Here is a 55,650-nt window from a genome sequence, read left to right on the forward strand (position 1 = left end):
TGAGTCACTGGGACTGCAGGCAAGCACCACCACCCACAGCTCTGCCTCTCTTTAAAAGACATTTGTAGAGCTGGGGTGGAGGGTCTGGGGGAGATTGACCCAGCTACTTGGAAGGTTGAGGCAGGTGGATCACAAATTCAAGGCGAGCCTCAGCACCTTAGTAAGAACCTGACTCAAAAGATAAAAAGGGTTAGGGAAGTAGCTCAGTGGTAAAACACTCCTGGGTTGAAAGAAAGAAAGAAAGAAAGAAAGAAAGGGAAGAAAAGGAAGGAAGGAAGGAAGGAAGGAAGAAGTAAGGACATTTGTGGGGTTGGAGTGTAATTTAGTGGTAGAGCATGTATAAGGAAGACCTTGGGTTTAATCTTTGGTATTATCCAACAACAACAGGAAGACATTTGTGATTGGATTTAGGGCCCATCCTATAGTCTGGGATCATCTTCCCATGTCCAAATCCTTAACATAATCATTTCTACAAACAAGGTGACATGTACTGGTCCAGAGATGAGAACTTGCTATCTTTGGTGGCCATTTTTCAGGCTACTATTCACACTCACTGAACTACTTCCGGTCCCTGAAAGTCTGGGATCTTTTAATTTGAAGGTCTTAGTTTTCAAGGGAAGGGAGGCAACAGTTTTCATTGAATTGGAAATTGAAACTTCCACCTGGCCATTTTCTGTTCCTCAAGCCACTGAACCAACAGACAAAGAAAGAGTTAATGCCCTGGCTGTGTGACTACTCCCCATTGCCAAGGAGAAAGGGGGTTGCTGCTACGCTAAAAGGGCAAAGTAGACATGTATGGAATCCAGGGAATTCACTGGGCCCCTCATAATGTACTCAGCCCTCCAAATATGTGGTTTCTGCATCCACAGATACAGCCAACTGCAGACTGAGGGACACACACACACACACACACACACACACACACTGTATTTGAACTGAACCTGTACAGACTTTTTTCCTTGTCATTATACAGGATAGCTACTTACATAGCATCTACATTGTAGTTTTATAAGTGAGGTTGAGATTATTTAAAGTATACAGGAGGATTGCATAGGTTATATAAAAATACTACATCATTTCATATAAGAAACTTAAGCATCCATGGATTTTGGTATCCGCAGTGGGTCCTGGAAACCAAACCCCCTGGATTCCAAGGGATGACCATACTTCCATGTACAACAGGAGAAGCTAATGAAAAGCTACCAGGAAGAAGTCTATTGCAGCTATGCATATTTTCTTTCTTTGGTGTGTGTGTGTGTGCGTGTGTGGTGTATAAATTAATGAATGCTTTCTTTCCTTCTCCTTTTCCCTTATTATTTCATAGAAAAAGATTGTAAATGATTGCTAACTTGTGTTTAGTGTTTAGTTGCAAATGGGATTGTGACTGAATGAGAATAGTTAACATCACCCAAATATGGATTCAGTAACTATGAGATAGATCCATCTGTTGGACTGTGGGGTTTTATACTTTTCCCATGTGAGGGAGGTTAGAGTGTCCTCATTTGTATGAAGGAGAGTTTCGTCTCATTAGATGGAAGCTACCATCATTATATGGAGGTTCCAATGTGCGTTGGTTGATGTGTATGGACACTTGAGTGTCGGAGGTGGTCTGTAGCCACTATTAAGTTCTAAGAACAGCATTCTATACTGATGCTGTAGTTTTGACAATAAAGGGTGAGAGGAGAAGCCAGAAGGTAGAAGTGGAGATGTCTTCCTTTCCTTCCCATCTTTATCAGCAACAGCCAGGAAGTCAATCCCAGACTTCAGCTTTTTTTCTGCACTCCCAGATGGGCCTCACTGAGTCCTCTAAAAGATCAACCAGACAGTTCCTCCTTTTCAGATCTCTGAGCACCAGAACTAGCCCCTCTACAACTTGTGGGTTCTGATGATCCCAACCCCTTCAGTGAAACCCACTCCCCATAGTAAATTCTCTTTGTTGAAAAAGGTACTATTGTTCCTGTTTTCCTGGTTGGACCCTAACTGAACAAACTATTGGAAAAGTGGTACCCACTTTTCATTGGTCATGAGAGGCTGGCCTGCCTGAGAGGAAGGCTGAAACAGATGACAGATTCCTTACTTCGTTTAAGCACTTGGATCTGGCTGTACATGAAACCAAATCTATCCCCCTCTTTAGTTCTCTAGGTCAAAGTTTCATATTTTGCTCAAGCCATAGGGGACTGGATTTTTATTATAGACAAAAAAAGAGTCCAAACTCATCCAAATCTCCTTGCCCCTATCCCCAAACCAAGGGCCTCACCCACAGTCACTCAACAAAACCAAGACCAACCACCTCCTACTGAAAACTTTAATGAAACCAATAAGTTAATAAGTTAACAAAGTGAGGTACTTGCATATCTGAGAACCAGGTTGGTGAGGGAACCTCGATGGTGGAAGGAGGGAGGGCTGCTTCCCATGTCTCCTTTGGTCACAGGGTAATCTATTCTCCTGCCCTCTCTGCAGATCTGTCTCTGAAGGGGTGGAGGGATGGCTCTCTGGGGACAGTGCAGTGCAGGTGAGGCGAGCCAAGAAAGGCTCCATCCGGGGCATGATGGTACATGCAGAGGGCATGGGAGGGCAGAGGCTGGGCACCATGGGGCTGAGCAAGATCCAACCCAAGCCCTGGTGCTGGTGCATGCAGGTCCCCAGTATGAGATACAGGCAGGTTGGCCTCAGCCCCTTGTTCCCTGGTACCTTATAGAAGGTTGCCATTAGTCCACTACCCCTCACCCTCCTGCCACCTGCATTGGCTTTGCAGAAGTAGGGATCTGAAAGTGGTGCTGAGGGCCTACAGTGGATGGGCACTTATGCAAGATGCAGGGCTGCCAACTGAAGTGAAGAAGTGGGGAGGGAGCAGTGCAGGTGAGAGGCAGGTGCACAGTTGGTGTCTCTTATAAGTGCATTATTACTCTCTCTGGGACTAGGAAGAGTGTGGGCCTGGAGTCTCTCCAGTGGTGCACCAGTCCCAGAGGCCTAGGCCTGAGTTGTGCTGTGGGGACACCAAGGAGGGCCCTTAGGGGCAGAGGCAGAAGTTAGGATCCTGAACCAGTAAGGAATCTATCTTCTTGTGGAAGGGGAGCTGGTAAAGTTCTGGGCAGGGGCAGGAGAGATGCGGTGTCACTTTAAAGCTCTCTCTTCTGGTCAGAGGGAGTGAGGGGATTCCTCCAGGTGGACATCATCCTGCAAGGCTAGTCCACTAGCATCAGCTGCAGAGACCCAGGAAAGGCTAAGTGGCTCTGTGCTCATGTCTCCAAGCATGTGTGGTTTTGTGCATGAGCATGAGGCTTTCTCTTCAGAAACTAAAGGGACTTGTATGACTGTCTGTGGAGTACTGTCTGGGAAGTCTGGGGAGAATACAGAAACTTGTGCTGTCCAAGGTGTCTGGAGGGCCAAAGAGGGGAGAAAACAACCAGCAGGAAAAGGGAGCCCCTGGAGGTGACACCTGCAAATGGGAGGAAAGGCCCAAGCACTGCTCTTGGGAGAGGACAGGAGAGAAACAGGCCCCATGCTGAGTGGGAATAGGGTAATAAGCCAAAGAATGAGAATGGGGTCATGGCCAAGCAGCCTGAGACCAGCTACTGCTGGAAGCCCATATTCCAAAGGAAAGGGGCAGGGGGACCCCATGGGGGTCCCCAAAGTTGCATATTCAACATAGTTTGCATATATGGTGCCCATCTGCCTTGTGGCAGGGTCCTGTGCTTTGTAGGTACCTGTGAGGGCACCTTGGGCCCACCCCAAGTGGGGCAGGGACTTGGCAGGAGGGCTTCCCTGCTCTGTCTGAAGGGTAGGCCAGAGACCTCACCTTGCATAGCTGGAAGCTGGGTCAGGGCCCCGTACCCTAGTGCCCTGCTCCCACTTCTGGGCAGTGTCCCCTGCCAGGCTCGCTATTTTGGGCCTTGATGGAGTGGGCAGGGTACCCGGGGACCCAGAAGCCATGGGGCAGCCACTGCTGCTGCTGCTGCCCTCCATAGGGCCTGGCATCTCACGCTCCTGGGGTGGGAGCTGGGCTCTGGCACCCTTATCGGGTATCTCGCCCACCCAGGCAGCTCAATACTGCGTGTGGCCTCTCTCCCCGCAAGGGAGCGAGTTCAAGTAAGAGGAGAGTTCCGAGGCCTCAAGGGTCGGGTCCGAGCGCCAGGCCGAGGGCTGCTCCGCCCCTGAGAAGCCCCTCAGTCCATATTGGTGCTGACCGAGCGGGAGATGCTAAGCGTCTGTGCGGAGACGGAGATGTCCTCGTGGTCCACAGGACTGTGGTAGTCCGAGGTGATGTCGGGATCGAAAAGCGGTACTTGCACGGTTCCCAGGCTCGCAGAGGTGCCGGAGCGTAGGCAGCGCGAATAGAAGCCCAACAGGAGGTCCAACTTGTGCTCAATGGACTGCACCTGGGGGCGGGGCACGGCTAGGAGGCGGAGTTTGGATAGGACCCGGGGGCGGGGCACCGCTGGAAGGCGGGAGTTGGCCGGAAGGGGCGCGGCAGGAGGCGTGGCGGGCGTGGTTCAAGCGGTGGGCGGGGCCTGGGCGGGACTTCTCTGGGAGACGCGAGGGCGAGCCGCGTCGAGGGTGGGATTTGGCCAGAGAGCAGGACGAAGCTGGGAAGCTGGGGTATGTTCCCCGGGATAAATTTAGCCGTAACTGATTGGGACAGCCCCTGAGCCAGAGAAAACTGAGAGGTGGGGTTAAAGGCAGTAGGTGGGTTGGGGCGAGACTACGGCACACCGCGGGCAGAGCTTAGCAGGAGGTGACAGGCTTACCCGGATGCTGTAGGAGTGGGCAGGCCTTTGTGGAAGGCGGGGCTTATCTGTGGGGCGGAGCTCGGCCGAGTACGGATGCGAGGACCCGGGTGGGGTCTCCTGGGCCGGGGCTCTGGGCTGCGGTCCAGAGAAAGGCGCCCTCCCCTCATCTGTTCCCGCGGCCCTCCCGTGCTACTAGACAGACGACCAGCTTCACCAGCCCGGCAAAGGTCCATCCTACACTCACCTGCTTCTCCACCTTGACCACACGTCCCATCATGCTGATTTCATCCACCACCTCCGCGTCTGAGGGTCCCTTGTCGCCCTTCTCCCGGGCCTTTCGGTCCCCGGGCCCCCGACCCACAATCTGGTCCACCCTGTGAGGAAAGGGAACCATCAAAGGGCCTGGATACACGCTGCCCCTCCCTTCCACAAGAATTCTAGGTTTCCTTTTGAAGGGGAAGACACAGCCCTCACCTGTGGGAATGGCCGTCTGAGGAAGGTGGCCATTGCCCTGACAAATGGAGGCTGAGTGGGGTGGGGAAACTAGCTCTTGCTTTGGGGGTTCCCCAGCTGACCAAGCAAAGACACCAATACATAAGCATGGCCAGTAAAACAACCGCTTGATGGAGGAGAGATGGGAAATGGTGGACCGGGAAAGGGAAAGACGTAGACACATGGGAACGTGAGTTGTAAAGTGGACAAGGCTAGAGTTGATCCCACCTTTTCTACTCTCACAGCAAAATTTTTCTTTGTTTTCCCCACCCCTTCGGTGCTGGGGTTACAACCAGGGCTTTTCTACCACTGAGCTATCCCCAGCCCTTTGTAAAGATATTTTAGTTTGAGGCTGAGTCTCACGAAGTTACCCAGGCTGGTCTCAAACTTGAGATCTTCCTGCCTCAGCCTCCCAAGTAGCTGGGATTACAGGTGTGCCATGGTCTTCCTTTCACTCTTAAATCTACTCCAGTGAGGCTTTCAACCCACCGTTTCACCAAAACTACTGTTGTCAGGTTCCCAAATGAACTCCATATTGCTAAATCCAGTGATTGACTCTCAATCCTCATTTCACTTGGCCTAGTAGCAAAACTGGATACAGCAGATCACCCCTTCCTCCTGCAAACGTTTCTTCAATTGGATTCTGAAACACCACCCTCTTCCAGTTCTACCCTTACCTCCCAGCTGGTCTTCTCCTTGGTCCCTTTGGCTGAGTTCACCACCTCTATCTCCACAACTTCTAAACATTGCAAGCCCCACAGCTTCCTCTTGAGACCCCTCAATTTACTCCTACTTGCTAGGTCATGTTTTCATTTCTTCTATACCTTGTTGACACCAAATGTGTGTATGTGTGTGTTATGTGTGTGTGTTTCTAACCCACACACAAACCCAGGGCCAAATCTATTTGGATCAAACCCAGGGCCAAATCTATTTCTCCGTACGAACTTTTCCTCCAGACTCCATACCCTACATCTACCGCCAGACCCACACTTCCTTGGATGGCTAATGGGCTTCACAAACTCAGCCAGTCCCAACTCTCCTGATTGAAATGTGCTATAATCTTTGCCTTCTGTGTGCCAATAAATGGCAGTTTCCTTTTTTCCTCTTGCTCAATCCAAAACCTTGGATTCATCCTTGATTTTCTTCTTTCTTTACCCCATCAGAAGGGTTTTCTTTCTTTTTTTTTTTTTTAACTAAATGTACAATTGTACAAATAAATGGATTTCACTGTGACATTTCCATGCATGCATAGCTCACATATGGATCATGTCTGCCCTCCATTCTACCCTGTCATTCTCCCCCAGTAGTTTTCTGATGAGGTGTAAGAAAGAGAATAGATCTAGAATCTGACCACCTGTCCCACCTCCCCAGGCTGCACCCTGGTCCAAGTCCCATCATCTCTGACCTGGATGTCTAAAGTAGACACCTCTACCTGTTTCTGCCCTTGCTTCCTTAGAGTCCATTTTCAACACAGCACCCCCTAGAGGGGTCCTTTTAAAAGATAACACATCTATCTTTTTTTTTTTTTTTGGTACAGGGATTAAACCCAGGGGTACTTAACCACTGAACCACATTTCTGGCTGTTTTTCTTTTCTTTTCTTTTTTTCTTTTCTTTTTTTTTGAGACAGGGTCTCACTAAGTTGCCTAGGGCCTCACTAAATTACTGAGACTAGTCTTGAACTTGTGATCATCCTGCCTCAAGATCCCAAACTGCTGGGATTACAGATGTGTGCTACCACACCCAGCAAGATAATCTAGATCTTATCAGCCCTTTTCACCAAGCCCTCCAATGCTTGCATTTCACCCTGGATGAACACCAAGTTTTTGCAGTGGCCTGCAGGGCTTTCCACAGTCTTAAGTGCTCTTAGCCCTCTGACCTCATCTACTATCTTTCTCACTTCCTTCTAGTCACACTGAACTCCCTGCTGTACTAAAACAACACTGCAGCCTCTGGCCCATCTGAAGGCCTTTGCATTTTCTGCTTCCTCTAGAAACTTCACCTCTACAGCAGCAGGTCTAGTGTCTCAATCTCTTCAGTTTTTTCTGAAGTGTCACCCCCTCCTGTATTTAAATTGTAAACCCTGGCCAGACATGGTGACACAGGCCTGTAATCCCAGCAACTCAGGAGGCTGAGGCAGGAGGATTCCAAGTTCAAGGCCAGGCTGGGCAGTTTAGCGGGACCTGCCCCAAAATTAAAAGTTAAAAAGGTCAGCAGGTGGAGTGCTTGCCTTGTAAGCACAAGGCCCTGAGTTTGATCCCCAGTACCGCAAAAAAAAAAAAAAGTTAAAAAGGACTAGGGATGTAGCTCAGTGGTAGAATGACCCTGACCTCCATCCCCAGTACCCTGCCCCCCAAAAAAGCAAATCCCAATCCCTAATCCTTTTTACTCCTTAGCATTTATCATCGTCTGATGTACTCTAGTTTTATTTATCATGTGTTCCCCTTCCACTAGAATGAATGCTGCACAGGACAGGGACTGTTTTGCTTCCACCATAACTTCACTATCTGGCAAGTAATAAATTCCCAATGATTGTGTCTTGAGTGAATGGCTGGCTGGCTGGCTGGATGGTCTTGAAAACGCAGGCCAGGAGGGGCAAAGTGTGTGTGATTTGGATCTTGATATGAGAATTCTCCCTTAATGCTGAGCCTAGAGAAGAGACATGAATTCCAGAGCCAAGAAGTGGGCATTGAGAGCAATTTGCCTATCCCCTTGGGAGATAGGAGAAAGGCTGCTGATTACTGCAGGCCAATTATTTTAGGACCACTAAACAGTTATTCTGAATAAAGCCCCTGAGTTGTTCAGGTGAATAGGCTTCTACAGATGACCTATGGTTGAGTTTTTCTCAGCCTCAAGACAGGTAAGGGGGTCTCACTATAGCCATGAAGAGACCTTGCTCAAGCCATAAACCCCATTGCAGGAGCAGCCCCCAGGGGGTGCTGTCAGAAGGGCTCAGGCTCTCAGATCCCACCCTGCCTTCCAGGCCCCTCCTAGTCTGGGCTGGCAGGTACCCACCTAGTCTGCAGGCTCTTGATCCTGCCCAGCATGTCCAGATGCCCTGCCGAGTACTGCTCAATGACATCCTTCACATCATAAGGTCGCAGCGTCTCCTTGAATTTCCTTTTGGCCACCAGGAACTTTAGAATCCTGTCAAGGGAAGAGATCTCAGAGGGACCATCTGTATGAGACCATCAAGTTATGGGATTCTTTTTGGGCTACCTCTCCATACCTTTGTTACCTGCTTATTGATCATAAGGGCAAGTCCTTCTTGGGCCGCCACCAGCAACCTCTACTGGGTCCCCAGCCTTCCTACCTACCTCCATACCCCACAGGTTTCTTCGGTGTTTTGTCATGTCCTGTATCTGGATTAACCTGGGATAATAGGGACTGGGCCTGGTGCCCTTGGCTGGGTAAAACACAGGGGGCATCTGTGAACTTGACTGTTGAGAATGACCATGTGGGGGAAGGAATACTGCATTCACCCCACAAATACTTGGCACAGCTGTGGGGGCCCTTGGCACCAGAGGGGAGTCAGAGTCAACCCCTGGCCTAGGGAGTCCCCACCTGAGGTGAGAGGACACAGGCAAGAACCATGTCAAAGAATGAAGAGAGCTGGGGCCACAGTAAGGGAGGACCTCAGTTGGAGGTCCTCGGGGAAAAGGGGATGAAGGGAGCTGCCAAAAGCAGAGAGGCACAGAGGTAAAGGAGATTTGGTTCCGAGTGGCAGGGGTTAGAGGACAGTGTGAGGAGACAGGGAGGAGATGAGCCACGAGAAGGAGGTGGGGAAGAGCCCCAGATCTCTGGCAGAGCGTGGGCACTGGGAGGGGCAGGTCATTCACTCTGCTTTGGCATGACTGCTCTCCCAGCCTGTATGGAGATGTGACCTGGAGGGCCAAAGTTAAGATAGGGATTAGCCCCAGGGAACAGGCCTGAGTTGGGAGGGGGCAGCAGGGTGGAGCTATGAGATAACCCTTAAGGAGGTGGGACTGAGAGGCTTCTGAGTTCAGGATGACTCCCACTGATGGTGGTGCCACAGTTTGAAATGGGAACCAGGAGGAGGAACAGGTTTGGGGCATGCTGGGTGCTGAGGGGTCTGCAGGGTGGCCAAGGAGAGCTGACCTGGCATTCACAGCTCAGGCACTGTGTTCCAGATGGTGGTCACCTGAGGGGAGAGACAGGATGTGTACAAAGGAAGAGAGGAGAGGCCTCAAACTCTGGAGAGAGAATCCAGCTCACTGATGTCAAAAAGACACAAAGGGAAGAGGCTTATGGGCAGGTGCCCAAGCCAAGAAAGAGAAAAGGTAAGTCCGGAAGGCATGAGGTTCAGGAGTTTCTGGAGCTAGAGCTGGGCTAGAAATGAACACTGAGCAGGAATTCCTTGCCAAGGATTGGGGCCAGATCTGTGACTGAGCCATGCCTACAGGTCCCTGCTTAACTGCTGAGGCAGGGGGATAGCCAGTGGAGCAGAGATTTTCACCATTTTTTGTTTTTGTTTTTTTTCCACGGTGCTGGGGATCGAACCTAGGGCCTTGTGCATGCAAGGCAAGCACTCTACCGACTGAGCTGTCTCCCCAGCCCTCAAAATTTTTGACCAAGACCTACCATAAGAAATACATGTTACAGCACAAACCAGTACACATGCACGCACAAGCACGTATGCATACACACACATATAACTGAAATATAAATTTCATAAATGTTATTTACCCTTAAAATGAGAAATGTATTCTCCTATTTTTTTTAAATGTTGATCAAGGCCCACTAACTTGGTTTCACTAAGTTGATTTCAAACCATCTTGACCTGTGGTTTGAAAAGCATTGATCTAGGACTAGGGTTGTAGCTCAGTATGGTAGAACGTTTTTGCCTAACATGAATTAGGCATTGGGTTCCATCCTCAGCACCAAATGAAATTAATTAATTAATTAATTAAATAAAGGTATTGTGTCCATCTACAACCAAAAAAAATTTTTTTTAAAAACATTGATCTAGAGAAGGACTGGGGGAAACAGACAGGCCAAGACCCCCAAGGAGAGAGTTTTCGACACCAGGACAAAAGGAGGCTGAGAATGAGAGATGCAGGGAAACTGCATAGACAAACCAAGAGAAACAGGCAGGCATGGACACAGCTAGGGAAAGAGAAATAAAGAGGCTGACACAAAGTGGGAGGCAGAGGGAGAGAAGAAGGCGGGCAAAGCCGGGCACAGTGGTGCACGCCTGTCATCCCAGCGGCTTGGAAGGTTGAGGCAGGAGGATTGCAAATTCAAAGCCAGCCTCAGCAAAAAGCGAGCTGCTAAGCAACTCTGTGAGACCCTGTCTCTAAATAAAATACAAAATAGGGCTGGGATTGTGGCTCAGTGATCAAGTGCCTGAGTTCAATCCCCAGTACCACAAAAAAAAAAAAAAAAAAAAAAAAAAGAAGAAGAAGAAGGGAGGAGGAGGAGGAACAGGGGAAGGGGGAGGAAAGCAGAGAGGCAGAGCGGAGGGCCTGGGAGGGTACTGTGTGTGTGAGGATAGGGACCATTATGGTCAGCTGTGCCCTGGACCCTGGCCCTCTGGACATGATATGTAAGAGCAAGCCCTGCAGGGAGCCATATGCCATCTCCCTACCTTATCCGTCCTCCAGGCGGGCAGCGTCTGGCACACTGGGAGCTAGGCCAGGCATGGCCATGAGAGTGGGCCCAGATGGGGAGCAGCAGTGGGTGGCAGATGGGAGGGTGCTCACCTCAGGCTTCAGTCTCACCTGACGGAGCGGATGACCGTCTTCACAGCCGGCATGACATCGTCTACTGTGAGCTCACACTGGTAGCTTTTCTCCTCTGCTACTTCCTCTGAGGGACCCTCTGAAAAGATGGGGCAGTCATGTGTTTCAAGGGGCAGCAGTGGAAAAGATCACTCCAACCCCCACCTCCACAGAGGTACTGCTAAGAAGATAGGCCCAGAAAGGGCCCAGAACCTTCTTGGGGCACAGGCAGACCAGGCTCCTGCCTCCCTGGCTTCTGCCCCTCACTACCCTAGTCAGGGCGGAAAACCCCAGACTGCTACATTCCCAGCTGCCCTGTGGTCAGACAAAGCAAACATCTGCCTGGTGCCAGATGAGTGACAGCTGCTTGAGGGCACATCTGGTCTAACCTGGGGCAAATGTAATACACACAGCTCTGGAGTAAGTCCCACTGGCCTCACCATGCAGGACAGGGAACCCTGGAGAAAAGGCAATCATGCACCATCTTATCCTCCAGCTAACAGGGAAGGAGGCTCAGGGTAGGCTCCTCTGGCCAGCTGTGTACCTGAGGAAGCAAGACCCTTAAAACCAGGATGAGAGAAACAGCTTCTCTGGGGCTGTCACTCTGCCCTGCAAGAAAGGTGATACTCTCCTCATCCCCCCAGAGGAGGGGCATGAGTAGGCAGGAAAGGAAGTCCCTGGCACCAGCCATCCCCAGGTTTTTAAGGGCCAGCACCTACCAAAGACTGGTTTGTGTCTTCTGTATCTTTCCAGGAAAAGGCTGAGTTGTCAGCCAGCAACATCTTGACACAGCACAGGCAGAGGTAGCATGGCTACCCCCTCCTTCCAAGGTCCCCATCCTCCACCTTGCCACTCACACTCCCTCTCCCCACCTGGGGCCCTGCAGTATGTTCTGCTACTGGGAAGCGTCTGCCAGGGAACCCAGTCCAACCCTCCCATTTTCCAGAAGAGGACACTGAAGCACAGATTGGCCAATGTCTAAGTGACAGTGAGTTGTAAGCAGAATTAGAACTCAAAAAAGTCCCCCTCTAACAGTAGAAAAGTGACCCCTTAGACACCAGCCTCATGTCTGCAGACTGGACTGCTAAGAGAGGAGGCAGAGAGCCTGGGCTTTGGACCTGGACAGGCCTGTGGGAGGACGGGAGCTCTGCCTCTCATGAGTTGAGAGTCTCAATTTCCACATCTGTAAAGTGGGAATGAAAATGTAGTCAGTGGGAGAAGCAAATGAGATAATGCCATCAGGGCTCATGAGATGTGCATTTCTGCTCCTTCCAAGGCACATGCACTGTCATCTAGCCTTTTTCTTTTCTTGGTACTAGGATTGAACCCAGGGTGTTAACCACTGAGCCACATCCCCAACCCTTCTATATATTTTATTTATAGAGACAGGATCTCACTGAGTTGTTTAGGACCTTGCTAAGTTGCTGAGGCTGGCTTTGAAATTGAAATCCTCCTGCCTCAGCCACCCCAGCTGCTGGGATTACAGGCATGCGCCACAGCACCCAGCATCATCTAGTGTTAATTGAGCATTACTATATTCCAAAAACTCTTCCGTTTACTTTCTATGGATTATCTCAATCTTCACAACAACCCTCTGAAGCAGATACTATTATTGTCCCCATTTTACAGGTGAGGGAAGTGGAGTAGGGTCCAAAAAAATTAGGTCACTTGCTCAAATGACAGAGCCAGGATTCAGATCCAAATAGCCGAGCTCCAAAGCCTGTGCTCTCAACCACTATCAAATGCCACCCTCTACATTCTCATTTGATCTCCAACAATCTGGCGTCCAGGTTATAGCAAAGCAAGTGTTATGATGCCCATCTTATAGACTGGAAGACCAGAGTCCATCCCCACCCCTGCCACCTTCAGCAGGTCCTGGACCCCAGACCCCCAGGAGCTCACCCTCAGCAGAGGTGCGGGGTTTGAGCCTCAGAGAGGCCCGGAAACGTGTGCGGTCATTGAAGCTCCAGCTCTTCTGCACTTTGGTGGGGCTGATAGCCTCACCAGCCTGCTCGCTGCTTGGGGAGGTGGGCATTGGTGGAGGTGCCAGGTGCTGCTTGGAAGGACCTGTCCGCCGCTGGGAGCTGCCCATGCGGATGCGGTCTTTGATGCCCATCCGGCTGCTAGCAGAGCAGGGCAGGTTGGGGAGAGAGCCAAGTTAGCTGGTGCTTGGGCAGGAGTGCGTGGGGACAAAGCTGATCTAGGACTGGGGAGTGACTACTGGGTCTGGATTCCCCACCAGAGACTTTCTAGGATGGAACAAGGGTGTGGTGAGGGGGGCCCTGACTGGCAAGAAGCTGAACTGAGGTCAGCTGGAGCACATCCCATCCCCAGTCCCACCTCCCACCCCTCTTTGCCCAGACAGATAAGGGTGCACAGAAGACAGATGTCAGAGTGGAAGGACTGAGAGAAACTCAGGAAGGAATCAGAGACAGACAGGAAGACAAAGGATCTGGGCCTGGCCCAGGTGGGTGGTTGGAGGGTGGAGGTGGCGACCCCATTGGACACAGACAGGCTGCTGAGGGATGGGGAAGCTCACCTGGCCATGCACACTGAGGTAGGCCTCCAGTCCTCATTGTATCAGGGGCAGGCTGGATGGAGTCGAGGAGGTATGTGTGTGCACATGTGACAATGTGGATACAAAGGTAGCAGAGTGTATACACATGGTGTGTGTGTACATGTCTTAGTTTGTATTATGTCCTTTCCCCACTGCTGGAGCTATCTGATCCAATGTGGGTCAGGTCAGGGTTTTAGGACCTGATATAGCTATGCAGGTAGGCTCTGCAAACATGGGCCTCTGTGTGATGTGCCAGTGGATGAGTGCCATGTGACATCTGAGTGCCTGTGAGTCTAGGTGCTGTATGCTTAGGTCATGCCTGGTACCTGTGCTCCCAGTGAAGATCTATTTTGATAACCTGTTCTGTGGTCTCCCTTGCCTGAGTTCTGCTCACCTGGACCCATGTCCTGACCATGAGCTCCTGAATCTCCCTAGAAGATTCCCCTTTTCTCTGCCTACTCAGCTCCCAGTTCAGCCCCCACTGTGTGCAGGTCAGTACACACGTGCATGTATGGACATGCGCTCTGGCTCACCTTACTATACCCAGCCCCACACCGCATCCCCCAAACCTTGGAGGGAGATGGGGGAGGCCTTGGGTTCACCATGAAAGGCCCTGATTAACCAGTACCTGGTAGAGTAACTCTGTGTCCAAGAGGTTCAAGAACCACATTATTGCTGTTTGGGTCAGACCTGTGCCAACATACTTCACCCCATGCCCTGAGGCATCACAGCTGCCCTGCCTGCTGCTGTGTGCCACTGGAGGATCAATCCCTGCAGACAGTGTTGGAAGCCCCCACTGCCTGGGGCACCAGCCAGTCGCAGAGGAGGCCTGAGGTGGGGCAGGGTTGAGGAAGGAGACTGTCACCTACTCTCAGGGACTTTTAAGATCAAGGGTTTAGCAGAGGACAGATTCTGGTTTCGATGCTGGGTGGGTACCAGGGTCCCCCATGCCCAGGGCATGGAGTGGAGGGTAGAGAGCCAAGCTGCTGAGGTAAGAGATCTCGAAACCAGGGGCACTTTCAGGAAGGCGGTCAGGAAGTAGGGCCATCCTTAGGGGAGGGACTTCTGCCCAGAGGGAGAGGTTAAAGGTCAAGGATTGGGGCCCTTAGGATATCAGAAGGGAAGGTCAGGGATGACTCTCTCAATCCAGCATGCTCTTTGCTGGCCCAGTATTCCCTTGACACATCCCAAAGATTCCAACCAAAGTTTGAGGCTGGCTCTCCCACACTTTCCCCTGCAGAGCCATTCCTGCAGGCTCTCCTCATGCTGGCAAGCACCCCACCACCCCAGCCATCCGTGCAGCTCCTGCCCCTATCCTCCACTCCTCCAAGCTGGAGAGGAAGAGAGGAGGCTGGAGAAGGCCCTGAGCTCCAGTCAAGGGCCTGGAACTCTGGATCACTGCACCCAGCATATCAGGCACCAAGGGCATTCTAGGGAAGGAAGGGGCGACCTCCCTTTCTCAAGAAGTGTGCAAACAAGGCTGAGTGTGCACTCAGCAGGACTTTTGAAGGAAGGGGTCTGAGGCTTGCACTAGAGGCCTTGAAAGGTCCCTTTCCAGCTCTGATTCTGTGGTGGTGGAAGGAGCTTCCAGCCTGGATTGTGGGGGTTCTGTAACTTTCCAGTCAGTCAGAGGCCTGAGCTCCTCTTTAATGCAAGAAGACAGTTTTCCAGGAGCAGCCCTGAATTCCAACTCCTTGGGTAGGGCCCAGAAAACAGCTCACGTCAGCCTCTCTGGAGCCTGAAAGCTCAAGGAAAATGGAAAGAAACCTGGCATACAGTGGGCACCAAAGAGCTCCTTCCCTCTCAGGCTCTTTGGAACACGCAGTGTCCCACCTGCCTGCCTTTGTGCTTTCAGTCCTCTGCCACATCATGCAGTGGCTCTGAATCTCCATCCCTATTTTTCCGAGCAGGAAAGAAGTGAAACAACTTGACCGAGGTCACAGAGCTCCCATGGGACGGGGCAAGTCCTGGACCATTTTCTCCGCCTCAGAGATTGTGTTCTTTTTTCAGGACAAGTGCTCAGGGTGAGGGTGAGGGCAGTGGTTCTCAACTGGGGCGATTTTGCCCCCCAAGGCACATTTGGCAATGTCTGGGTCATTAGCGCATGGGTGCTCCCGGCATCTAATGGGCAGAGGCTAGGAAAGCTGCTAAACATCCCACAAAGCATGAGTTAGCCCCAAGCAAAAGAATTGTCTGATTCACACTGTCAAAGGTGCCGAAGTGAGCAACTGAGGTCTAAGGGGTCTGCTGGTGCCTAGGAGAAGGATGGGGCGAGCTCGACTGTGGCCGTTGGTAGCGCTGGTTCTGCCACTGACTGCCCTCTGACTGCCCTGCTCGACTCACCCTGGAACTCACTTGCACCAGGAATTTCTTTAGGATTCATCCTCTGCCTGCCAAAGGCAGTCTCCCCGCTGTCCTGCTGTACATGGCCCTTCTTAGGGACTGGGCAAACAGTCTCATAGCTGGCCTCTGTCCCACCCTGGCCCTTGTGTCCAGCCTGTCCACCATAGCCAGTCTTGCAGGGATTCATATCTGACCTGGAGTTTCTTCAACTTCACCCTTCATTGTGTCCCCAATTCCTATAGCCATGGCTCCCAAACTATTTCTTAAAGTAAGATCTTAACTGCCAAATGTACCAAATTGAATGAGGTCAATTTTATAGGAGCCAGGCAGTTTGAGCTGGCTACACTGCATTTATGATTTGCATTTCAGGGCTGGGGATATAGCTCAGGGGTAAAGTGCCCCATGTTCAATCCCCAGTACAAAAACAAAAACAAAAACAAACAAACAAAAATCTGCATTTCATATCTAAGGAAACAGAGGCACAGATAGGCTATGTGACTTGCCCATGAACACATGGCCACTGAATGGGGACCAGACTGTGATTGAGAACCCACATTTCTCAGAAATGCTACTTTTCTACAGAAGCACATGACAGCCAGGGGCTCCCTTTCTCATCTGCTATCACCAGGCTCCAGAGGAACCTTAGGGAAACCAGCGATCCACAAACCCAAGTGCCAGGCAATGCCAACAAGATGAAGCCCCACTGGGCTTTTAGGATCTTCATGACCCAGCCCTGCCTTAACCCCAGCTCTGACATTCCACTCTTAGAACTGACCAAACAGGGCAATGTGCTTTTTCCCCTGGCTATGCTGTTTCACCTCCTTGCCTGGTTCGTGCTGCTCTCTTGGCCTGGGTGTCCCCGCTAACAGCCACCCCTTCCAGGGCTTTCTCTGGGTTAAGTGCCTGATTCGGGCTTCACAGCCCCTCTGCTTCCTCCTTTTATTGCTCTCACTGCACAGAATTGCAATTACTCTTTGCAACTCTCTGGGGACCATGTTTTATTCATCACCACGTCCCCAGGGCACAGAGTAGGTCCTGGTGCAGCAGGTACCATGAATGTAGTGGTGATGCAGCTAGAACTGGAGATCTGGAGTTAGGGAGGTGCCAGGCCCAGCCCCTTCAGGCATCTGCCGGGTACCCAGGTAGGCAGTGGGGAGGCAAGAAGCTAAGCCCAAGACCCAGCAAAAGTCAGAGTGGGAAAGACCCTCAGAGAGCCTCTAGTTCAATCTGCCCATTCCACATATGAAAAACTAAGGTCCAGAGAAGGGAAGCAATTTGACCAAGATTACACAGGGGTCAGCGGCAGAGCCAGCACACATCCCCAAGGCTCCTATAAGTGTCCCTTCTAGCACACTGGGCCCATGCCCCAGAACTGGCAGAGGCATCCCCAGGAAGGCAAGGGGCTCATGAGGACCCCGAGGCAGACGGCAGGCGGCAGGCACATGCACCTTGTCCATGGCCCATCCTGTCCCCCTCTCCAACCCCCGAAGCTGGGGGGGCAAGGAGGAGTGGGGACAGGAGGAGCAGGCGAGGGGGTACCTCGGTCTCCAGCTGGCGTGGATCCGAAAGAAACTCCGTTTATTACTAAACATCTGGCTGGAAAGTTGAGAACAAGACACGAACAGAGGTTAATGACAAAGGGACAGGTGGGCAGAGGCATGGGGAGCTGCCGGGATAGGGCCGGTCTCCTGTGGCTGGTGGGAGAGAAAGACCCCTGCCCAAGTCATCCTCCAGTCCCATCCCCAAAATGCAGAAGTTCTCCAAGTCTGCATAAGGACCTCCTGGGAGTATTGTGAACACGCAGAACCCTGGACCTCTTCTCCAATCTGACTCCACAGGTGTGGAGAGAGGGACAGGCATTTGCATTTTGGACAAACACCCCACGAGATGTTGATGCAGGCAGTCAGGAGACCACATTTTGAGCATCTCATCACAAAATCCTAAAAGGGAATGCCATCCTCTGGCCATCCCCCAAGAAGTTCTGCTTCTTGGAGCTTTACTTCTGAGGAACATGCTTAGTTTGGGTCCATCCCCAAGCATCTCTGGGGATGTGGACAACCAGGTGTGTGTATATGTGTAGGTATGTATCTGGGGGTGTCCCAGCTATAGTACCTACCCCATCGGACCCAGACAGCCAAGCTTAAGGACAAGGCCACTTGGCCTGAGCCTGGTGACTGACCTAGAAGACACAGCTTGGCTCTCTAGGGTCCCTGGGAAGAAAGGACACTCCACCACCATCACCATGAATTCCAGACACACAGACACTCAAGGGCAGACAGACACAGCCTGGGAGTTAGTGATAGCCAAGCCCTTAGCAGTAACCTGTTCCTGGGCCTCAGTGAACTCAGGGACCCAGAGAAGCCATGGTGGGGGCGGGTGCTACAGGTGCCAGGCTCCAGACTCCAGGCTACCTCCATTCTCCATGCCTTCCTATTCAGGCAAAGTGAGACCAGAGTGACCTAGAAGTTGCAGAGAAGCCCATGCTCTTGGCATCATTGTGGGAATGCCAAAACTTTTGAGTTTCTGCCTGTGAATCATGGTTTGCTAGGGATGCGGACAACAAGAAAGTGTCTTCAGACGGTGCAGGAGAATCCAAGTGGTCCTACATCATGGACATTTCTTCCAGGGAGCTCCCAGCGTGGCCTGGCCAGTCATACTTCCCGTCCCCTCCCTCCAGTTGCAGACCTGGAGGAGTTTTCTCTCTCTCTCTCTCTCCCCACTTCCTGTTCAGTCCCTGGCCCAGAAGTGCCCTAAGAACAGGGAAGGGATGCTACACCCCACATAGCCTGTATCACTCCATTCTCCAGGCCTTTTCAGCCTAGAGACTCAGACAACCCAGAGCTCTAATCAGCCTAAACATCACTGATTTTCTGCCAGGAACAGAGTGATTTGATGACTTTCTCAAGGACACACAGATCAGGTGGCAGAGGCAAGCTTCCACGGCACCTCTTCCCTGATCCCTTGTTCTGGGCCTGGGGCTCAGAATTACACCTGCAGCTCAAGGCCCAGATGCCTATCTGGTTAGTTCAGTGATGATGTGTGAAGATGAGGCAAAACAAAGAGATGGGTAAAGAACAGGAGAGGCAGGAAGGGGACTGAACCCTTGACCTCAAAGCTAAACCCCTACAGAAGCAGCCACTGTTCCCCATGCTGTGAGTGAACAGGCTGCCCTTATCCAAACAGGTCTGGAGTTCCTGCATTTAAGAACCCATGTCAGGGCAGGCCAAGCATTGTTCTTTCTTGGTTCTTCTTTCAAAATGCAAAAGCTCCAGGAGCAACAGGTAAGGGGAAAAAGACAGCTGCAGATGGCAAAGAGTACCTCAGTAAGGAAGAAAAGAGAATCCCAGGAGCGCCCACTGGGATTAGCAAAGCTGTGGACAAGGGTCACATGAGACAAGAGCATTAGTTGCTGGCTGAATTTACGTAGGTCCTACAGCAGTCTTAGTCACAGAGCACTCTTTCCAGCTGGCATCTGGTTCCTGAGAGTCGACTGCAGGGTCAAGCCCCTCCTAGAGCAACATGCTGGGGAGGGGGTTCCCTGCCCTCACACCCCACAATGGTGCCCACGATTACCTGAGCCGTAAGCACCTGTGGCCAGCGGCCTCCTCCTCTCTCCAGCTTCCCAGGAGGGATGGGGGTGCAGGGATGGAAGAGTGAGGGGAACGTGGAAACAGAGAAAGAAAGAGGACAATGGCATGAATGGAGGAGGTGACAGGGAAGGGTGGTGCGGACATCTCCCCCACTCAGACTCTTGGAGTCCCAGGAAACAAAAAGGTAAGTCCAGCCTGACCTCTCCAGAGAGGCCCTCCATCTGTACCTGTCAGGCCATCCGACAACAACCACCCGGGGCTCATGAAGAGGCCCAGGAGGCCCTACAGCAGGCCCAGACGCTAACTGAGTGGCTGGAGGCAGGTCTGAGAGAGGATAAGACAGAGAATGGAAGAAGAGGAGAAGCAAGAGGAGGTGGTGACGCCAGGGGGCCCCTACCTTTCCCCAGGGCAGAAGGAGGCGCTGCCCGGCCGGTGGCAGGTGGCAACGGGAGGGTAGCGGGAGGGCGCTCCATCAGGTACTGGCGCCCGCCGCACCTCCAAGGGCCGTAGGCCCCCATTGCGGGCCCGTTGCACGTGCTCAAACAAGAGGGCCAGCTCTCTGCAGGAGAGGGCACCATCAGCCGCAAGCAGGGCCCTGGCACCACCCCCTTCACCTAGTGGACTCGGAGCTCCTGGGCTCAGATCCTACTGGGTCCTGCCCTCTAGAGGTGCTCACAAACACCCAAGCCAGGCCAGGCCAGGCCAGGCCAGGCAGGGATGGAAGATGGAAGACACTGGCTCTTTTCCTCCTTTTCTACACTTAGTTCCTGGGAAATCCTTAGGGACACCAGGTTTGGTTGTGCAGACTGGGCACAACTCAAAGAGCGCCCGCACAAGGTGGCAAATAGGAGCTCAAATTCAGCTGACTCTCTGCTCATTGAGGCACAGTGGCACTGTGCCTGCTGGAAGACCAACGGCAGCCCTGAAATCCTTACCCTCCCGATCTGACTCTGGATTTGAGGGAAGACAGGCTGAGGATGGAGATTTCACAGGGCAGCTAGCCCAGCCACCCTCCCCTGTGGCTCACTCCTGCTGCTCGGTTCTTGGAGACTGAATTTGGGCCTGGAGCTGCTCCCTGACTCTCCAGGCCACTTCCTATTGCAAAAAGTCAAAAAGGTAAACCCCCCCATCCACTGTACCCTGCTTTCCCACCATAGGGTTGAGAAAGCTGAGGCCCAGGGAGCAGAAAGGTTCGATAGACCCAAAATCTCTAAACCAGGCTCTGTCCCTCTTACCAGAGAACTCAGACCACCCCACCCCATTTGCCTCCCGCTCCCCCACACCACCTTCTATCCATCCAGCCCCTGCCCCAACTCCCCTGCCTCTAGGGCTGCTCCTGAAAAGGAGGCTTCATCCAGTCTAGCTGCCATCCCTGTCCCTGAGGTGGGAGCTTGCCTCTGCCAGGTGGGGAGAGGCGGGTGGGAAGTGTGATTGATGGCCCCTCTGAGCCCCCTCGCTCCTGCCCCTCCCCTGGGAAGCCCACGGGGCTGGGAGGGAGCGGGAACAGGCCAGGTGAGGGCAAGTGGGATCACGCAACAGCTGCTCTTGGAGAACTAATGAGGCAAAAAAGGTGCGCAGAAGCGCTGAGCGCAGCAGCCTGGCTCAGCCGCGCACTCCATGCCGGCCTGCCCATGGGACCGTGCCAGATCCGCGGTCTTCATTCCTGCCCCAGGGCCTGGCCAGGCACCTGGCCACATGCACCTTGGCGATGCTATTAATAACCCCCTGCGTGGAGCCACCCCCGTGCAGCCTTGGCTCAGCCAGGCCCGGTGGGCAGACTCTCTTCTGGGTGCTGAGGCACAGCAGGACACAGTCACATCCGGGACTGGGGCAGGCCCTCGTGTTCCTGACCACTCCATGCTCTCTCCAACCAGCTGCAATACTGCAGGCTGGTAAGTGCCACCAGTGTCCCCCACTCAAGACTGAAGGGAAATGAGCTGGCTGTGCCACTAGCCTCAGTGGCGTCACCTATGGGTGAGCGTGATGACTGCCAAGAGCTCTGCTCAGCCTGCGGGGCAGAGCTACATCACAGCCCTGTGTCCTGTGTGCCTCTCACCAGGTGGAGCAGAGCCAAAGAGAAGACCTTCCAGGCTCCTCGCAAGGTGGAACCTGCAGAGCCAGCCCAAAGTGCTCCCCTGGAGCTGCCACCCTCCCCCCACCCTCCAGGGCCCAATCCCGGCCCCTCATGTTCACAGGGTATTACTCCCAGCCCCCCACCCACTCCCGCCCCCAGAAGGACCTACCTGAAGGATGGGAGGATACTGTCGTAGTAGTACCAGGTGGCCGTCAGGTAGGCCCGGCTAGTGTCGGTGGAGTACAGGCGCCATGCAGCCTGGGGATACGTGGCGGGAATGGGGCATCAGTGAGGTCTCTCAGTGCCCACCAGCCCTCTGCCCCTGAAGGAACCTAGTCCTTGGCCAGCCACAGGTCATGCAGCCAGAGGCCAGTCCCAACTCCATAGCCACCAGCAAGGCCAGCTAAGAAATCAAGGCCTAGAGAGTTCAACTTGCCCAAGGTGGCCCAGCAGATCAACATCAGAGTCAGGGACCTTGGAGCAAAGGGGTACGACCTGGGGTTTTGTCATCAGACAGATCTCCAATCTCAGCTCTGCCCCTTTCAAGTGTGGACAAACTAAGCAAAGTTTCAGAACCTCAGTTTTTTCCCCCATAGAACAAATTGGTTACTACCTAACCTAACAGCATGCTGTGAGTGTGTTTGTCTATCCAATAAGAAGGTCAGTGGCTGGCACATAGTAGGCACTTAATGCCAGGTTCCCCTGTTAAACCCTCCTGTGAACTCCCTACTTCACATTTGATAAATATCTATTTATTGTGTGTTCAATTAATGGCACTGATCTCAGTGCCAAGTACAGTGTCTGGCACATGTAGGTGTCTCGCAAATGTCTGGGGAATGAATGCTGACTGAGCAAATTACTATTACTATTAATAATAATTATTAGTAATTAGGAACTGAGAAGGGGGTTGCTGAGGAATGCTGAGGGGTTGGTGGAAGGAAAGAGTATCATCCACCTATCCCTCAGTATCCATGGACTTATAGGACTTCCTTCATAGCAGGAGGAAAGAAGGTCAGACAAGAGAAAGGACTGTCCCTTTCCCTTGAAGTATGGAGAAGAGCCAAGGGGAGACTGTGAGTGGGATGATCAGTCAAGGCAGAGACACATGGAAGCTGTGAGGCAAGACAAAGCAGAACAGGACCCTGATGCCCCCCTTCTTTGGGTGCCTCTTGTCCTTAAGGGGTTGCCACTGTTGACCTCACCAGCCAGGCGCCTTCCTAAGACAGAAATATTTTTACTTCCTGCTTGCCTAGGCCCCTGGCATGGGCTGGATAGCAGCTGCCAGAGCTGTCTCATTAATTATGGGCACTATAATACCAGCTGTCTCTTGGCACGAACAGTGCCAGCCGCCTGCCCCTACAATGCCCCTCAGAAGGCCAGCTCCCAAGGGACAGTGGCCATTGTGCCCCAAGGGACACTAAGAAGAAAAGGCTGGGCTGGTGGCTGGAGATAGCAGGGATGGGAGTGGGGGTTTCACCTGGGTAAAAGAGATAAGGAGGGGCTGAGTCAGACTTGGGTTTGGGGTCAGAGGGGTGTGCCGGGGAGCAGGCAGAGGTGGGCTGTGCCAGTACTCCCCAAACCATTTCCTGCACTGAGTTCTCCCGCACACACCCCGGACTGGAGAGAAGCCAGCGCCTAGTCACATGGTCACAGAAAATAAAGCCCTGGCTTCATCCCACAGCGACTCCGATCACCCATCACACTGAGGGCAACTAAGACCACATGCTCCTGACTTCCCACCCACTCCTCTGGCTGCTCCTTCTGTCTCCTTGGCTGGCTCCTTTCCTGCCTGGCCACTAAATGTTGGAGTTCCCAAAAGCCTAGACCTGGACCAACATCTCTTCATTTGTGTGGCTTCTCGTGGAACGTGTGAATGAGCGTGCCCGGAGTGCTGCAGGCTGACAGTGGCACAGCTGCAGGGCGGCAGAGCTGGGCCTTCACAGGAGCCTTGCAGACCCCACCTACCCAGGCTGCATGGAGCTGGGGCCAGAGTTGGCAGTGTAGCAACGCTAGCATGTGGTGCAGGGGCAAGTCTGTGAATCTGCCAGCATCCCAGCTCTGTCTGTGCCTTGCATGTGACCCTAGAAAAGTCACATCCCTTCAAAGTGGAGTTGTAGTTGTGAGGCTGGGCCACATGGATGGGCACACAGGACCAACACGTCAGGCGGGTGTGTCATAGGGCATGTGCCACATGGCCTCCTGGGTGTCACGTACCTGGATGAGGTTGGCTGCTGGCATCCTCCGCTTCTCAAAGTGCTTCTGCCGGTGCTGTTCCTGGACCTTCAGGGCAAAGCCGGAGCCGAGGATGCCCTAAGGGGACAAGGCAGGATTGGGGGAACATGGGAAGGGGAGAAAATCGGAGGCTGCAAGGGTATCCCCATCCCTGCCCATCCGAGATACCCTAGGCTGCCCAGACAAATTTGGGATGGGGGCTGAGCAAGTCTTGCCCTCGACCTCCCCCCTCCAAAACACAGCAGAGGAGAACTCACAGCAGGCAGGGCAAAGAAAGAGATGCCCAGTAAGGCGAAGCCAGCAGCCAAGACCCTGCCCAACCACGTATGTGGCGTCTTGTCACCATAGCCGATGGTTGTCAGTGTAATCTGGGGATACAAATGGTTACCCAAAAGACCGATCACAGAGGCCACCAGGAGAACTGTTGGGGGCACAGGCAGGTGGAAGACTGAACACAAGGGAAGAGTTCTCTCCCCCATCCCCAGGTGCTTCCCACAGGGGTTGGCCACAAGGACTTGCCAAGGGGGCAGTAGGGGTATACATGGGTTCCTCTCCAGTGCTGGCCACAAGGGGTTGAGTTGGGGGCTCGTGTGAATGCAGGGCAATCCACCACAGTAGGTTGGGGGCACAGTGGCATAGGGGCTGGTCAAAGGGGGTCCCAGCTATAGTTCTACAAGGTAGGCAACAGGCCTGGTCAACACTGAGTTCGGGGACATAAAGGACAGGTCTCAGGAAGTTTTCCGGGAAAGGCCCAGGGAGAAGGGCAGTCCTGCACAGACCCTTACGCACCGTCCCCCACCAGAGCGAGTCGGCATAGGAGGAGAAGTCGGAGTTGGCATCCTTCTCTGCCAGATAGACGAGGAAGGAGGCAAAGATGAGCACCAGGAACCCGATGTACCAGGCGGTGATCAGCTCCTGCCAGGCAGATGAAGAGGTGTGAGGAGCTGTGCCTACCTGGGGCGCCTGGGGCTCCCTATGACCTATGTACTGCATTCTGAAAGGGGTAAAATACCCCACCTCACCAATCCCAGCAGTGGCTCTTCTCTGTTTTCTTTCTCAGCTCTTCACTTCAAAGAAACCCTGCCTCACCTTCTGGAAACCACCAGGGCCCCAGACCTGCCCTTGACCCGCCCAGTTCCGGGCGCAGGCCTCCACTCCCAGGCCCACCTTGCTTCACCTCCCAACCCCACTCTCAGGTTTGGGGCCCTAAATTCTAATCCCTTCCCAGCCTCTCCCCCAAGGCCCCATCCCAGCTCTCCATTGTTGGTGCAAGCTGTCCCTCCAAACTCAGAAGCTTCCAAGTGACACCCTCAAACCCCGCTTCAGACCCTGACTCATAGGCCCAGCTCGGGCCCCCACTTGCCCCACTCCCGAGGCCCCGCCTCCAGCTCCGGCCCCGCCCTGCCCGGCTTCCACGTCCCTAGTCTTCCTTTGCACCCTTACCCAGCCCCGGCTCCGCTCAGGGCCCGCCCTCTGCTCCAACTCAGACTCGCCCTCCGGCTTCCGCGCCCCCTCCAGTCTCACCTTGCTGTGCGCGTAGACCACCGAGCCCAGCAGCTTCCAGGTGCCGCCGCGGCGGTCCATGCGCACCATGCGCAGGATCTGCAGGAAGCGCATGCTGCGCAACGCAGACGTGGCAAAGATGTTGCCCTGGGTGCCCGCGGCGATGACGGCCACCGAGGCCACGAACACGATGAAGTCTGCAGGGCGGGGGGTGGCAAGGTCAACAGTCGGCCGCGTCAGGACCCGGGGTCTCCTGGGGCCGTGAGGAGGTGGCAGGTCGGGTGGGTCTGCCAAGTCAGTGTCAGCAGCCAGGGCCGGGATCAGGGATGGGGTCAACCCTGGGGCGTGGGGTCAGGAGGCAGGTGAGGCGGGGAATGCCTTATACCGATGACACAGAAGGGTTTTCTGGCGAAGCGCAGGCGGCCCTGCCATCCTCGGTAGCGGCAGCAGCAGCCGGCAGACCAGACACGGATGATGTACTCCAGGCCAAAGACCACGATCATCACGAACTCCTGTGGGATCAGGGCCTGGGTTCTGGTGTCCACTCTCCAGGTCCAGGACCAGAATCCATGTCAGAGATTGGCCCGCCCAAGTCCCAAGTTAGGAGCACCAGCATCTCCTCAGACCCCTCCCTGTTCTTACTTCCTCTGAGGAAACTGAACACCAGAGTCTGTCCTCCCCTTCTGCCACCATAAACTGCCTGGATTTTTCTATTCCACAATCTCCCTTCCCCTCCCAGTCATCCCAGAATCCTTAGTCCTGACTGGATGACATAAAGGGGCAGCTATCCATTAGCTGTCTCTCTCCAAGGGGTGTTAGTCTGGTGTCCTGTTTAGGCAGAGGTGGGGTTAGCAGCTTTTGTCCTGATAAGGGGTGGAACCCACTCATCCTGTCTCTATTGGGCCCATCATAAGGCCTCATATGGAAGAAGCAGGTCCCCTACACCAGCTATAAATTGGAAGATGATATCCAGAGAGGGGTAGTCACCAGCTGAGGGAACTCAGCACAGGAATCTGGTCTCCAACCCAGAGTCTGAGAAGCCTCTCCCCACCTCAGCCCTCAGCCCACAGCTTCCCTTGGACAGGGACTCCCAGCACTTACCAAGATAAGGAGACACTCATTGGCAAGTTCCTGGTGCTCCTGAATAGTGGACAGCACAGACAGCACCAGGCAGCTGAAGACTAGCAAGAATCTGCAATTGCAGCAGGAAGGGAAGGATTAGATGGCTGAGGGGACAGGACAGCTGAAAAGCCTCTGGAAGAGGGAAGCACTGATGGGCTCTGTGCTGGGCACCAAAGGCAGCAGTCCCCAAGCTCCGGGCTGCTGAACTCATAGACACCCCATGACTCTCTGAACTGCACCCAATGTAGCTGTGTCTCTGAGAGATGGTCACTCAGCTGAGTGGCAGTGTTGTCCAGGCTGGCAGTGGAAACACACAGGCTCTGTGAAGGTAAAGGACACACACCAGTCTCAGCAACCCACAAGCAGTGGTCTCCACCCCTGGCTTGGTTTTAAGATCGTACTGAGAGAAGTGTCTCAGACCTCAGCCAAGGGCTCAGGGAATGTCGGCACTGAGGGAGGGACCACCTTCCCCAGGTACACCAAAGCAGCAGGAGCACAGCGTCATCTGCAGAACGGAGACAACTGCCCCTGTCCTTATCGGCTCTTATGGAATTAAATGAGACAGCTACAGAAGGAAAGGAGATCAGGAAGGATGCAGAGGAGAGGAATATGGAGGGGAATCAGGCAGTGCAGGACTGGAACTCCCCTGTGGGCAGTGGGAAGATACCAAGCAGCCCAGAACCAGATGTTTAGAAATGGAAGGAACTTTAGCTAGGCATGGTGGCACACACCTGTCATCTCAGCAACTCAGGAAGCTGAGGCAGGATAATCACAAGTTTGAGGCCAGTCTGGGCAACTTAGTGAGACCCGGTCTCAAAATAAAAAAAATAAAAGAGGGCTGGGAGCCCAGTATGGTGGTGCACGCCTATAATCCCAGTAGCTCAGGAGGCTGAGATAGGAGGATCACGAGTTTAAAGCCAACCTTGGCAAAAAGCAAGGTGCTAAGCAACTCAGTGAGACCCTGTCTCGAAAACACAAACAGGGCTGGGGATGTGGTTCAGTGGTTAAGTGCCCCTGAGTTCAATCCCCTGTACCAAAAAAAAGGGGGTGTGGGGGATGTGGTTCAGTAGTAGAGTACCACCCCTGGGTTCCATCCCAAGTACCAGGAAGAAGGGGGAAAGAAGGACATTTTAGATCCTAACTCATCCAACACTTCCTCAATTGCACACATGAAGACACTGAGGCCCAGGCCCAGACATGGAAAAGATTCACCTAGGTCACCCAGTATAGCCAGAACAGAGCTTAGAGCCAGGGTTTCCAACTTCCCAGTGGAGGGGAAGGGGGGAAACCATCAGCATGTGCCTTGAAGAGCATGTGCACGTGTAAGGGAGGCCAGGATGAGAGGGTGGGGCTACAGGAGCAGCAGAGGAAGGAGGCTAGACTCCAGGCAGCCCTCTTTGGGACAAGGATAGGCAGAACATTCACGTGCCCTGGAAGAGAATCCAGAGGGGATGGGCTTCTCTGCAAATACTTTCCTTGTGGACTCACCCACCAGCCCTCCCCACCTGGACCCAGAGTCTCCCCACTTCTGCACCTTGCTGACACTGCAAAACAGCTCACCATCTGAGCCTCCACGCACCCTTTACCCCATCACAAACACAACCTGCTCTATGGAGCCTGGGATCCCCCTACCCTGTGGTTCCCTCTTCAAAACATCCTCCTCCCTGTGCTTGTCTCCTTCTATGCGGCCCAAGTCACTTTCTGCATGGTTTTATTTGTGTTTGGGTTTCATCTGGCAAGGGCATGGGCTTGAAGTCACATCCTGCTTGTGTGTGTCCTCTACCTTCACAGAGCCAGTCCCTATCCGCTGATGGGAGGAAAAACAGGTGTAGGGCGCAGCTCTGCCATGGCCCCATTATATCTCCTTGGAGGGCAGGATCTGGGGCTGCATCCCAGCAGATGCCCGGGTTAAGGAGGCAAGTGGCAGATGTCCATAAAGGGCTTTGGATGAATGAATGAGAAAGAAGCCTTGGCCAGTTCCGGCCAAGAGCCGAATCAGCAGAGACACAGGCACAGGGAGGGGCAGGAGCACCCGCGCCTCAGATCCTCAGATCTAGTCATTAGCTACAGCCATGGCTGGGCTGGTACCTGAGTGGTGACTGCAGCTGGCACAGCGTTTGGGACAGGAAGCACCCTCCTTTGGGAAGGGTTGCCGCTAAACCTTTATGGGCCTTCACTTTGGCCCTTGGCAGAAATCCTTCTGCCTCTTTTCAGTTGCCCTGGGGCCTCAGGTAGCACAGGCCTGGGTGACTTCCTACTGAGGTTATTTCAAAATTCTTTTTCTCGACATTTTTCCTGTCATGTCAATAGTTACACATCTATCAAATGTCAGCAATAGGTTAAGTGAAAAAAACCAATTACAAAACTTCAAAGGCATTGTGATCCCAATGCTTAAAATATAGGTGCTTAAATATATGTAGCAAAAGTCAGCAGGGCTTATTTTTGGTGGCAAAATTAAGGGATCAGGGCTTTTGTTTTGTTTTTTGCTTATCTTATTTCCTAATTTTTTTCAGAACTTTTATGGGTTTCTGGGGTGATAACAACAACTAATATTCATTTTAAAATCCATTTGCTTTAAAATAAAAACAGGGCTGGGGTTGTAACTCAGTGGTAGAGTGCTTGCCTAGTGTGAGGCCCTGGGTTCAATTCTCAGTACCACATATAAATAAATAAAGGTCCATCAATATCTAAATGAAAAATTTAAAAATATAATAAGAATATATATATATATATAAGAAAAATATAATATATATATATAAGAAAATATAATAAGAATATATATAAGAATCCTGTTCCCTCCCTTACTGCAGTGGCCTTTGCCCTTAGCAGGTATGAGGATATGGTAGTTCCTCCTAGGAGCTTATGTGTTTACCTGCTGACTGGATATCTCTCTGTGGATGTTTGGTGGTCTCTTAAACCGAACGTGTCCAAACAAAACAAAACAAAAAACACCTCCCCATGTACTCACAAACCTTCCATCTTGGTAATGGCACACAGGGGCTCAGGCAGACTGAGTTATTTTTTATTCTTCCTGTCCTTTGCCCTCTGCATTCCTGCTCTTTACTAAATTCTGTTGGTTCCACCTTTAGAACATGTTCCTGACCAAGCAACCACCACCTGGCTCCTGCCTCTACTCCCATTTCACATAACCCACCCCTTCAAAGCAGCCAGAGTGATCTCCATACCATACGAACCATGGCTCTCCTCAAGATGCTCCACTCTTCTCTGGGATTATCCCTGGAAGAACAGATGGTGGAAGGCTGAAGAGATGGGGATCCGATGGGTGAGGGAAATGACAGGAATCCCACAGTAGGAAAGAGGTTGTCACCTAACATCTCTGAACCCATATTCCCTCAGAAACATTAATTATCTACCCTCAGTCAGGTTCCTTGTAAAATCAGAAAAGAATAATCCACGTCCCAAGAAATTAACAAGTAGAACAGTGGTGACGTGACATGATGGATAAGGCAATGACAGAGAACGAAGGGAACTGAGAGAACCCCAAGAGGACTTCAGGTCAGCCAAAGTGACTAGACAGGGGCAGGGGTGCCCCAGGCAGAGGGAGTAACATGTGCAAGCAATGGAGATGTGGGAGTCTGTGCCCAGGAGGACTAGGAGTTCTTTGTGGTGGGGATGTAAAGTGAAGGGGGCAGTGGAGAAGCCATAAAGGGTCAAATCCTTGAGAGGCAGCCTCAGGCATCTGAACATCATCCTACAGGCAACAGGGAGCCATTGAAGAATTTGAAGAGAGGGAATGACAGTCTGTTTATTTCAGGACCACCACTCAGGGGCAGTGTGGAGTGTGGACTAGAGTCATGGGGCTGATCAGGAAAACTAAGCAGAGGGCTCCACAATAATGCAGCTGAGAGATGATGGTGGCCTTGACCAGGGTGGTGGTGGCAGGGAGTAGAGAGAAGGAGTTGGCTTGGAGAAAGTTGTAGGAAAGAGGAGTTGGTGATTAATTGGAGATCCAATGAGGGAGAGAGACTCCTCTGTTGTGGGTGAGGGAACTGGATGGATAAAAGTGTCCCAGGAGGTCCATGGAGGGCTGTGGAGGGAGGAGTACCACCGAGGGCACGTTAGAGGGAGACAGCTGTGGCACAGTGCAGATGTGGGGCACATCAGGGCAGAGGTCACAGAGCAGCTGAGACAGTCCAACAGCATCTGGTGAACTTAGACAAGGACCCAGTGGAGTCTAGCAGCACAGACAGAAAAGAGGCCCTTCAGACAGACCAGGAAGGTGCACCAGAGCAATGGGAAGGGAACCGGAAGAGAAGCATCGGAGAGGCCACGTGAAGCAAGTGTTTCAAGAAGGGAGTGGACAAGTGTCAAACGCTGCCAGGTGAGATAAGGTCTGAAAAATGTCCATTGGATTTGGTGATATGTTGGTCACTGGGTACCTTGGTCAGGACAGTGCCAGAGGGAGAGGAGGACCCCAGGAGGAGAGGATGGTGAGAGAGTGAGCAAGATAGAACTATTCAAAGACATCTGACGGCAAAAAGGAGAGGCCAGAGCTGAGGAGAATGGGAAGCAGGGAGTCTCCTGAGATGCGAGCCCCAGAGTGGAAGGGACCAGGAAAGCAGGAGCCAGAGCTGCAGGAGAGAGAGCAGCGAGCAACGGGAAGTCCACAGGGAAGTCGAGAGGCTGGGACCCAGGCAGAGGACTGGTGCTCAGCAGGAAGGCCCCTCCAGCTGCCTCTGAGCAGGCAGGGTGAGGAGGCAGAGAGGGTGGGAGAGGGGCTGGGGCAGGGGAGGGACTGAGCTTGCACCAGGGGGGCTCTGTGAATAGGAGGCTAGGTCCACCTAGGGAACAGCGAGTGGCAGAGCTGAAGAGAAGGAGCTGCCGTAGTCTGGAGAGGGCCCCCATGGGAACACAGGGCCATCATCCCCCACAGTGAGGACCAGCTTAACACCTGGAACATCCAGGTGCTCGACACAAACATTTTTGTGTTTTGATTGGTTTTTCTGTTGTTAAGGCTGGATAATCCAGCAAGGAAGCAGCCTGTTTGGGACTAGATGGATACAAGCCCCCAAGGCCAAAGTATATGCACATGCAGGCCCTGCCCCTTCCTTCCTCCAGAGCCTCCTCCTCCTTTCCCTCCTCCTATACCAAGCCTTGCCAGTGTCTGGGGCCTGCCAGCCACCAGCCGGCTCCCTGGTTTCTGCCTGTGGCCCGGGGAGTGTGTAACTCCCTCCTTGCTCCCCAGACCAGGATCCCAAAGGCAGGGCTCTGTCTTCCCTCGGTTGGAGGACTTGGACCAGTCAGTCTCCATCAGCCAAGGTTCTGCCACCTGCCTGAAGAAGGGGACTTCTTGAACCCCAAACCAGAGCTGATACTGAAGAAGGGTCGTAGCTGGACTTGGCAGGCACTTCCTGACAGTGGGGTACAGAGTGGCCTGGAGGGCACCCCAGTTCTCTGGGGGGAGCAGGCACTTACTTTCTCCTGTAGGGGGACAAGGGGAGGGGCGGTCAGCAGGCCTCAGAGCGAGGCTCTTTCCAAGAATCCTCAGGGGCTGGGAGGAGAAGTTTCCCCTGATCCAGCGATTCTAAATATGGCTAAGGGAGCAAGAGCACATGATCCTCGGCCCCACACCAGGGCTGCCGCTGCGCTGCCGCTTCTGCAGGCTGGAGGCCTGAGATGGGGCTCAGGGCTGAGATGAGATCTTGACAGAGCCTCAGTTTCCCTATCCACAGCTTGAAAGTGGGGGACAACTCAATGGCTAAGGTTCCCTCTGCCTGATGACTCTCCAGCAGTGGGGTGTGAGGGAGAGAGCTGGTCCTCGGTTTAGTTCTACTTTTCTCTGATGATGTCCCTGGAGGGACAGCAGCTGCCAGCACACAGTGCAAACTATGAAAAAAATGCTCCTTCTTGGAGGACCAATTAGAAAAAAACACATTGCCTGTAGCCTGACAAGTTACAAAAGCCTGACCCCCTCTAGCTGGCCCCCTTAGAAACAGGCATCCCTGGCTGTGGGCTGACACACCCAGGCACAGGCTGGATTTCAGCGTCACTTCAGCCGTCTATGCCAAGTCCCTTTGTGCTGTCCATGGACGGCCCCATGCTCCTGCTCTGGCTGCTGCTGATTCATCTACGGCTGGAGACTGACCCAGGAAGTTTCCATCTGTAGGTGGGACTGAGCCAATCAGATGCTTTCTCAGGAATGGGAATAGGAATCTAGAGGAAGGGCGGCAGAGGGCAGGGAGCAATGGCGACCACACTGCACTAGCCTCATTTCCTGTTCTCTATTCCATGAATCCCAGATGTGCTTCCTGCCATGAAACCTTTGCAACATTCTTCTTTCCTTAGCACCTGCCAGTCTTCTGTGTGTGTGTGTGTGTGTGTGTTGCTGGGAACCGAACCCAGGGCCTTGCACATGCAAGGCAAGTGCTCTACCATGGAGTCGCATCCCCAGCCCACATGCCAGTCTTTCTTGGGGTAGTGTGAGTGACCTCAGAACTTCCAGCATATGGAAGGTGTTGTCTTCTGGACAAGACATTTGGTGAGAGCTATGGTTGGAATGTGGTTTGTCCCCCAGGGGCTCATGTGTTGGAAGCTTAGTCCCTAGTGTGACGATGTTAAGAGTGGTGGATGTTGAAGAGGTGGAGCCCACTGGGAGGCTGTTAGGTCACTGGAGGCATGCACTCACAGGGGATGAACTGGTTCTCCTCAGACTCTAGGCTGTGGCTTGCTGAACCACCACATGCTCTCTCACTCTCATACTCACTCCTGCAATTGTGACATTATCCACTATGAGGCCTTCACCAGAGTTAAGTCAATGCTGGCACCATGACCTTGAGCCTCTAGAACTGTGGGCTAAATAAACCTCTTTTCATTATAAAATGCCATCTTGGGTATTTTGTGATAGTAACAGAAAACAGACTAATATGATGAATAACAGCCTCATCATCTCCCACCTGAACCATCTCCAAACCCTGACTTATTTTCCCTGCTTCCCTCTGCCATGCCAGCCAGATCGCCTACTGCACCAGGCGAGTGAACTAAGCAACAAGTCAGCATAAGCCAAGGATGGAGCAAGGAAGAAGCAGAGTCCATCCATCTTTGTGGGGCTGGCCAGGGAGCACTGACTTCCCAGACAAGGAGCTGTGGGCCCTCCCAACCAGAAGGGCATCAAAGTGAAGAGGAACTAAGGGCTGGAATATAAGCAACCAGAATTTCGGGTAGCCCAGTTTTACATGTTGGGTTTGGCATAAGATTTCATTTGAACAAAGAGCTTTGCTGCTATTTAAAAAAGCATGAAGTCCAGCCAGACATGATGGCACACACCTGTAATCCCAGCAACTTGGGAGACTGAGGCAGGAGGATTGCAAGTTTGAGGCCAGCTTCAGCAATTCAGAAAGACCCTCAGCAATGTAGCGAGGCCCTATCTCAAAATAATAAGTCAAAAGGGATAGGGGTGTAGCTCAGTGATAAAGCACCCCTGGCCTCAATCATCAGTACCAAAAAAAAAAAAAAAAATTAAAAGTGTGAAATCCACCAACTTGCGGGCTCAGGTTCACAAGGTTCTTAGCATGGTTGCAAGGCTGGCCCTACTCACCAGGCCACCTTATTCTTCTCTCCCAGGTGCCCATCCTGGAACTTGATACCAGCTAGCATAGTTCGAGTCCCTCACCAAGCAAAGTTTTTGTTTTTCCTCCCCACCTTTGCATACTACCTCTGCCCCTAAACTGACCGGGTTAAGGGGAGGTCCCACCTGATACTCTCTTAATCCCCCACTTCCCATCCCTATACTCACCTCCATTACCGAGAACACCTCAGCATATGAATAGCTGTTTGAGTGGCTGCCTCCCACAGACCAAAGGTCCTGTCCTTTCCCCACTGCATGCCCTATGCCTGAGCCAAGTGGGTGATGGGAAGACATTTCCCGAGAGGGGGTGCATCCTCTCACTGGTACCACTCCTTCTCAGAATGCACTGCTGACACTTCAACGCACCTCGACCCTTCCCAAGCAGGAGGGACTATGGGGCTCCCACACAGCCCAGAGCCGTGGAGCCCTCGCTCACTCCTTTCTTCATTCATTCGGCACCCACACACTTAGTGCTCGCCATGGGCCAGGCACAAAGACATACAAAGCCCTGCCTTCAGGAAGTTTGTATTTTCTGGCTGGGAAGTGGGAAGGACAGATGGAAAATAAACCAATAAATGTTCAAACTGTCAGATGATGGTGGAGAAAAATTAAATGGGAAAAGGGGACAAGGAACACTAGTGTGGAAGTGGGGGAGACTGTTTTAGAGAGTGTGGTCAGGAAGAGCAACTTTGAGAAGGTGGCATTTGAGGAAAGATGAGAGAGGGAGTGAGCCATGTGGGCACCTGGAGAAGAGGCTCTGAGCAGACAGAAAAGCCAGTGCAAAAGACCCGAGCCAGAAGGGTGCCTGGTATATTCCAGAACCATCAGAAAGGAGCAGTCTCCCAGCCTTGTAAGCATGGGGGAGAGTGGGAGGAGGGGAGGGCAGAGAGGCAGTGGGGGTGGAAGCAGAAATCCACTGGCTGCTGAGGACTGGCCTGTACTCCAGGAAAGACAGACAAGTGTGAGGGAGGAGCCTCAAGATCTCACTTGTATTTGCAGAAGACCCCCCCAGGCAGCGGGGGGGAGAACCCATGGGGGTGGGACAGGGTGGGTGGTTGGTGTTCGCCCCACCTGGAATTGGGAAGCTAATGGTACAATCCTAGCAAGAGATGACGGTGACTTGTTCAAGGGGAACTGGAGGTGGCAAGATGTGATCAGATACTGGCTACATTTTGGCACTGAAAGATCCCTTAGAAATCCATAAATCCTCTCCTTTATATGTTAAGAAACCGAGTCCCAGAGAGGGGTCCGGCTTACCTGTGATGATACGGGAGATCAGAAACAGAGCTAAGCCTGGCCCCCACCTTTTCCAGTTCCTAAGGCAATGTTGTTTTAATTTCTCCTCCTTCTGTGACAGGAACCAGTCACTTGCCCCTCATTTCTACTCTAAAATTTTCCTCATCCTGGTACCAGGAAGGGTCCAGCCCCTCCCCTTCCTGCTGTACCTAATAGGGCAGCACTGGGTTCAAGGATTGCTCAGTTCCCCAGCTACCTGAGCCTAATGGGGGTCAGGGTCACCTCTAAGGAACCTTGTCTTCTTACAATCAGCAGAACCTATATAGAGGTGGGAGGAGGGAGGGAAGGGAAGATTCCAAAACAGGGAAAAAAGCTTAGTCCCCACCACTTGGTTCTCAGTACTCCCAGAGCTGAGAGTACCAACAAGAGCTGACAGGGTAAAACAAGAGCTCTGGGGAAGGCAGGGTCCCCTGGGGAATTCAGATGCCAAGTAGGAGCCTATCTTGGGAGATCTGCAGACTCAGCTGTGGAGGACCCCGCCCAGTGGGAGTAGGGGTATATGGGTATGAAGAGGGAGGGGGATTTCAATGCCTTTGCTACTTGTAAGTAAAGCTACATGCAAACTCACAGGCCACACCTGGGGCAGCGGCTTACAGCTACCCTGAGAGCATGCTTCCCGTGGGATCCCCAAACCCAGAAGAGCCAGACTGAACCCAATAAGTCCTGCAAGAGGGGAAGGAATTCCTGTGCAACCTTGGACTAGGTGCTTTGCTTCTCTGGGCATGATCCACACAGCTAAGGTAGAACAGTTGGGGTTGGGTGTGTCTTAAGCTGGAAGTTGGAAGGAGATCTGCAGACACCCCTCCTGCAGGGAAGTCTGCCCAGCCTGCAGTTCCAGCAGATCCAGAGTCTTCTAAGAGTTAGGAACCTGCTTGGTGGCTCTGAGAGAGGTGTCAGGAGTGCTGGCAGCCGAGGGGGAAGCACAAGGGCGTAGGCAGAGCTAGGAACCTAGGTCCACAGGTTCACTATCCTAACTCTGCCAACAGTCAGCTGAAGAGCCAGAAACTGTCTCAGAGTCTCGGTTCATGAGGAAGGGATTGAGTAAGGGTCTCATAGGCCTTGTTTTTCTCTGGTCCATCTGGGACTGGTCACTCCAGCTTCCTGAATGGAAAGTGAGGCCTGGACAGCTCCTGAAGCTGCCAGTCCTCTGGGACTTCAATGTTCTGGAGTCTCCGGAAGAGTGTCTTTTACATTCCATTTGCATGAAAAGTCTAGATGGACTTCCTTCTCTTCCAAAACTCTCCCATAAGTGAGTAATGATATTAAGGAGGAGTCAGGATAGACCAAAGTAGAAATTCCAGTAACTCGTTGACCACAGCATCGATGGGAATCAGGAAAAGGGAACGAATTGCATTTCTGGTCCTGACGCCCGCTCCTCTACTGAGGAAGACAAACCCAGCATGCATCACTGCCAGAATGGGACTTGAACTGAGCTCTGCCTTGGCTGTGGGACTTTTAACAAGTGAACTGTCCCTCTCTGAGGCTCAGTTTCTTCGTCTCCCTAATGGGGCCAGTGGTACCGGGTCCTGAGCTCTGGAGGCAGGGGTCTAACCGGATGGAGTTCATGTAGGCTTGGGTTCACCTCAGGACACAGAAGGCCAACAACCAGGCGGGCTCCTCAGGAGGGAGGGCTCCTGAGGGACTCCTCCCGCGGCCAGCCTTCTACGCGCCTCTGACGCCGGGGTCCCTTCCCCCTGTGCAGAGGCGCCGCGGCTCCGCGATCCCGGATCTCAGTATGGGCGGAGCATGCTGGAGGGGCGGGGCAGGCTGGGCGGGCCAGCGGTGGGCGGGCTTCGGCCCTGCCCGGAGGGGCGGGGCCTCGCCGACAGCAGGCTCCAGGCGCGGGAGGGGCGGCGCTGAGGCTCCGGTTACCTCTCCGCCCGGCCGGCTTCTTTTTCGGTTTCCAAATTAACAATTGAAAACTCGGCGGCCTGAAAGGCGAGCAGCGGGCCAAGCGGAAAGTGTGAAGGTACCGCCGCGTCCCCGAAGCCTGGGGCAGAGAGAGAGGACGCGACACCCCACCCGTCCGCGACTTGCTCACCCACCAGGGCTGGGTGCAGGAAGCAAGCGCCCCAGGACCCCGAGGTACCAAGACTCCTGAGTCGAGTCCTGGCCTGATCCAGCTCCGGGAACTGACCCGGCCAGGGTCGCAGGACCCAGTGCCCAGGCTCGAGGCGTTGCCAGCCACCGAGGGGACCAAGGGGGAGGGTTAGGGGAGGGGTGCCAGGGCTGGGTTTTCACTCCCAGGCTGAGTGCCCAGGAGGGGCAGGTGCCAGACAGCACCTTATGGCACGGTCCTCAAGGGCTCCCAGTGTCAGGTAGTTTCACGTGTGACCTCACATAGGTCATTTTACCGTATTGAGACGCAGTTTCCTCATCCAGAAAATGGGAGAGAAGATACACCCACATAGACCCACCAAGCAGAGCTGCATATGTGAAATAATAATAAGCTGCATGTGAGAAGATATATGAGGCTGACAGTGAACACTATAGGTAGCGACTATTATTATCATGTCTTAATAATGAAATAATACTGAGTCCTTGTTATCCCTCCATTCATGGGCAGTACTGGAGCTTAGCCATCTCTCCCTCCTCTTCCCTCCCCACGCCAAAGCCCCACCTCACAGATAAACCAAGGCCAGTAAGGCTCCACAGGCTGTAATCCCAGAGGTTTGGGAGGCTGAGGCAGGAGGATCATAAGTTCAAAACCAGCTTCAGTTATTTAGCGAGCCCCTAAGCAACTTAGTGAGACCCTGTCTCAAAGTAAAAAATAAAAAGTGCTGGCATATAGTCAGTGGTTAAGTGCCTCCTGGGTTCAATCCCAGTACAGAAAGAGAGAGAGAAAGAAACAGAAAGAAAGAAAGGAGGAAAAGATAAAAAGAAAAGAAACCAAGGCCAGGAAGGTCCTTGTAAGGGGTTCAAAGTCTATCTGGAGTGAGTGGGGAGAATGAGGTCCTGGAAGTTGGGACCCACCCTGTGGCTCAGTGTCCAGAGAAGCAGGTGCTGACCAAGGGTTGCTGGAATAAATGCATGGTAATGGGGAGAGTTGCTGTACCCAGGCCCCCAGGGACCCAGCTCAGACATAGATAGCTAGAAGGTGAACACTAGGGACAGACAGTTTCTGCTCCTCTGGCCCCCATAATTCAAGCTATGAATGTGGGGACTTTATCTTGTTCACACTCTCCCCAACACCTAGAACAGGGCTTGGTGCAATGTAGGCTCTCGCTTAATATTGATTGAGTAAGTGAATAAATGAATGCAAGAGTGGATCCAGTCAGCCAGTTGTCCAGCCGCCTGGAGAACTGAGGCATCCTGACTGATCTGCTGTTTGAAGGGACCTACTTTGAGGAAAGGAGTTAGGCTTATGTGCCCTTTTCTCCAGCCTGGAGACTCAGGGCAATGGAATGGCAGGAGACAAGACAGAGGAGATAGGAGTCATAGTCCCAGAAGGTACAGTTGCGATCACCTCTTTTTCCTAAGCCCCACTTCCCACTCCTGGCCAGATCAGGACTCAGCCCCATTCTCCATCCAGGTGGCCAGTTAACCCTCCTACAGGAGACCAGCTCTCATCCCCAGCTCATTTTGCCTTACAGTCTGAATGCCCCTCCTCCACTGACAAGCCTACAGTGTCTTGTTTTGTTTTTAAGCACTTTTTTTTTTTAACTTTATTTTATTTATTTATTTTTATGTGGTGCTGAGGATCGAACCCTGTGCCTAACACGTTCTAGGCAAGTGCTCCACCACTGAGCCACAACCCCAGCCCCCTACAGTGGCTTCTGTTCCCATCTAAACCCAAGCTCCTTAGCCCAGCCATGGAAGCTGTATGCATCCTAAGAATCAGTGACACTACTTCCCTGTGCCCTGTACTTCTGTGCCCTTCTATCCCAAGAATCCCTGTTCTGCTTTAGGAAGAAGAGGGGCTCCAGCCCCAGGTTAGGATTCCCTCTGGGCGCTCTTGAGATCCCCTTGTCACTCTCTTCTCTGACAATCTGTGTGTGTGCTGAAACTGTTCCTACCTCTGTCTGCCCTCATCTCACCTCCTCATTGAGATCCATCCTCTAAGGCAGGGCCAGTCTGATTCTTTCACGTTCCCTGGGCCAGCCTAAGTGGATACTCAGACGATATCTATCGAGTAAACCGAAGACCCAGGTTGCCAGGACCTTGAGCCTTAGTGACTTGGACTTTCATCCTGTCCTGCAAAGCCTGAGGGTTCTGGGAAGGCTGTCTTGGGGATGCTGCAGAGGTGGGCAGGCAGAAGGAGAGTTGATGCAAACTTACCCCTAACAGTGGCAGGGAAGGGAAAGAGAACAAATGGAGACCCACATACTATAAGTCTAAATATTAAAAAGTTTAAATCAAGTTAACAAGGTGTTAAGTAAAATATGTTATAAACTTCCTGACACATGCACCTTCAGACCAGTCTAGAAGGCCAAGTTTAATTTAAATTCCTGGACTCCTTGAAGTCCCAGGCTGCTGGAAATTGGGCATGAAAGGGACAGTCAGCCCCTGCTACCTTCTGATCCTTAGCCCATGGCATGCCCCCATTCTCTTCCCATGCAGGGCTCATCTCTCATTAGGCCTTGGGTACACACCTCTGGATGTCCCAGCCTGTTCACTCAGGTTCCATCTATACTCACTGTCAATCAGCTGCCTCCAGGCTCACATACCAGCAGCTCTGACACTGTGGGAGGTAAACCAAGAAAGAGGCCTGCACAGGCCCTGGAAGTAGTCAAAAGTATTTAACCAGGGAATCCAGGGTTACCTGGAGTGTGTTCTGGATCAAGGAGGGCCACATGCAGACTCCAGGTTGGTATGCAGGGCCACATTGGCTGAGTGGGCAGAATTCTGGACCCCCTCCCAGATCAGCCCTGCTTTGGTGTGTTTTATCTGTGTGCTGTGCTTTGGCATCAGGTTTCATTTCAAGGACTAGATCTACTGATTGAAGCCAGGCATAGTGGCACATGCCTGTAATCCCAGTGACTCAGGAGGTTGAGACAGGTGGATCAAAAGTTCCAGGCCAGCCTTAGCAACTTAGCGAGACCCTCTTTCAAAATAAAAAATAAAGAAGGTGAGGATGTGTTAAGCACCCTTGGACTCAATCCCCAGTACAATAACTAAGTGAGTAAGTAAGTAAGTAAGTAAATAAATAAATAAATCGGATTGAGAAGCTCTAACCTAGACCCTCCTTCCCACTACACACAGAGAAACTGGCAGTGGCCACAGTTGTGTAGTCCATTAGAGGAAACCCAAGGTACAGTCCCAGGGCTCCTGCTTCTCTCCCAGACCTTGACCTCTCAGAGCTACCCACGGACCATGCTTCTGATCAAGACCCAGGACCTCCAAAGGGACAGGCCATTGAGACTGGTGCCCAGTGCCTGGTGGGGTATAAGCAGGCCTGCTACTGGGGGTCTCCCTTCTTGACAGGTCGTTGGACCCTCAGCTCAGGTCTCCCAGCTCAGGGGATGGATTGAGGAGCCAGACCAGGCCAGAGAAGGAGAGGGAGTCCTGGTATAAATAACCGTGGGGGGCCGGTATGTTTGGGCCCATCTCCCAGGCGACGACAGTGTTTACTGCCCAGCGAGGGGGGGCATGGCCCACACATTTGCCTCCCTGACTCGTAGCCAAATTTCTGCAGGAAGGGGTGGCCCAGGATTAGCCCCAAACACTTCAACTCTGCACCCCAACCAATCTTCTGCCCTAACATAGGCCCTAAACCTCCCTGACAATGCCCCCATCCTCCGGCCCCAAATGCTGCATAGGATGGCACCTCCATTAGCCCCAGATGCCCCAGCATTTGCCCCCATGAGTCCCAATTCTGCCCAAATAGTGGGAGGGTGGGGAGCACGAGAAGGGCAGAGAAGGCCCCAAGCAGAGAGCTGGGCGTATGCCAGGGATCTGAGCTAGGGCCACTGGGCACGGTGCAGGGACAAACCTCTCCCACGGCCCTGGCCAAGACAGAGGGAGGGCTGCAGCCCAGGATTAGGAGAGTTCAAATCCCTCTCCCCAGCCCTGGGTGCATCCCATGCCTGTCATGTGAGGGGCATTAGATAGTCAGAGCCCATTGTGGGAAGGGCTGGCAGGTGCCCTGTGGTCATGCCACAGGCAGTCCCCGTCCCTGGCCAGCCAGGCCCAGTGAAAGAACGTTTGGTGCAGGAAGGCAAGTGGGAGGGTCTGGTTTTCCATAGGGCAGCAGCTGCAGCCAGGCTGATCATGGGCACAGGGTGAGCTGAGTTCCAGCCAGGAGGTCAGCCCAGCCCACTACACACCACGCACGCGCGTGCGCACACACACACACACACACACACACACACACACAGCCACGGCCCACTTGACTCAAGCGTTTTTCTTACCAGCTGATTTACACGGGGAGCACAGATTCCTGTGTCCATCAGGGATGCGGGCAGGCACCTGAACACCTGAGGCTTCTGCCCCATCTCAGTTACTTCTCAGCTAAATGACCTCAGGAAAGTCACTTCTACTTTCAGGGCCTTAGTGTGTATGATGGTGTAATAGCTTCTATAGGGCTGTTGGAAGAATTCAGTGGGATGTGCTGAACACACAATAATTGTACTCCACAACGGGCCGGGTATGCTTTAAAGTACTTTGTGGAGCCGGGCACAGTGGTACATGCTTGTAATTCCAGCGACTCAGGAGGTTGAGGCAGGAGGATAGCAAGTTTGAAGTGAGCCTCCATAACTTAGTGAGACCCTGTCTCAAACTGAAAAATAAAAAGGGCTAGCTCAGTGGTAGAGTACCCCTGGGTTCAATCCATGGTGTTGCAAAAAATAAAAATAAAATGCTTTGTGGACTACCGAGTGGGAGAGGACCTCCTTCCCAATACAAGGGAACATTTTGGACCCAGGAATTAAGACTCAGAGAAGTTAAGAAACCTGTCCAAGACCACCCAGAGGGGACTTGAGACAAGGCCAACCTTGGTGAGGTTCTGCAAGAAAGGTGGGCATTGTTTATCATTGTTGGGGACAACTAAGACTCTTGGACGGAGGGTTCTGGTTTGGGCTCCACCACTGACCTGAGTTTATTTAGTTCCTGCCCAGTTTGTAGCTTCAGATTCCCCATCAGTAGACAGTGGGGACTGGCTGAGACCAGTGATTTGCATACTCTTGAGAAGAAAAGGGAGAGAGGAACTGGGACTGGTCAGCTACCCAGGCCCTGCCCCCTCTCCACAGAACCCACCATCATCTGAGCCAAGTCCCTGTGTGCTCCCATGGGGCACTTTTCTAGAGACCTCCACAGACCCTCTTTCAGGACAGCCTCAGGGCCCCACCTACCCTCTGTGCTTCCAAGGCACCCCCAGCTCAGCACACAAGCCTCCCCCAGGCTTGGGTTTGCATAAGCTGCGGAGCTTTCCCTACAGGCAAAGTCCCAGGGCTCCTGGCCAGGTTGAGCCAGCAGGCCCTGGGCAGGGCAGGGGACAGCTGTGGAGGAGGCACTCAGAGGTCTAGCCCTGGGGGAAAGGCAGAGGAAAAAGGAGACCCAGTGCAATGGCTTCCCCAGGGGCTCCCTCCAACATCTTCCTCACGGTCCCAGACAGGAGTTTCCAAAATACACATCCCTCCATGTCACTCCCAGCCCTTCCCAGGAAGTTGCTGCTCTTCAGCCTGGCACTCTCCCCACCAGCCCCGGCCTGCTCACATCCCAGCCTCCTCTCCAGACACCTCCCGCGTCCTCTGGGCACCCACTCCGGACTCCTTGTCCTTTTCAAATGCCATGTTCAGCCTCACTTCTGGGTCTTCGCCTGTGCTAGTCCCTGTCTGGAACCTGCTCCCTGCTTCTCCTCGCCTGACTGACTCCCACCCCACTTATCCCTCATATCTCAATGTAAACCTCTTCCTCAGGGAAACCTTCCCTGCTGTGCCCACGTTAGGGTTGTGTGCAGTTTTAGGGCTGCTCTGTGCTGGGCTCCTGCAGGATTCTGTCCAGTAGTACTTATCTCCCTGCCTGGCAACCGGCAACCTCTGGGCACGTGTTCTCCAGGGATCAGGGGAGGGTCTGAGTCACTGCTCTGTCCCCACATCCAGCATAGGGTCTGCCCCGAGAGACTGCCAGTGAAGTTTCCCAAATGAGAGAGCAAGTGTAGAGCAAGTCCCCAGTGTAGAACTGGGTAGGAGCAGGACTTGAACTTGAAGGCTGCAGGCCGTGTGGTAAGTGCCACTAGAACTGGAATTCTGAGGTTTGAGTCCTGGCAAGTGCTACCTACACAAGTTACTTAACTAACCTCTTTGCGCCTCAACTCCCACATCTGGAAAAATGGGCCCAACAACAGGACCTACCTCACAGGGTTGTTGAGAGACCAAGTGAGAGAAGGCATGGCAAGTTCAGGAGCAGCAGCTGGCACATGGTAAGTGCTCAATAAACACTTGCTATTAATATCTTTATTATTATTAAGAACCAGAGCAGAGGAGGAGGCTGAGCCACAGGGAGGAAGGTGACTGCTGGAAGCCACCCAGCAGGACTGTGCCTCTTGCCTTCCCACTCCAAGCCCAGGTCGTGATGTGCACTACCGGTGCCCCACCCCCACAGCAGGTCTGCAAATGCTCCCACCCTGGCACAGCACGAGGTCTTTGCACACTCGGGCTTTCAGGGTCCTCTGTCACCTGGACTGAGACCAGAGAGCATTCTCCACTTCCTACCACCTACGGTCTGTGACAAGGCACGTGCTTAACCTGCACGCCGCAGTGCCCTCTTCTAGACAATGGGGATAATGACAATACCTACCTCATAGAGCTCTTGAAGTACTATGTGAGAAATATTTAGCACAATACCTGCTATAGATTAGACTATGATTCTTATTACTAAATGCCAGACGCCGTGCTGAGAACGCTGAACCTGGCTCCCGGGAAGTGCATTATTTTCCCAGAGTTCCCCAGGCCTCAGCCCGAGTGTATCTCTGAGCTGCCATCCAGGGATCCTGAGGAAGAAATTACCAGGCTAAGTGACCTGCTCTTACAGGACCTAAATACTCCCCTCAAGGTCTCTTCCTCAAGGTTCAAACAGTGCAGGTGAGTGAGGGCCCAAGAGAAGTGGCAGCCTAGGATGAGAAGATAAAAATATTAAAACCACCACAGCCCCCAGTTCTTCAGAGCACTTTGTAATTTATCAAGCACTTGGTTCAGGAGGCAGCCCTGTGAGGTGGGCAGGTGGAGATCTTAATTGTCCTTCTATGTGGAAGGAAACTGGTGCCTCAGAGAGGTTGGTCTACCTGCCTAGTGTCACACAGTGGCCAGGAAGCAGATGCAGGAGCTAAACCCAGCCTGCTGACTCCTGATCCAGTGCTTCTGATTTTGGCTGGCCCTGCCCTCCAGTTCAATCTTGGAAAAGAGCCCAGGGCTGGTCCTGGAAGGCAGGGCTGGGGCTCCTCTGTCCCCCTAATCCCTTCATCTACCCCAGAATACTCCCTCTTCTGGCCCTCCAGCTAGGAGGGAAGAGTCAGGAAGGCGCCCAGACTCAGGGATTTCACGCACTGGTAAAATTTCCAAAAACACTTTGGGGACTGTGTAAGGTTGTCAACTTTTTATTTTGCCAAGTAAGGACATTTAAAAAAAAAAAATCCCAGTCCATCATTTCATAAAAGAAAAGACATAATCTCAGACCAAAAGACAGTCCTTTAAATGGAATAAATTTAGATTTACGAAAAAGTTACCACATTGTCCTTATTTTCCTCAGTTTTGCCTCAGGCCATTGAAAACCGCTGATGTATCTGAGAACCATGGAGCTTGAGCTTGGGAGTCACACAGACATGGGTTCAAATCCTAGCTCAACTATGGACAAGTTGTACAACTTGGTCTGCCTCATTTCCCTTCTCTGAGCCTCAGTTTCCTATCTGCAAAGTGGGATCAACAATAGGGACTGCCACGCAATGAGGGCTGGAAGGACTGTCATGGAGTTTGCCGAGGGCTTGCTCAGAAAAAGCTCAGTCAAGGCTGGTTCCTAACCAGTCAGTGTCCCTGCCCTGACCTGGCCTGCCTATAGCTCCTTACTACCCACAGGATAAGGCCCATCTCCATAACCCAATGATCAAGACCCAGCTCTTAGGGCCCTGGACACCCCAGATGCTGCAGATCCTGGGGCAGAGGGACTTTGAGAGCCCCACCTCAAAACCTTTGCTCCAACTGTTCCCTCCACCTGGAGCGCATGCTCTCAGGATAAAAATCACGAGAGCTTTCAGCACGCAGAGGACCAAGGTGTTCTTTCTCCACTTCTCTCCAATTGGCCAAACCCTTCTTACAACTGGCTACAAGGCCACCTTCCCTCCCGCACTCACTTCCAACCATGTGCCACTCATGCTGCTCAGACGCTCCCACCCAGGTCTCATGGCTCAACGAGAAGAACCAAGAACCCATGGGGGCAGCTGAGTGGAGTTCTGGGGACTCTACAGGACCCCTGACTCAGCTTGGGGCTGGCTAGACAAGGAGTACCTCCGAGGACCGGGGCTGGGAAGGAGGGACAGAAGTCAGCCAGATGATGAGGTGCTATGGGAAGCGAGGCGCTGCAGGCAGAAGGGAAGCGCACCAGGCACTGACAGCACATTTCGGAACACAGAACCCCTTGGGAGTCACTCATCGTGGGTTCGAATCCTGGCTGTGTCACGGACAAGCTGTGCCTTGTTTCTCATCTCAGAGACTCAGGTTCCTCTCAGCAAAATGTGAACAATAATAGTGCCTGTCACCATAATAGTGGCTCAGACACATCGGCAGACCGGGGGGAGCAAAGAATGCTGGTCAGAGGGGCTTCTGACTTGGACGCTGCTGTGAGGGAGTCACTGCCATGAGCAGCAAGGAAGGAGGGTGAGTTTGGAGGGAGATGCTGGGTTGGAGATGCCCCAGGGATGAGGTGTCCACAGGAAGCTCAGGGATAACACTGCAGAGAGGGAGGCTGTCCTCTGGGAGTCGAAGCCCTGATGTCGCAGGGGTCGACTCCCTGCTGATAGAGCCAGAGAAGCAGGTAAGGAAAGCTGGGAGAAGTCTGCACCTGAGAGGAAGGGCCCCAGGGGCCAGGGTATAGCTCAGAAGTAGGGTGCCCACCTAGCATCCCAAGGCCCTGGGGTCCATCCCAGCACAAAAAAGGGAAGGAAGGAAAGAAAAGAAAAAGAAAGGAAAGGAGGGAAGGAGAGAAAGGGAAAAAAAGCACAGGAAGGGGCCCAGGCCCAGCGTTGGGGAAGCAGCATGGTGTAGGGTAAGTCAGGGCTCCCCGGGGGCCTTGTTCCCAGATTGAATCCTGCCTCTGCCAGTTATCAGCCATGCTGACCTTGGTAAGTCATTTAACTTCTCTATGCCTTAATCCTCTTATCTGTAAAACAGGCTCATGTGGATTGTTTTTTTTTAAGATAAAAAGCATGGGAAGCCAGATTCGGTGGCACGCGCACATAATCCCAGGTACTTGGGAGGCTGAGGCAGGAGGATTGCAAGATCCCAGTCTGAGCAATTTAGTGAGATCCTGTCGAAATAAAATAAAGAAGGGCTGGGATGTAGTTCAGGGATAGAGAACATGCCTAGCATGTGTAAGGCCCTGGGTTCAACCCCTAGTACTGAAGGAAAAAGAACCTTCCCGCAACCCCAGGCAGTAGTGCCCTCCCTCTGCTGGGTCTTGGGTCACACTCTCCTCCCTATCCCATCTCTCCCACTGGACTGCCACTGACCCCCAGAGGTTAAAAGTGAGATGAGAGAATACTAGGGGGGTCCGTCCCTGTAGAGGACAGGGGCAGAGTTCCCACCCCTCCACCCCCCGCACTGCAGTACAACCCCTGCCTCTTAAGCTTTGTCTTCAGGCAATCTGCTTTCTCCCCCCAGCCTTGGTTTCCCCATCTGTGAAATGAAGTATCTGCTCAAACTGTGAGTCCTCTGCTCTGCCGGCAGGATCAGTGGGGGCTGGATGAGGGCAGAAAGGCCTATTTCTGACCTGCTGGTTCTGCCCCAGGGGAGAAGGTCCCCCCGGGGCCTGCACCCCCATTGTGCCCAGAGACTGGTCCCTCCAGTAGAGGGTGACAGTCAGGCCAAATGGGCAGGAGTAGAGGCGCCAGGAATTTTGCTGACAAAGCTGTTCCTTCCTCCCTCCTTCTCTCCCTACCCCTCCCCTCCCAGGGGACAGCCAAGCCCAGCAAAAAATAAACCCAAAGACAGTGACCTGGACAGGCCTGAGGCTCCCAGGGAGGAGCAGCAAGGAAGAAAGGGTGAAAGAGATGCAGCCTGCAACCTGCCTCCCCCAACTCAAAAGCCAGTGGTTCCTGATCCGATCGCTCCTCCATGTTGGGCTCAAAAGGAACAGTCCCTCCCCTCCGCCCTCCACAATGTGGAGGAGGGGTAGCACTCCTCTGCTTGATGGGGACATAGAGTAAATCTTGTCTGGCCCTGCTAGCAGGGGTCTCCAAGTTTTGGAAAGAGCACCCCCAGGGAATCTCATTCTGTCTCTTGGTTATTGGACAGTCCTTCCTGCTCTCTGACCTCCGTCCCTTTGATGTCAATGGGAACCAGGCTCCATTTAATCTCCAGCAAGCTTTCTCCATCCCATCTGTCTGGCCTAGGTATCTGAGGAGTCAGGAAGAGTATGTCCCAAGATTTTCTTCCAGTCCCCCCAGAGACCCCACTATCCACTGTTTCCCCGGGAGGGATGGAAAAGGGAAGATTGACCAGGTTCCTGGCTCCCGGTGCCTCTCTCCCTGAGGCGCTGCCCATGGTTTTCCAATTAATCTTCTGCCTCCTGTTCCTTACTCGCCCTCCCTGCCCACCCCCCAAGGCCAGGTGCCAACCTCCAGGGTACACAGATCCTATCCTGGAGACAGAGAGCCTAGAATCCTGGGGAGCTCTTTGGGTGCCCCAGGAGTCTGATCAGCACCTTCTCTCCAGTCCTTCAAAGTCCCCACTAGGGGTGAGCAGCCTCCCCAGTTCCCCTCTAAGTGCTAACCTGCTCTCTGATGGGTCCCTAGAGAAGGTACTGGAAGATAAGCCCCCACCCACCACACAATCCCAGGTCCTGAAACAGCGGCTCCTGTCACCATCCAGCTCTGCTCTGTGCTCTGCACCCTAAGTGAGCGATCCACTTTCCTGTTAAGCCCATTTTACAGAAGAGGATACTGAGGCTCAGGGATAAGGGTGGAGTTGGGGGCAACTTCCCAGGGGATGTTGAGACAGATCTCTAAATCTCTTTTGTATTCCCGCCCTTATTCCCAGAGAGCCTTGGATCAGGAGAGAGTGGGAGATGGCCTATTTCTCTCAGGGGTCCAGAGCTCTCTCTGTGGGTGCCAGGGCCCTACTTCCAGCTTCCTGGGGCCAGGCTAGCTGCCAGGGTTTGACCACAATGCCCAAAGTTCAGCCGCAAAGTGACACTCTGTACACAGTGTCCCCTTAACACAGACACACTCACGCCTACACAGGTTGACCCTCCAAGCCTCTGAAAGAGGAGGCAGCAGAGGTCAGAGGTCCTGTATGTTCCACGGTCTCCTCACAGAGGGCTCCTGGCTCCCTGAGACCTTGCTCTGGTCCCCAAACCTGGCACAGTGTTGACACTCTTCAACTACATTTGTCAAATGAAAGAAGAAACAAATCTACCTGTGTCCTAGGGACCCAGATTGGAGTCCTGGTGCCTCCTTCATCTAGCTGTGTGGGCAAGCGGGTGGCATCCCCTCACCCAGACTCACTCTCCTCAGGTGGGAAATGAGATGACAGTAGGTACCCACCTGACAATGGCTGTGAGGATGAGATAAAAGAATGCAATTAAAAGGCTCAGACAGAGGTGTGGCGGCACGTGCCTGCAGTCCCCACCACTGAGGATGCTGGGAGAGACGGGAGGATCACTGGAGCCCAGAGTCACCCTGGGCAACATAGCAAGACTCCCCCGCCCGCCCCCACACACACGGTTAAGATGGGCCTGGTAGATGTTCCACAGAAGGCCACAAAGACACTCTCCCTGGAGAGCCACTTACCCATGACACAAGCAAACCCAGCTCCTACTCTCGTACCCAGACACTCACGATGCTGAGTTGAGGACACTAGTCAGTCAGACCTCTCCCCATAGGCAGGAAAAGATGACAATAAAAACAATATCATATCATCGCAGTGACATCAACGATTCAAGATCGTCCCCAGCACAGAGGCTCATTGCTATCCGTCCTTCAGCCCTGACAGGCCTAGAAGCAGACATTATTTCCATTTTTCAGATGAGAAAACTGAAGCTCGAAGCAGGTTAAGTAACTGACCGAGGACACAGGACTGCTAAGGGCAGAGCAGAACTGAACCCAGATCTGTGAGACTTGAGCCAGGCTCTCAGCTGTTCTCCCCGTGGAATAGGCTCTGGGGAAGTGAACAGTGCCCCTGGCGCTCCCCACCCTAGACCCTCAACTCTCACACTTGGGGCTGCCCCAGGGAGACACTCAGAATTCCCTGCTGAGCCCCATGGCCCACCAGAGGATCTGATCTGCCACAGAGCTAGGTGGGCAAAGGAGAACGGGTAAGGGGGAGGTTTGGTGAGGGGGGCAGGGAATACGTCAGACTGCTGTTGGGAGTCTGGAAGCCCCCTGCACAGCTCCTCTGGGGCACACCCAGGATGCAGAGCCTCCTCTCCCTGCTCCCAGGCACTTACAGTGCTTTTGATGGCTCAGAGAACCTTAAATTAATCACCCACTCAAAGTGCTACCATCAGCCCAAGAATAACCACTCTTGAAGCACTCCTGGCTCCAATACTCCAAGGATACCAGCTCTGCAGCAATGAGGATTGAAGTCAGACATCCAGCAGGGCTTCCTCAATGGAAGGAAGGGATGTACTATGGAGTAGGGGTGGGTAGGCGACAATAAAAGTCCTAGCATGACCCTCAGAAGAGAATCAGGAAGGAGGGAGCAAAGGACTGCAAGGAAGAGGAAGGTGACTTAGGCATAGGATGGTCTCTCCACTCTCCCTCTCCTTATAAAGGTCAACAATGAGTGGCTTTAATGAAAAAAAAAAAAAAAAAAAAAAAAAGGCAGCACAAAAACTGTGGTTGACCCTCCAAGAGCTTCCTCCTAATCACAAGGCAAAGTTCTTGGAGCATCAGTCTTCTCTATGGGCTGGGACAAGGAACTCTGCCGTCTGAAGTCCTGATGTGGGAGGCAGAGGCCTCGGTTCCTGGGAGGGTCCTACCACTGCCTCAATAGGTGTGGCCTTGGAGGAGTGTGGGTACCTTTCGGTGCCTTGGTGTACCCAATAGTACCTCACAGGGTGGGATGAAAGGCACTCAGGGGACCCTCCAGGGGTAGCGCAGGCCAGCAAAGTCCTAGAAAGTCAGTCATCCTGCTCCTGCACCGTCCTGTGGCTGCCCTCTGACACAGATGCACAAATAAGCACAGACCAGAGGCACCACTGCAGCCGTGGCTAAAAAAGACAAAGCCGCCAGGAAGGGATCCAGCTCTGAGCAGCTCTGGGGTCCGGGCAGGAGCCACAGGCCCAGCAGGCGTGCCTATGAAGTGAGTGAATAGGTAGGGGCAGTGCACTGAATTCCCTCTCCTTGGTTGTGTGCTGCATGTACCTTTGCAGCTCCACGGACGCGTGCAGTCAAGGCAGCAGTGAGCTTTCAGGAGACACTCAGGTGAGCACATGGCAGGAATATATGTGTACGAAAAAAGCGCCACTGCATTGGGTGCCACTGGGTGGTCTCTGTTCAATTCCACAAAATCCTATTGCTGCTCCTACCCGCTCCCCCAGCCCCATCTGTGTGCTGGGTGCTGAGGACAGATGGACCACACAGGAGTGATGCTCCCAGGGATCCTGCAGTAGAGGGCTGGCTGAGCCTGAGATGCGCTGGACAGTATCTCTGAGTCCCACTAGTTTCCCGCTGGGGCCCTCCCTCTCTCTGGACGACCTATCCTGAATCTGTTCCCTCGTTTGTCAAATGGGGAAGATAATAGCGGCCACCTTGTGAGGCTGTCGAAGGATGCAGAGAGAGTGGTTGAAGAGCACATAGCAGAGTGCCTGCACACAGTGGGTGCTGCCACACGGCTAGAACTCTCAGTGCAAACTCTGAGGGCATGCCAGGCGGCCACAGGCTGCAGAAGGAGCGGTCCCAGGCAGGGAGTCAACCATCCTGGGGTCGGGCCCTCTGTATCTGCCACCAACTGACCATGTGACTTTGGTCTCCAGAGCCTTAGTTTTCTTGGAAGCAAAATGGGGCTGTCAAAATACAAGGGTGGAAGCCTGGGGTTAGGGGTGCCCTTTGCTGGGATTATTTCCAGCCCGGGCAATGTTCTTTCTTGGATGATCAGGGTGGGAGGTTGGGGGCTCCCAAGTTAAAAGCCTGAGAACCCCAGGAGCTGCCGCCACCTCCTCCCCTCCCCATTCCCACAGTTTCTGACCCCAGGGACAAGGCTGAGGGAGGATGTTTACAGAGCAGTAAACCTTCACATAGAGAAAGTCTGCTGGGCAGCTGGGGGCTGGGAGCAGCAGGCCAGTGTCTCACAGAGGCTTGGGAAGCATGCTGGGCAGCGGGGCCCTGCTCTATACCAGCCTCTTCTAGCCCTCAGACTTCAAGGGAGACTGCTGTGGCCTTCGAGAGGCTCTGAAAGCGGTGAGCTTCTCCATCCCCAAGGGCTCAGGAAGCAGGATGGGCAGTGATGGGTATTTTGTACCCAAAAGAGAGGCCCAGGAAGGGCTGAGGACATCAGCGGCTGGGGCGCAGGGTGGGGAAGAGGACTTGGTGGCAGGACCAAGAGCTGAAGAGAAAGGAAGAGTTTCGGGGCCCAGCCACCCCTCATTCTGGATCTCAACATGAAGACAGGAGTTAGCATTTCTCCCTTTCCAGAGCAGCGGCTGCCGACGGGAGAGGCTGAATCAGGCTCGTCCTCTGGGCGATCTCCCGCGCAGAGGTGCAGGAAAGGTGTAGCCTGTACGGGGCCCAGGGGGCCTGGCTGCCAGCTGTGAGAGAGCTGTCCCAGTCCCTCCTTCCCAAGCCTTCTTTTCCAGGTTCTTCTGAAGGACCCTCTTGCTGCTGCCTCTCTGAGAGAGGGGGTACTAACTAACTGTGCACCTGGACTACTTGCTTGGGGAAGAGGAGGGCTAAAAGCCCAAGGGGAGGAAGCATTTCTTGGCAAGAACACACAAGACCCTGCAGTGAGTGGCTGAGAAACGCCACATCTAGAGCGCCTCAAGAACAGGACAGACTTTGGTGTGGGCCCCCTCCCCTGCCCCAATAATAACAACCATCCCTCACAATCCGACAGGCGCTTGCAGCTTACTAAGCTCTCCCACCCATCACCTCATCCAAGAGGAAGGCCCACAGGTTGGGGTTTCTACCCTCTTTGACAACCTACAGATCTAAAGCTCAGAAACCAATACAAGGTCACAGAGCATCTAAGAGGCAGGACTCCTGGCCCTCTTTGCCCTCTGAGATGAATGAAGAGTTCCCTGAGATCTCTAAACATCCGGACGTTTTCACACCACATGTGCTCCCCGAGAGCTCCAAGAAATGCCTCAGCCTGGGCTCCTGGGGACAAGTGCTTAGGACAAGCATGCCCCTGGCCAGGGCATTCCTGGCATCCAGAAAGGGCAGGATGTAGAGCAAAGGTGTCAGCGGATTTAGCTCCTGGAGAGGAAGGGGAGGCCCTTCCAAAGGAGGTGACTACAGTGGCTGACTGAGGGTAGGTGGTGGGCCCTTCACCTCCAGAGCCCCTCATGGGGGCTAAGAGGTCAGACCTTGGGGGGGCTGAGGAACACCGCTCAGAGCTGATTAGCTTTCCTAGGCCCAGCCATGCCTTGGAAAAGTTTCCCAAGAGGAGCTTATGGAGGACACAGCTGTGATCTGAGTGTCTCAGCTTCCTTGAGCACCTGAGGGGCTGCCACAAAGTCACCTTATTTTTTCCTTTGCTGGGGATCAAACCCAGGACCTCCTGCACCCTAAGCAAGTGCTCTACCGCTGAACTGCACCCCAGTCCTCATGCAGACACTCAATGAGCAGCTCCTGCCTCTCACACCCAAGGCCACCAGCATTGAACCTCGTCAGTCCAGCAATCTTCCACATCCACAAATGTTCATCTCAGGCCTCCAGGGGATGGGGCTACTCCTAACTGTTGACCTGACCCCAAAGCCTGACTTCATGTCCTGAGCAATCTCACTTCTCTGTTCCAGCCCAGCCCTGCAGGGGTGTGTGCACAAAGCCAAGGCTGCCACCCCCAGGCACAATGGCTGAGGGAATTTTCTACCTCAGCTGTTAAGTTCTGTGGGTCCAGTTCCAATGGGGCAGAAGTGGGCAAGAAGACACTTGGGGGACAGACAGGAAGACAGAGCCAAAGACTGGTGGAAAAGGCCAGGTAGAAGAGCGATCAGGTAGACAGATGGACAGACAAGCACACAGAACTGGACAGGCCAATGGAAGGATGGAAGGAGACCAGCGGGAAGACTGCTGGCCAGTTAGGTGGAGAGATGAACACACAGGCCAATTCACACACAGGTGGAAACTCAGTCTGGTGGAGAGACAACCAGACAAGCAGAACTGTTGGACAGCCAGGGGGACAGTCAAGTGGACCATCCAGGAGACCCCAAGACCAAAGGACCCAAGACTCTGGCAGTGGTGAGGAGGGATTAATAGCTGCATATTTTCCAGGCACAGTAGGTCTCTCTAGGCTACCTCCAAGCATCCCAGAGCCAGGCCCAGCCCTTTAACTGATATCCACTGGGTCTCTCATGTTCCCTGCTGGGCCAGGCTGTCCCCCAAGACTAGTTCTGAGCTGCCAAAATTCACTCTTTACATCCAGGAGGGGTCAGTGGTTTGAAAGTTGTAGGAGCTCGATGCCAGGGAGGCAGAGCTCAGCATCAGTGTTTCCACACCAACCCCTCTCCTTTTTCTTTTTCCCCCAGTGCCCAGAGCCAGGCCTGATGCAGCTGGCCAGCAAGGCAAGCGAGCTGGGCCCAGCCAGCTGGGCAGGGCAGGGCACCCACTGCTGCTGCCACTGAGAAGTTGAGGATGGAGGGCAAGACTAGGGGAAACAGATAAGTCAGACACAGCACACAGGCCTGTCAGGCCGGTGGAGACCTCCAACACCTACAATCTGAGAACAACCCTGGCTGTGCTGGGAGGGGTGTCCCCAGAGAGGAGCATCTCCAAGGGGAGCCAGGTGGGAACCCATCACAGCTACAGAGCTGGGAAAGAGCAGAAAGTGTAGGGGCCAAGGAGTTCTCTTTGTGTCTGGGACACAGGGAGACCAGAGGTGCGGAAGAGGAAAAGGGAGCCCCACACTAGTGGCTCCAGACCTTACTGAGCAGAGGGGACTAAGAAGCTGGATGTGGGGAGTACCTGGGGCAGGAGCAGCGGGTGGCGATCAGGACGGAAATAAGGAGAACAACTGGAGGAAGTCCGAAGCTAGGGCAAGCAGGGGTCAGGGCTGGGAGATCAGGGGTTAGGGTCAGGCTGGGGGTCAGAAACGGGACTCAGGCCTGAGAGGGAGAGGTGAGGGTCGGCCGCGGGGTAGAGCGGTAGGAGGCGGAGCCAGGGCGGGAGAGCAGTCCCCAGGGAGTCCGGCTCGTGCGGGGACAGCGCCGGGGCACGCCAAGGGGCGCGGGGTCGCAAACTCACATGAAGACGTGGTAGACGAAGGCCCAGCCGCGGGGCCGCTCCAGCACGTTGTAGACCCAGTTCTGCAGGCGACGGTAGCGTTTGTGCGCCGCGGAGGAGCGCTGGCCACAGGCGGAGCCGGAGCCGGAGCCCGGCCCAGGGAGGGGCGCGCCCGGCGGCAGGGGGCTGCCCAGGAGGCCGAGGCGGCGCGGGGAGCCGCCCCCGCCGGCCTCGCCCTGCTCGCTCTGCACCGCCGTGAGCGCCACCAGCTCGGCGCGGGGGGCGTCCCCGGGCTGGGGACCGGGGCCGAGACCGAGGCGGCGCGGGGGGGCCTCGGCCATGGGCGGCGCCGGGCGGGGGGGCCGGGGCCCGGTGCGGTCCGGGGCGGGGGCGCGCTCGGAGCGCTCAGCGGCGCATGGCTCGGACCCCGGGCCGGCGAGGCGGCCCGGGCGGGCGCGGGCGGCGGGGGCTAGGGGCCGGACCGGGGCCGCGCCGGGGCCGGGGGCGGGCGCTCGGAGCCTGGGGGCCGCCGGAGCCCGCACTGACCGCCCGCTTCCCCGGCGACTGGGGCGGCTCTTTCCGACTCCAACTCTCTTATTACGCGCTCCATGCCGCTCGGCTTTCCACCTGCCGCCGGCGCGCGCTCACATGTCAGCCTCCCCCGCCCCGCCCCTCCCCCGCCGCCCCCGCCCGCCCCGCCGCCGCCTTCCCAAATCGGGAGGGAGCGAGCCAGCTAGCGAGCGCGGCCAGGCGGAGGGAGGGACCGCGCGCGGAAGGCGCGGGCAGGGCGCGCGGGCTGCCGACTCCGTGGCGGGGCCGACCAGCGTGGCGGGGGCAGTGCGGGGGACCCGGAAGCTGGGCG

At 53.7% G+C, this 55,650-nt stretch overlaps 1 protein-coding gene across 5 annotated transcripts; it reads right to left on the reverse strand.

Annotated features, from left to right (window-relative positions):
• Positions 1–2,291: 2,291 nt before the first annotated feature.
• Kcnq4 (potassium voltage-gated channel subfamily Q member 4) lies at positions 2,292–55,432 on the reverse strand. 5 transcript variants are annotated; one of them, XM_047518739.1, is made up of 15 exons: positions 54,810–55,432; positions 26,362–26,452; positions 25,646–25,772; positions 25,282–25,457; positions 24,547–24,672; positions 24,015–24,125; positions 23,740–23,835; positions 21,695–21,783; positions 19,849–20,010; positions 19,435–19,479; positions 12,864–13,084; positions 10,962–11,061; positions 8,236–8,367; positions 4,975–5,104; positions 2,292–4,379 (listed from the first exon to the last, which is right to left on the reverse strand). In XM_047518739.1, the coding sequence occupies exons 1-15, from the start codon at positions 55,127–55,129 to the stop codon at positions 4,167–4,169; spliced, it is 2,139 nt and encodes a 712-aa protein (XP_047374695.1). In that variant the 5' UTR covers positions 55,130–55,432; the 3' UTR covers positions 2,292–4,166. The 5 variants fall into 5 exon arrangements, with proteins under 5 accessions (XP_047374695.1, XP_047374721.1, XP_047374711.1 ...); XM_047518765.1 differs by lacking the exon at positions 19,849–20,010; XM_047518755.1 differs by lacking the exon at positions 19,435–19,479 and having other exon boundaries at positions 12,864–13,081.
• Positions 55,433–55,650: the final 218 nt, after the last annotated feature.

The sequence above is a fragment of the Sciurus carolinensis genome, chromosome 1, assembly GCF_902686445.1.
Source record: "Sciurus carolinensis chromosome 1, mSciCar1.2, whole genome shotgun sequence".
Classification (NCBI taxonomy): Eukaryota; Metazoa; Chordata; class Mammalia; order Rodentia; family Sciuridae; genus Sciurus; species Sciurus carolinensis.

Excerpts from the sequence above, each read along its gene's own strand:
- Kcnq4 (XM_047518739.1), bottom strand. The coding sequence starts at position 55,129 with ATGGCCGAGGCCCCCCCGCGCCGCCTCGGTCTCGGCCCCGGTCCCCAG. Across the intron at positions 5,105-8,235 it reads ATCAAGAGCCTGCAGACTAG|GGTGGACCAGATTGTGGGTC; the intron begins GTGGGTACCTGC and ends CTTTCCTCACAG. Across the intron at positions 4,380-4,974 it reads TGGTCAAGGTGGAGAAGCAG|GTGCAGTCCATTGAGCACAA; the intron begins GTGAGTGTAGGA and ends CCCCGCCCCCAG.